Source organism: Gossypium hirsutum, chromosome A05 (assembly GCF_007990345.1).
Source record: "Gossypium hirsutum isolate 1008001.06 chromosome A05, Gossypium_hirsutum_v2.1, whole genome shotgun sequence".
NCBI classification, from domain to species: Eukaryota; Viridiplantae; Streptophyta; class Magnoliopsida; order Malvales; family Malvaceae; genus Gossypium; species Gossypium hirsutum.
The window spans coordinates 9,449,048-9,519,192 of NC_053428.1; the positions used below are offsets into that span (position 1 = coordinate 9,449,048).

At 32.8% G+C, this 70,145-nt stretch overlaps 10 protein-coding genes and 1 pseudogene across 23 annotated transcripts in view; 8 read left to right on the top strand and 3 right to left on the bottom strand.

Annotated features, from left to right (window-relative positions):
• Positions 1–4,752, bottom strand: part of LOC107959061 (uncharacterized) — a 6,443-nt gene extending 1,691 nt beyond the window's left edge. For 4 of the 12 annotated variants that reach the window (XM_041113246.1, XM_041113245.1, XM_041113243.1 and 1 more), the window contains exons 1-11: positions 4,568–4,738; positions 4,074–4,172; positions 3,808–3,935; positions 3,567–3,720; positions 3,366–3,475; positions 3,057–3,140; positions 2,912–2,960; positions 2,692–2,783; positions 2,101–2,242; positions 1,767–1,849; positions 203–1,695 (exon numbers count right to left, since the gene is read on the bottom strand). In XM_041113246.1, coding sequence (XP_040969180.1) covers positions 203–1,695; positions 1,767–1,849; positions 2,101–2,242; positions 2,692–2,783; positions 2,912–2,960; positions 3,057–3,140; positions 3,366–3,475; positions 3,567–3,720; positions 3,808–3,935; positions 4,074–4,166 — 2,428 coding nt within the window. In that variant the 5' untranslated portion in view covers positions 4,167–4,172; positions 4,568–4,738. Of the gene's footprint in view, positions 1–196; positions 1,696–1,766; positions 1,850–2,100; positions 2,243–2,691; positions 2,784–2,911; positions 2,961–3,056; positions 3,141–3,365; positions 3,476–3,566; positions 3,721–3,807; positions 3,936–4,073; positions 4,173–4,567 lie in introns of all 12 variants that reach the window. The other 8 variants (XM_041113249.1, XM_041113248.1, XM_041113247.1 and 5 more) reach the window with 4 other exon arrangements.
• Positions 4,753–14,932: 10,180 nt separating this feature from the next.
• On the top strand, positions 14,933–17,405 carry LOC107959060 (L-ascorbate peroxidase, cytosolic-like). 2 transcript variants are annotated; one of them, XM_016895019.2, is made up of 10 exons: positions 14,933–15,198; positions 15,302–15,425; positions 15,526–15,700; positions 15,800–15,865; positions 16,275–16,323; positions 16,432–16,517; positions 16,618–16,697; positions 16,792–16,894; positions 17,019–17,077; positions 17,175–17,405. In XM_016895019.2, exons 2-10 carry the CDS (start codon positions 15,307–15,309, stop codon positions 17,188–17,190), a joined length of 753 nt encoding a protein of 250 aa, XP_016750508.2. In that variant the 5' UTR covers positions 14,933–15,198; positions 15,302–15,306; the 3' UTR covers positions 17,191–17,405.
• A 1,499-nt stretch (positions 17,406–18,904) lies between these two features.
• Positions 18,905–21,364, top strand: LOC107959059 (mitogen-activated protein kinase 3-like). The gene is given in 7 exon segments (NM_001327686.1): positions 18,905–19,033; positions 19,036–19,112; positions 19,217–19,346; positions 19,551–19,688; positions 19,767–20,099; positions 20,453–20,636; positions 20,861–21,364. Coding segments are annotated over 7 exon segments (1,128 nt in total). The 5' UTR covers positions 18,905–18,940; the 3' UTR covers positions 21,034–21,364.
• Positions 21,365–27,360: 5,996 nt separating this feature from the next.
• On the top strand, positions 27,361–29,831 carry LOC107959058 (protein NRT1/ PTR FAMILY 2.7). Its single transcript, XM_016895017.2, has 4 exons — positions 27,361–27,512; positions 27,631–27,848; positions 27,938–28,479; positions 28,878–29,831. The coding sequence occupies exons 1-4, from the start codon at positions 27,383–27,385 to the stop codon at positions 29,719–29,721; spliced, it is 1,734 nt and encodes a 577-aa protein (XP_016750506.1). The 5' UTR covers positions 27,361–27,382; the 3' UTR covers positions 29,722–29,831.
• Positions 29,832–33,782: 3,951 nt separating this feature from the next.
• Positions 33,783–37,385, top strand: LOC107959057 (protein NRT1/ PTR FAMILY 2.7). 2 transcript variants are annotated; one of them, XM_016895016.2, is made up of 4 exons: positions 33,783–34,787; positions 34,939–35,123; positions 35,246–35,784; positions 36,440–37,385. In XM_016895016.2, the coding sequence occupies exons 1-4, from the start codon at positions 34,679–34,681 to the stop codon at positions 37,278–37,280; spliced, it is 1,674 nt and encodes a 557-aa protein (XP_016750505.1). In that variant the 5' UTR covers positions 33,783–34,678; the 3' UTR covers positions 37,281–37,385. The 2 variants fall into 2 exon arrangements, with proteins under 2 accessions (XP_016750505.1, XP_016750503.1); XM_016895014.2 differs by having other exon boundaries at positions 33,786–34,787; positions 34,939–35,156.
• Positions 37,386–38,308: 923 nt separating this feature from the next.
• Positions 38,309–44,685, bottom strand: LOC107959056 (serrate RNA effector molecule). Its single transcript, XM_041113252.1, has 12 exons — positions 43,858–44,685; positions 42,847–42,959; positions 42,160–42,217; positions 41,920–41,994; positions 41,744–41,818; positions 41,620–41,667; positions 41,369–41,437; positions 40,463–41,266; positions 40,330–40,378; positions 39,961–40,238; positions 39,707–39,883; positions 38,309–39,073 (listed from the first exon to the last, which is right to left on the bottom strand). Exons 1-12 carry the CDS (start codon positions 44,259–44,261, stop codon positions 39,013–39,015), a joined length of 2,211 nt encoding a protein of 736 aa, XP_040969186.1. The 5' UTR covers positions 44,262–44,685; the 3' UTR covers positions 38,309–39,012.
• Positions 44,686–44,814: 129 nt separating this feature from the next.
• On the top strand, positions 44,815–47,446 carry LOC107959055 (60S ribosomal protein L30). Its single transcript, XM_016895013.2, has 5 exons — positions 44,815–45,893; positions 46,013–46,118; positions 46,447–46,548; positions 47,071–47,139; positions 47,227–47,446. The coding sequence occupies exons 1-5, from the start codon at positions 45,873–45,875 to the stop codon at positions 47,265–47,267; spliced, it is 339 nt and encodes a 112-aa protein (XP_016750502.1). The 5' UTR covers positions 44,815–45,872; the 3' UTR covers positions 47,268–47,446.
• A 311-nt stretch (positions 47,447–47,757) lies between these two features.
• On the top strand, positions 47,758–50,164 carry LOC107959053 (uncharacterized). Its single transcript, XM_016895012.2, has 3 exons — positions 47,758–48,225; positions 48,561–48,888; positions 49,685–50,164. The coding sequence occupies exons 1-3, from the start codon at positions 48,078–48,080 to the stop codon at positions 49,887–49,889; spliced, it is 681 nt and encodes a 226-aa protein (XP_016750501.2). The 5' UTR covers positions 47,758–48,077; the 3' UTR covers positions 49,890–50,164.
• Positions 50,165–52,967: 2,803 nt separating this feature from the next.
• On the top strand, positions 52,968–58,302 carry LOC107959052 (probable inactive receptor kinase At5g10020; annotated as a pseudogene).
• Positions 58,303–61,766: 3,464 nt separating this feature from the next.
• LOC107959051 (NDR1/HIN1-like protein 13) lies at positions 61,767–63,589 on the top strand. Its single transcript, XM_016895010.2, has 2 exons — positions 61,767–62,156; positions 62,619–63,589. Exon 2 carries the CDS (start codon positions 62,643–62,645, stop codon positions 63,423–63,425), a length of 783 nt encoding a protein of 260 aa, XP_016750499.1. The 5' UTR covers positions 61,767–62,156; positions 62,619–62,642; the 3' UTR covers positions 63,426–63,589.
• Positions 63,590–67,648: 4,059 nt separating this feature from the next.
• Positions 67,649–70,145, bottom strand: part of LOC107959050 (protein ETHYLENE INSENSITIVE 3) — a 3,634-nt gene continuing 1,137 nt past the window's right edge. Inside the window, exon 2 of the mRNA XM_016895009.2 lies at positions 67,649–69,871. Coding sequence (XP_016750498.2) covers positions 67,917–69,758 — 1,842 coding nt within the window. The 5' untranslated portion in view covers positions 69,759–69,871 and the 3' untranslated portion in view covers positions 67,649–67,916. The remainder of the gene's footprint in view (positions 69,872–70,145) is intronic.

Genomic DNA, 70,145 nt, shown 5'->3' on the forward strand with positions numbered 1-70,145 from the left:
AAACAAATTTCAGGTAGAGAAGAAAACAGTGGATACAAAAAAAAAATGACAAACTAACATATACATAATGCTGTTAAAGATCAAACTATCAAAAAACTTATTGCATTATTATTAAACAACATACAGAGAAAGTACAGTTCACCAAATTCAATAATAGAATTGAAACGAAGATAGCAAAAGTGGAGTAAATTCCTACACTCACCAGAAAGCTTGTTAGAAGAAAACACTGAAGGACTGCTGATTGCATAGTCAGATTCCGCAAAGTGATGAGATGAAAAACCATTAGAAATTCCAAACTTATTTTGATAGAGATCCGTGCTTTCTGCAAAATCCTGGCTAGAAGGGTTCTGTGGCATTTGCCCAAAAAGACTAAATGAGGACTCCATATCAAATGGATGATATTTGGAATCCTCCTGTTTTGCAAATGAAAATCTGGACTGACCATTATTTGGAGCTTTCCAGGAAGTAGATAATTTGAGAGTGTTTGGCTGCTTGACAGTGTCACACAACAATTTAGCCCAGTTATGAGGAGAAGCTAAGGATTCATCCCAAGTATCAAAATCTAGTGACAATATGTTAGAAATTATACTGCTCTCTCCTGTTTCTTTAGCATCATTGCCCTCAACATAACCAAGGAATCTTCCAATCTGCTTCCCTTTCCCCTCACTTGGAAGCAGATGATACCCATCTACGGTAATATCAGAACCGATACTACTGCTTATGTACTTCTCAGGGTATCCATTTGATAAAGAAGAAACACTTGATCCATGAAGATGCAAACTGTCACTAACTTTATTGTCTACATTGAATGCATCAGCATCCAAATTAACAGCACCACGTTGAAACGAATGGGACCTAGATTGGTTTGATAAATGAAGTGATATTGGTGAATTTGGAACATAACTTGAACGGCTAATTACTTCTGGATCGTTGAGTCTTTGATTATCAAAAGACAATATGTCTTCCTCCACTTCAGAGCTTCTATTAGCCACTGGTTGAGTTTGTCTATCATTTATCCAATCAAACTGCTGTTTAGAAACACAGAACCCACTGGGAGACGTCACAGTTCTCCCAATGGCTAGTGAACTTAAAGGTTCTCGGTAATCCTCAGTATAACATTGTTGTAAGCACTGACTACTAGGTGAGCCGCTCGATCCATGATCAGAATCTGCACTGCTTGGTCTAAGTACATCAGATGGTCCACCATAGACATTCCTATCTACTGTCAACTTCTGCATATCAGAGCACAAGCTGTGTATCTTCCCATCAATAGAGCCAGTACATCCTGGTTTTTCACTAGAGGAAATAAAAGACTGCTCCGCATGGCAAAAGGTGGTGTTTGTAACAGTTGATGGCATATTACTTCCCTGTTCGTAATGATTGAACACTGGTGGACAAGATAACTGGCAGCTCAATGACTTAGAAGCGGAAACTCTACCAAGTGTAGTTGGTTTCTCTAGAACAGTTGTTTGACAATCCAAATCAGCATTCTGCTGTTTACCCTTCATTTGCACATCATGAATCTCCTCAGATGACTTCTTTATAACATCTCCATGTACTGGGTAATTCTGATTTGTGTTTGTTAGTGCAGATGAAAATGGTAATGCGCTTCTAACCATATCAGATTTCTGCTTAGACGGTCCATTTGATGACGCTAAACCAGCTGTTTGAGGATGGTTTAAAGCACGCATTCCCCTGGCAGAATGTCAGAACTTTTAGCCACAGAAATAGACATAACAAAAGAAAACAACAATTAAATGTCATACCATGACGCTCCAGCAGGAAGAGCAACAGATCTTCCAGTGCTTCCATTTGGCGGAGAACCTTTAGGAATGCACACTGTTGTATTCTGTACCACAACAAAATCAATAACAATCATGAGCAGGAGCCAAGGACAAGTATACATAGTGCCTTAACATAAGCCATCTGAAACAACTCACACCATTGTGGAAAAAGTTCTTTAGTGACCCAAGATAAAACAAACTACCAACAAGCACGGAGGTCTGCTTGCATGTGGAGCAGATCATTGTTTTCCTAGTTTTTTTTAATATAATAATTGACCTTCCCATTTTTGTTAGGAAGGTAAAAAAATGAACTTACATTTGAAGCATTTTTAGCAATGGGTTTTGCTGCAGAAGCAGCACTGGGGGTGGGGCAATAATCATCCACCGGCGGAGGTAACATATTCCCAGCACGCCACTGCATATTGTTTGTTGCACCAGTTATCTGTTGAACCCTGCTCCTTTAAACAACTAAGTAAGTCCTAATTAAGAGAATGCATTACTCAAAATTCAAGGAGAACTTGGTTTACATGCTTGGAATTGAAAAAAAAAATTCAAAGACAACAAAGGGAGTCAATTAATCCAGAATTTGATTTAGAGCTTCTATTTGTACTGCAAGGACTAAAGTAGTTAACCTATTTTCGAAGAGATTCTTTTAAAGTAGATGATTACAAAAGAAAAGATGACGACCAATAAGTCTTAACAAAGACAACAGAAAACCAAATACCAGAGACAAATTAGGCAAAATATAAATAAAAGCTGTCAACAGTCTTTTAAAAATGTTAGGCTCTGTTATAGAAACATGTGGTAAAATAAAATTTTGTTTCATACAATAGAAACATGAGAAATGAAATCCTAAAAGTTGGATGCAACAACTACAACTAGAGTAGCAAAATTAGAATGAATATACCTTGTGTATGCCGATATAATCTCATCTTTTGTGAAACTATCCTCTTGAGAACCAATCTCATGCAAATATAGACAATCAGGATTGTTGCAAGGCTGATACCACCAGAGAAAAAAAAAACACTTCAGACTACACTTTATTCCTATTTTCTGAACTTAGCAGCAATAAATGACTTTCTCCAACTTAAAAAAAAAAATTAGCAAAAAATATCTTCTAAACATACCACATTTCTCAGCCATGCATGACAATACTTTGTTGTACCAAAGCAAGCCCTGAAATTAATATTCAAAGTATTATATATTGTAACCAAGACCAAGTATTCGTTCAATGATTAAGAAAATAAAAAAAATTCCATAACATTCTCATACTTTAATGGTCTACCCTCCAAAACAAATCCATGTATAGACCGGATACAACGAATTGCTTCTTCTTCTTTTGAATAAGTAATATATCTGCACACAGGATAATCAAATGCAAAATAAAAGAGAAAAAACTAAATAACAGAGAACAACAGAGCAGCAGGAAAACAATATCTTCAAATTAATAAGATATGATGGTCCTATTCAAAGAACTCAGCTACATAATATAAAATACTTCTATTAAAGATCCAATATACAGACAGGTATATCTTAATATTTGAAAGATTTAAATCAAATAGATGAGATTTATGCACTTACACACTACATGTATTATTTGGAAATTGCTGAATGACACCAGCTGCAGTCCGAGACATAGATACTTTCAAAACTTTTCCATATTGACCAAAATATTCTCGCTGTTGGAGAAGCTGCAGAAAACAGTTGTATATTTAGATCATGATACAAGTAAAACAGTTAGCTTGTAAATGCAAGTATATGAAACGTGGAAATGGGGAGTACATCTTCATCTCCCAGATTAAGTGGCAACCCAACTATGTAAACAAGATTCTTTTGAATAACCCGCACACTGCTCAGTTGCCTCCTTCCTTCAGATGATTTAGTCTTTGCCTTTGTTGACTTACTTTTTCTCTCCGAATTAATTTCAGCAACCAACCTGCTTAGAAAAAAAAGTACATGAGACAATGCCAGGTAAATATTGCACTATCATTAAGGAGAACAAGATCTAGGGGAGCTTGACAACCTCTCACAATTAGCAGCCATCCCTACAATCCTGTCTTTGTCATAAGCACAACGACATGCTGGACATTTCCCCTCTGTCTCATCCTTCTCAGCCATTTCCATTATGTGATGCCAACACCAAACACATATCTATCGCAGAGAGAAATAAAAATAAGAACAATGACCAACCAATTCTCATCCCTTTCAACTCTCTCACTTGTTTTTTTACTTAGTTTTCGGATTTGAATCGCCAAACAAATTTAAAAAAAGTAAAAGAGCAATTCAAACCTCGTAACCACATTTGCAAGGCTTGAGCTGCTGATCAGTCAAATCCATCTCCTCGGCGCAAAGGGGGCAAGTCTTTTCTCCCTCATCACTCATGATTGCCTGAATCAGGAACTAGAATCAATTAAATAAACCCTAGAATTCCATATTCCCTACTTAAACAATCTAAAACCAAAATTTTTCCAATAATTAGAATCAATTAAATAAACCCCTGCCGCTCAATAAATCAACATAAAAAGACACATTATCATATCTCCAACGAAAACAATTAACAACCGCATTCCTAACCAATACCAAAACAATAGTTACCTCCGTGCCATTTGATAAATCGAGAAAAAAAACTTTAAAAATCCAGATTACTGGACTTCCTAATGCAATTTGGAAAAGAAAAAAAATCAAGGATCTTAACAAAAATAAAACTAAACTAAAAAGATCGAAGAGCATAAATGAAGATTTAGGGTTCCAGATTGCTAGAGGGAAAAGGTGGAACAACTTACAGTTGGGTGAAGATCAACAAGAGGAAAAATCTGTGAAGATGAGATAGTGTGATTAAAAAAAAGAACAAGCAACACCACACCACCAAGAGAAAATCACCGTTAGGGAAATAATATAGAGAGAGAAAGAGAGCGAGAAATAAAGAGAAGAGAGGGATTTTTTTTTTTTTTTGCTTTTTTATTAATATTTTCATCTTAAACGTCGCTTTCATTTAAATATTATGAACTTCCTAACATTACCCTTGGGTTTTTGTTTTATTACGGGATTGTGCCATTCCTTTTCCTGTTTTGTCGAGGTCTTTTTTGTTTTTTCCGTTTTTTCTCCTCTAGTCGGATTCTGTTTAGCAAGGATACTACTTTCGACTTGATCCTGATGTTTCCGATCTGCGCCGCGTCCATATAGTATTATGTCAACGGCTCATGTTAGTCCATGAGACATCCATTTGAACCGTTTGATTTGAATCCACCGTCACAGCTACTTTTTTTATTGGTACGTATTTCTTCTGAAAATACATGCTTTCAACGCCCCCCAGAAAAAACAAATCATATATTATATTTTTAGTAGACTTTTTAGTTAAGGCAATTTCAAGTAAAATTAATAAGGCAATGCGTATAATCGCAATCTAAATTATATCAAACTGATTATTGGATTCACTAATGTTGATTATCGTTAATTATTACTAAATAAATATTATATAATTCAGTTTATTGTCTTTATATATGCAATCTTATCTTAACATCTGAGAAATAAAAAATTTAGTCATCAATATTTACAAATTAATAAATATTATTTTTTTTAAATTTTGTTTAAAATAAAAAATTACAATATGTACAAAAAATTTAAAATATAAATAATTTATAGAAATTAACTTACAGTTAAAACTCAATAATTGAAAATTATATTATCTAAATATAAAAGATTCAACAAATTTAGCACTGTTTGTAAAAATTTATTATTTTAATTTAAATTCTTGAAAAATTAAAAAGTTTAACCTCAACATTTAGAAAATGACAATTTTTAATTTTTAAAATATTTTGTAAATTCTGTAAACCCTAAACGTATATGCCCAAGTAGATTATAATAGATCACGTGAGAATCAAGCTTTTAAACTGCTAACATTGATTGCAAAAATAATGAGAAAGAACTTCATGAATCAGTGACAAAGAATAAGAAAAAATAGAATTCCCTCATACACAGTTACACCCAAAGTAATCCCCTTCGGAAAAAAAATTATTGATTTGTGAAATTATGATTTGTGCGGTAGTCAAACTTGAATTTGTTGCAATAGGAATTCCTATTTCTATTTGGTTGAACAACATTGTATGACTATATTAGACTTGGGATGTGTTTAGTATTGTTTTTAAAAAGTATTTTTAAATTAAAAATAACTTCTAAATAAAAATTATTTTTTGAGTGAAAAAGTTATTCTCTCAAATCAAAAATTGATCCAAAAACTTTTTTTTTTTTTGAGAAACTGAACCTTTTAACTATTTTCCAAAAACATTTTTAAAAAGTATTAGGAAACTAGACTTTAGTGTCAAAAGCTTTTATTGCAAATGAATGCCAACATTTCCAGCTTCTTGACGTAGTAATATAGAAGCAAGTAAAGAAAATGATAGTCTTAAAGAAAGTAAGAAAATGAACTAGAAAATAATATTTCTAAAATTAAAATTGATAGAATGTATAAATATTAGAGGGTGGATTTTGTTATTAAATGTAAGACTCAAAAAATTTTAGTGTTAGTAGTGTCAAAATATAAATAACAAAATTTCCAAAAAGTAAAAGTTTATCAATTGAATAATGATAATTCTATGAAAGATGGATTAAAAGTGCAAATTTATCATTTAAAAAGGGGCAAAAATTTAAGAAATGTTTTATTATTATTATTGTTTATGAATATGAAATAGATATGAATTGATAGGTAAAGTCAAAAAATTGATATATGAACTAGGTTGGAAACTAGTGAAAACTATAAGGACAAAAGTGTATTTTTCTCATTTTGTGGAGGAGGCACATAAATTTAATACAATATAAAAATTTAAAATTATTGTTTTACCATAATTTCCACAATTTTATTTTTAATCCCTTGACTTTTAATTTATACTCAAGTAAATCTACTTATACCTAGTGCAGTCTGTTTAACCAGTTGGTCTGGTCTGGTTTTTAAAACTAAAGTAGTGGTCAAACTGATTAGGTCACCGATTTGTTAGTCCAATTGGTTCAATTAGTTTGACCGGTACGATCTATCTTATAGATCCGTCTGGTTTTATTAAATAAAACTTAAAAAAATTTGGTTCAATCGCCTAATCAATAGGTATGTACCAAATTTTGGGTCAATCGTTCTAATTTATTTTTCCAAATTGATACATTGGTCGTTTATTGGTCCAACCAGCCAACTCAATTCGATTCAGATAACAATGTTTAAAATCCTCCTAAAATAATTTAATTTTAAAAGAATGTTTTTAAGGCTTAAAATTAGTTAAAATCCAAATCTAAATTTGAATCATCTACTCAATAAATTTAGATTAATTTAAAATATTAAAATTGAAATTTTGAAATCCATTCCACTTCCTAAAAATTACATTAAAGAATCATAATATTGAAGGATGAAAAAAATCATAATTAAAGAAAAATAGAAAAGTTGTAGTTTATGCCTATTATTATTATTATGGTAAGTTATAATATTTATTGTTGTAAGATAAGATTCATTTATATCCAATAGCAATGAAAATTTTTAAAATACATTACATTAATACAAGGAGCGTCGCATTGGAAGGATTTTGCTAATCACGGTAAAATCGTTAATATATTGAAATGAAGGGGCAAAATATGAATACCTTTTAATAATCTCGTTTTCATTTTACACGAGTATCAATCTTCACGAAACTTTCCACTTACTTTCCCTCCCTCCAAATCATTATCACAGCAACAGAAAAAGTAGGAATTCCATCAACCTTCTCGCAACTATGCCGTTTCCGATCCAAGAGAAGCCAGAACGGCTGATAATTATCAGTGATGAGTAATAAATAATAATTGCTCAATCAAATCCCATTATTTTTTTATATTGCGCTGTAAATGTTTGGTTACCATGGATATATTTTTTTCCTTTTTTGTGTTAAAACCTTTATTTCTTCTTCAACTATAGTTTGCGTTTGGTTGCGGAGAAAAATTATGAAGGAAAAAGGATACAACTGTATGGATTTTGCTGTGAAGTAAGTGATTGGCGAGCTATTTGTTTGAGGGCAATCTGGATTCCATCTATTTTTCTTGCTTATCAATTGACCCAGATGTTTTTATTCGGCAATTAATTTTTCTTTTTTCAAATCTATAAAAGCTTTAAGGATGCATTAATTATTTCCCAAAGTTCCCTCGCAAGTTGCAACGCTTTGTCGTGCAAAAAAAAAAAAAGACCAAAACTCTTTGTCGTGCAAATAATGCTTATATAATTTTTAATTTTTTTAATAAATCGAAAGTCTTGCCTTTGTAATTTTGTATGATAGAACTTGGAACTAAGAAATATTTACGTTCAGATTTTGGACTACTCCTTTTTTGGACGATGAACTACTAATACTGTTGAGAATTTGAATAATTATTTCACTTTATTTTTAATGAATATATTTAAAGATTGGTCGTAACTTTCAATCATAATTTGATTTAGGGTTCGCATATGATTCTATTGTTTTTTTAGATGAGATATTCAAACGGTTTAATCATATTTTCATTTTCATGTTATTTTTTTATTATGTCATGTCTTATTTTTCTCATAACATTTTTTATTATATTTCTGCTTATCTCATATTTTTCGTATTAAAATGTAAAATTAAATTTATTTGCATAAGATATGAAATATCAAATATTTAACAATATATTTAAATAAATCTATCGTATTATTCAAATTATTTATTTATTTTTGAATATTAATTTATTATCATACCTTTTTTTTATACAGTGCCTAGAATTACCTAAAATTTATTCTCAACTCTTAAATAGAAAATAATGCGTTTTACCACATTTAAACCCATGTCTTCCTGCACTGGTAATAATGTCGATGCCAGTCAAGATAAGACTAAAATGTATATAATAAATTGTGCATGTTAAAATAAAAATGAATAGAACATATCAAATTTAAACTTTGTAAAGCGATAAATTTAATTTTTTATTAATCTAACCGAAGTGGATTTAAAATCCCATCATATCATGTTTTTATTTTTATTGGTTTTTGTTAAAATAAAAATGTTAAAGTATCCTCGAATAATATAATTTATTTTAGTTATAGAAGGATATTTTTATGAATTTTTTACAATTTCTTAATTGAATTGATGTCTAGTTAACTTGTGACATAAACTCAATCAATAACTTAAATAATAGTATACGTTTAAATAATATTTAATTATTTATAATTAATTTTTAAACCCCGAGCATAGTTGAAATTAAAAATAGGATGTGCGGTCAAATCTACTAAACTAACCAAACTAGTCTGTTTCAATTTTTTCCATCTTTGGTTTTATTTTTAAAAATCCAAAACTAAATCAACGGACTTTAAAATAAATATTAATTTAAAACTACATTTTAAAATATTTAAACCCAATATCCAAAATTCAAACCCAATTAAAATTTATTTATACACAATAAATTTAAAAATATAAACTCAATTGATATTTTTATTTACCAGAATGCGTACAAACTTTTTAGACTCTTATAAAGATACATTAAACAAAATAAACAACCACCCTAAAAGAACCCATTCGGCCACAAGCAGTCAAGACTCAAGCTTTGTTAGTAGTAGCCTCATCATCATTCTCCTCCAATTTCCTTCATGCTTCTTTCTTCTATGTTGTAGGCCAATTTTGGCCTGTTTACATCTAAACCCGAATGGCCCAATTACTAAATTAAAACCCAACAAATTAAACCCAAGCCTAATACCTAAACTAACCCAAACAACAAATCCAACAGAAGCCCACCTAAGCTGGCCCAATCCCGAAACCCTAACTCTAACCACCTAGCTGAATCAGCCTCCCCACTTGCCTCTGATGACCGTGCAGCACCGGCCACCAACTCGGGTCAAATTCACAGCCCAAGCACCGCCACTTACACCTGCAATTAGATGAAGAAAATGCAGAAATAATAAAAGAAAAAGCTTGTATAATGGCTATATAAAGCCAATAAAAAATCTGTTGTAAAAAAAAGGAGATTTCGGATTTGAGAAAATACATACATTATTTTAAAAACAAAAAACAGTAGATCAATACCACAAATCGTTCGAATACCAAAACCAAGACTGAAAGTAAAAAAGGTGATTATTTTTTTTTTGTTTATCAAATCTATTTCTTTTTTATTTTCTATTCAAACACATATCCAAATCCATATATATATCATATTATTTAACTAAAAAAAAAAACAAGTTTTACCTTTTCTGGCCACCGTCAACGGTGGCCGACGGAGGATGCCGTCGGCAGTCCGACGACCGGACAGTGACCGGCCTTGTGGCCGAAAATCACCCACCCTCTCCCTCTCTCTTTTTTTTCCCCCTTCAAATGCATAAATAGATTTTTTTTTTCAAATAAATAGACCTTTTATAGCCTCCCAAAACGACATCGTTTTAAGGGCTGCCTTTTAAACCCAAAACGACGTCGTTTTAGGGGCTGCCTTTTAAACCCAAAACGACGTCGTTTTACTTGACCCGGATTTGACCCGACCCAATAGGCTGAGATCCGTGTGTTTTTCATTGGAGGGGCCAATTGCACTTTTAGCCCCTCCGCTTTTTTATGGTTTTGCAATTAGATTTATTGTGCTTTTAATTTGGCCCTATAATTTGTTGCGCTTTCCAATTTAGTTCTCAATGCTGCTGCGCGTTTTGGTTGGAGGGGTTTATTTCGTTTTTAGTCCCTCCACTATTTGTGCGCGTTGAAATAAGTCATTTTCTCTTCTTTTTTATTTCAGATTTCCCCCCAAACTCTGTTTTTAATTCGATTTTAGTCCTTTTTGTTTATTTTCATTACTTTATTATTTAATTAATTAATTTTATTATTATTATATTATTATTAATGCTAGTATATGTTTTATTATATATGTATATATCTTTAATATATATATGTATATATTTATGTAGTATTATTAATAGTCGTTTTTTATTTCTAATATGTATATATTATGTATATATTTTTTATATATTATTATGTATATATTTTAATATCATTAGTTATATATTTTTTATACTATTTTATGTATATATTTCTAATACTATATTTTGTATATTTCTAATACCATTATTATTTATATATATACATACGTATTTATGTATTGTATTATAGTTGTTTTTTTTTTGTATCATTATTGTTGCTGATATATATATCATGTATATATGATTTTTTTATATGTATTATGTATATATCTTTAATACTATATTATATATATTTGCATATTATCTTATGTATATATTTTTTAATAACTATATTATGTATGTATTTTTAACACTATATTATGTATATACTTTTTATTCTTATTATTACGTATATATTTTAATATATATACGTATATATTTATGTATTGTTATTATTAGTTATTTTTTCATATTATTACTGTTTTCAATATATATTGTATATGTATATATATTTTTTAAATCTAGTATTATATGTTTTATATATATATGTTCACTACTATTTCTATTATTATCATGTTTAATACCATATGCACTACTATTGTTTGATGACTATTATTATCACATATACATTGTTAATGTTTTATATATTATTTGCTTCGTATATTCTTAACTTTTAATTATTAGTTGCCTGTGCCGAATTTAGCATATTAGATCACATATTATTTCAACATCGGTATTAGTTTTCTTTTTCTTTTTATTCTTATTTTAAAATATTTTCATTCATATTTTTAATTTCAATAAATAAGGTAATGTACCAACTTAACATTAAGTCGTCGATTTCATCGCTATGTTGGGTGAATATCATTGGCTCGTGTTAAAAACGGAACGCCCTTCTCAAAAGAAACTGAAATTTTAAAAATTATCGTGTTTTGATCGGATCACGATTAAAATTTAAATTGAACTCGCATTTTTGAAAATTAAGACAACACATGTTTAATAAGATACCAATTTTGGGCGTCGCGAGAGTGCTAATACCTTCCTCGTGCGTAACCGACTCCCGAACCCTATTTTTTCTCTGGCTTTTGACATAGACCTAAATTCGGCCTTCTTTTTGTTTTAAAAAATAAATTTTCTCTTAAAAAATAGGATTTATTAGGTGTCCGATCACACCTAGGAAAAAGAATCGGTGGCGACTCCCTTTTTTAATAAAATCGAAAGTCGATTTTCAAATTTGTAATAAATCTCCTCAACTAGCGACCAAAGCGAAATTTTTAGGTCGCTATATTCCACTTCCTCTAATGTTGATGTTCCTTCCCTTTTGATCTTTGTTTCAATTATTTTTGTATTTCCCTTGCTAGAGAAAATAAATATAAAAATATTCTAAGAAAAAAAATTGCATTGCAAGTTGGTTAATTTGAATTTTTGATGGACAAAAAAGAAATTGATTTATTCGGGGTTTTTTTTTTTACTTTCAAATAGAATAAATCAAGTTTTAATTTTTTGAATTAAACAGGCCGTCACCCCTCATAATATAATAAAAATTAAATGTTAAAGTGGAGGAGTATTTTTTTATTTAATTAATGCCGTCATGGTGATATAGTCTTACATTAAAAATAAATATTATAATAGTTTATTGATCATGAAAAGGTTTTATTTATGGGATATCCAGATGAAAGATGATGTTTAAAATAAAATAATATTCAAGTGTTTTGAATGCCGGAAAAAAAAGTTCTTTAAATCCATTAATTAAAATAAATAGTGTTTTTTAATGCATAAACGAGCAACGTGGCACAAAGTGCGTTTCGATTTGCTTGTGGTGTGAACGTGGGTTCGGTGGACACCTCGTAAAGAAAACTCCATGGTTAATGCGTCCCACGTGGCGAATAACAATTGGTAAGGCTCCAGTTCCTCGAGAAATGGGATTATTGCAGCTTTTGATCCAATAAGAAATATGCGGGTGATCAACATGGAGCTTCTGCGTAGGCTAAAAAAAAAAAAAATTATGATTATATCGAAATTTATTATAATATCTCTTTAATTTATAAATAAAAAAATAATATATTTTAATGTAATAAAACTCACATATTATTATATTGATGATAATATTTATATTAATTGAGTTATGATTTAATTAAATTAATTGATTATAAGTTATTTTGTGTGTGTGAATCAATAAAGTAATTATATAAATAGGCTTAGTAGTATATATTGCAGATTTTAATGATTTTTTTATATATTATAAATTTTGTTATCAATATAAAATATGAAAATTATTAAAAAAGTTATATAAAATTATTTTTTGGTAATATAAATTATAATTTTTTTAATTAACAAATTTAATTTACAATCTTCTAATAACATTTTGAGTATTTTATTATAATAATGTTTCCTTTAGAAATTAGATTAAATAATTGATGGTTTTTGTAATTGTTATTTAAGTAGATATTTTATTATCTATTATATAAATAATTTTGAACCAGTGACATCACATAATTAGTTTAAAATCTATTTATAGAATACATAAAATATTTTCTTAAATAACAATAACAATTATAAAAATCATCAACTATTTACTTAAATTTTTTCCTTACGAATTTGTAATTAAATTTCAAAGTTTGTAAAAATTATTAAAAATTTTATAAAAATGAGAATTATACAAATATTTATTTTACAATTTTTTATAAAGTTGAGTTTTGATTATGTACAAATTTGTGTTTTTATTAAAAGTTTGAGTAAATATAGTAATTAAAAATTTATAGCAATAATCAGTGCTTTCAACTCATGTACATAAGCAGACACAAGAATTTAATCTTCCCCCCAGAGTATTCACACTGTATTGCAGGTATTTTCCTTTGTTTTTAAAATTTTGGGGATAATAATTGAATCGACCAAAACACCCTGCATGCCGTTTCTATCCTATGCGGCCGTTGTAGTGAAACCTGCCATTCAGAACTTGAAATCTTTTTATTGATTTTTCTTAAAAACATTACACCATTAATAAATCAGCATGGGAGATATCAGATGATCCAAAAACAACTATCTAACTAAAGACTTTGTATACATATATATATATAAAAAAAAAATCTATGCAACTAAACCTTTGTTGAATACCAAAACCTCAAAACATTTGATTTTCTTTATCTTTTGAGAAACTTTTGCAGATAAATTATACTTTGTATTTAATTTACATTTTCTATTTCACACTCGTGCTTTTGATTTTTTTAATTACCAGGATAACACTAAATTGGAATTGTAAATCGTAATTTGTACCAAATTTAAATTAAATTAAATTAAATTATATATATGGTGAGAAATAAGGGATTCTCATGCTTTCGACCCAAAAATTTTATGTCAATTAATACTTGAATTTAAGATTAGTTTTTTTACTATCACACCACAAGTTTAGTTAATTAATAATTTTCTAACTTAATATAAACACAAAAACACGCTACTTAATTATGTTAATTTAAAAATTAAAATCCATCTTACTTTAATTTTAAAACAATAGAGATACATCAACTTTAGTTCAAATGAGTTAGCGATATATTATTTTTCGATATCAATTGAAGATTTTGAAACCAGCATTGGGTCTAATTGATGGTTTGATTGATTTGATTATTTAAATGTCCATTAAACTGTAAAAATTTTAATTTTACCATTCAAGTGGTATGTTTAAGAACTAAAGGTCTCGATAGACGAATAGATAGTTGATTTTAAATATTGTTGTGTGAATGATATTTTTAAATTACTCATGCAGTTGACATTATATCTTTGTATACATGTTTCGATTTACTATCCTTTACCTATGCTGTTTGAATCGATAAGGAAGTTATCTATTATATCAAATAGATTATTTTTCTATAACAGAAGATTTAAAAACTCTAGTGCAAATTGGACATTTATTACAATAGGATTGCCATGGTTAAAAGTAACATTAACCATTAAGTATTAAAGATAGCGCAATTATTTAGTACGCAGGGGACTCAAGTTTTTTATTTAACAAATAGATTGAGATTTTTTATCCTAAAAAATGTTAGGACAATTTTAATTTTGAGGATATCAAAGAACGTCGGAAAAATACGTAACTCATACTTAAGGAGGGTGTACATAATCCGCAGCCGCAACAAATCCCATCTCCTTTCCTCGTTGTAGGGCAAATCTGTCATTTCAAAATTCCACATATTCACTTTTCCCCGACGTTCCGACAAGTTTTGACTATTTTATTTTCTTAAAATAAAAAGCACAATTAACTTCTTTTAATTTGCTCACCAACCCCAAAAGCACAACCGCACATCATAGGTTTTCAACCCAAATCAGAGTTGTCAATTCCTAAAAGAAACACCAGCCACAAGATCATAAATTAATCCAACGGTTATTAATAATATACTAGAAGTCTAGAACCTTCCCCCCGTTACCTCTCGTTTATATCCCCCCCTTCCATTCGAAGTGTGCTTGTGCTCAGCTCGTGCCATTTCGTGGTTTAAGGGATTTTTTTCATTCGTTTCTTCTCACGCTCGATTACCTTACAAAAAGGTTATTTTCGATTTGAGTTCGGATCTGAATTTTGAAACTTTTTAGATTTGATTTCAATGTTCTTCTGTTAATACGAATTTACTTTCATTTTAAAAAAACCCAGAGAAAATGACCAAGTGTTACCCAACTGTGAGCGAGGAATACCAGAAGTCAGTTGAAAAGGCCAAGAGGAAGCTCAGAGGTCTCATCGCTGAGAAGAACTGTGCTCCACTCATGCTCCGTTTAGCGTAAGCTTTTCTTTTCTAATCTGTCGTCTGATCTGCTTTTCTTATTCGAAGTTCTGAGATCGATTGTGTTGATGGATCGAACGTTAATGGTGGAGTACAGGTGGCACTCAGCTGGAACTTTTGATGTTAAGACCAAGACCGGAGGTCCATTCGGAACCATGAAGCATCCTGCTGAGCTCGCACATGCTGCTAACAACGGCCTAGATATCGCCGTCAGACTTCTCGAGCCGATCAAGGAGCAGTTCCCTAACCTCACCTACGCTGACTTCTATCAGGTTTTAATTTTTGTCCATATTTTTCCTGATTTATTTATTTTATGTATGATTTGACTGATTTTGACTGGATTGTTTTTCGCGTGTTCGAATTATTTGTAGCTTGCTGGTGTCGTTGCCGTTGAGATTACTGGTGGACCTGAAATTCCCTTCCATCCCGGAAGAGAGGTCAGTCAACTTCTACAGTTCTACTGCGTCTTTATTTCTGTGACTGTTAAATTTAAGAAATGTTTATGCAAATTTTATATGCTTACGACTTGACCATGGAATCTGGCTTGACTCTTGAATGGAATTTTAAGTTAACAGTAATTGATCTAATTGAAATTATGTGTCTATTTTGCTTTTACAGAGGGGAATTGATATTTACATCTGAAAACTTGTGGGTTTACTTTGTAAAATCTTTTTAGACAGTTTTTCACTTTGTGAAATGGTTAGATGTATAGAAACAGATATAGACACAGTTGTTAGCTTCCATTGTTTCGAGCAAAAACTCAAGTAAAATTCAATCCTTGATGTTGTCGATGCTGCTACTCTATTTACCTACTATTTTTTATTTTTTTTTGGTGACAAATTCCAGGACAAGCCTCACCCCCCTCCTGAGGGCCGTCTTCCTGATGCTACCAAGGGTTTGTTGATACTTTTATTCTGAAATGCCTTCGTTACTATTGAGTATAAGATCAGTGGCTTTCATTTAGCGATGATTTTGGTTTAAACTCCTTATAAATATCACGCAGGTTCTGATCACTTGAGGCAGGTGTTTAGTGCTCAAATGGGTCTCAGTGACCAGCACATTGTTGCTCTTTCTGGTGGCCACACTCTGGTATGTTGTTAACTTAAAACTCCCATGTTTCCTTCAGCTTGATATATTATTTGTGTATTCGGTTAATGATATATATGTTTCTTCCTTGTCTTTGATATAGGGAAGGTGCCACAAGGAGAGGTCCGGGTTTGAGGGACCATGGACTACCAACCCTCTCATCTTTGACAACTCTTACTTCAAGTGAGTTTTAGAATTAATGGGTTATGCATTTTTCTCCATCCTTTTTGCAAATACAATCCCATTGAGTTGGTGCTAATTGGGATACACTTTGTAGGGAGCTTTTGTCGGGAGAGAAGGAAGGCCTTCTTCAACTACCAACTGACAAAGTTCTCCTGTCAGATCCTGTTTTCCGTCCATTGGTTGAAAAATATGCTGCCGTATGCAACCCTTTGCTTCAGTCATCTCCTTCTGTCCATATCAATGGCTTGAGAATTTGATACAATCCCTTGCTGAGAAGTTGGATTTTATTTATTTATTTGGATGAATCTCCTGTGTTTGCAGGATGAGGATGCCTTCTTTGCTGACTACACCGAAGCTCACCTGAAGCTCTCTGAGCTAGGGTAATGTTTGAATTAAATTCATTTTAAACTTAAATTATGTTATACATGGTTTCAGTTTTCTCGCTACAGTACTGATGTTTACCGTTTTATGTTGCAGATTTGCTGATGCATAAGCTGATGGTTGCGGAATAGAATGAAGCCAACAACATTTGCCTCCACAAAATGAATGTATTGGGTTTTGTCATCTCTCAGTAGTTTATGGGCAGTTGTTGCTTGATGAATATGGGTATTTGCAGTTTTATTTTGTTGAACATGTTGAATTGAGTTTGTGGGAGATTTCGATGGACTAAAAAGCTCTTTCGTAATAAATAATATACAATTTATTCCATATAAGCTTACCTATTTTGCCTCTTAATATTTTGGCTTTCGAGAGGTTGATGCTCGTATATGAATTGCTAAATTCATTGCTGCAGCCATGTGACCCTTCAGCAAATTCTCTGTTACTGCTTGACAATGCTGTTCTGTATGTAATGTTTGACCGAAAATGGATGTTTAGTATTGATTAATCATCGCTCTCTTACTAATTTAAAGTGGTTTGGTCATGTATTGCAAAAAAAATTAGTTCGAGTTTGAACAACAAAAGAAAAAGATTCTAGCTCATGGTTGCACTTGCTCCGCCAGTACTAGGATTGAGCCCTTCGGGAAAATACAGCTGGATTGACTTGATACTTGTAGTCGTAGATCTTTCTCATGCTATGTATACATAGATAATAACAAAACAATAAACAATTTAAAGGAAATTAACAAAACATTCTATTCTCTTCTCTCTTTTTTTCTTAAAATTATAAAAAAATTTATCCAAATAAGGAAAAAGGAAATTATATTCCTTGCTTTCTTCCCTTTCCGTTCCTTATCCAAACATGGTATGCCAGGCAGGCTCAGCGGTAATCGGTCTGAGTTTGGACATCCTAAAATACTTGATTGATAACAGTGGCTTAGGTTTAATTTAGGCAATTACTACCCAGATGGCTAGACAGCAGGTCACCAATAAGATTGGTGTTTGTTTCACTCACAATTAAGGGAAGAAGACGTGACCAAAATGCTAGTACTAATAGTTTAGTATTGGTTTGGATTTGAAAACAAACAATGTGAAGTTTAGTTACTACTCAAAACAATTACTTACTGTTTTTTTATTGAATACAATAATATTAGCTTGTAAATGTAAATTTTTTTCAATTTGGTCTCGAAATTTAGATTTAGTTAAAAATATTAAGATATAGCACTTTGATATTATTACCAACAATTTTTTTAAAAAAAATTGGAAAAATAACTGCTAAACTTCAAAATTAATGTGGAAAAAATTGTTAAATTTCAGAATTAGTTTTAATCTTTCACAAGTTTTGACAAAAAGAAAGAGTTGTCTGAGGGAAGGGAAGGAAGTAATAATGTTTTGTAAATTCCGTACATCTCTTTGCTGCGTGGCCCGGAAGGGATAGATTCGGGGTCAAAATTTGGGGCACTGTGTAATGCGTATCACCATTGAGGCGAGATATGAGACGTGTAGAAAAGTCTTTTTTTCCGAAAAGGTTATCATGCATGCATTGTAGCTACCTTTGATTTTTCTTGTTTAAACCTAGCTTTTTTTAAACTCCACAAAGTCTAAAAGGTAGGTGTAGTTATCAGGCGAGTAAGAGACCATTCACGCTACTCCATCAAATCTCAACCATAGATCTAGTGGCGGCTACAATCTCAGCCCTCTCGCGCTTTCCTTCCTCTTTCCTCCTAATACACACCACCCTCCTTTCTCACTCCAACACATCATTAACTTTTCTTCTCTCTCTTTTCTTTTTAATTTATAAAAAGCCCTTGCGTTTCTTTCAATTCCTCAACACATTAAAAAAAAGCAAGTCAACAGAATACAAAATGGCCAACGTTGCTCCGGGAAATGCCGGCGGTCACTTCGGAGATTTTCCGGCGTTTCATACCTACGGCGGTCAATTTATTCAGTACAGTATTTTGGAAACTTATTTGAGATCACGTCTAAATATCGGCCTCCCATCACGCCAATCGGTCGTGGAGCCTACGGCATCGTCTGGTATGTTGCGAAATTAATTCTACTTTTTCTTTTACTTCATTCTTTTTCCTTTCGGTTTGATTATAGAACTTCTTTTTGTTTGTTTATATTTTTGGAATTTAAAGCTCGGTGTTGAATTCGGAGACGAATGAAATGGTAGCGGTAAAGAAAATAGCCAACGCTTTCGATAATCACATGGACGCTAAGCGTACGCTTCGTGAAATTAAGCTTCTCCGACATTTGGATCACGAGAATGTAAGCTTTTATCTGTTGTTTGAATCATATTACTTGTTAAGATGCTCTTGAGCTTCATAGGAAAAAAATCGATACCTTAATTCAAAAATCGATACCTTAATTCAAAATTTGACTAAGTCCTTTAAAGTGAAGTTGGAATCATATACAAGAATATTGAGCTTTAGTAGATTCAAAAGTGGCTAATGGTTTTGTGCACGATAACAGGTTATCGCAATTAGAGATGTCATTCCTCCGCCTTTGCGGAGAGATTTTAATGATGTCTACATTGCCTTGGAGCTCATGGATACCGATCTTCACCAAATAATTCGCTCCAATCAGAGTTTATCTGAGGAGCATTGTCAGGTATTACTCAAAGATGTAATGATGGCGTATAACTATGTCTATTTTGATTGGATTTTGATTTTATTGTACGGTATCCAGTATTTCTTATATCAGCTTCTTCGAGGACTCAAGTACATTCATTCTGCAAATGTGATTCATAGAGATTTGAAACCCAGCAACCTCTTGCTGAATGCTAATTGTGATCTTAAGATTTGTGACTTTGGTCTCGCTCGACCTGCCTCCGAGAATGAGTTTATGACGGAATATGTTGTCACGAGATGGTATAGGGCACCAGAGATATTGCTGAACTCTTCGGACTACACGGCCGCCATAGATGTCTGGTCTGTTGGTTGCATTTTTATGGAGCTCATGAATAGAAAACCTTTGTTTCCTGGAAATGATCATGTACATCAAATGCGTTTGTTGACAGAGGTAAATTGAGATTTGAACAAGTATTGAATAGAGCTAGCTGACTTCGTAGATATGCATAATTATATGACCTTTATTTACAAGAATTGCAACAAGGGGAAAGGTTAATCAATGGAGAATCCATGAAATAATCTCCAACACAAGATACATTTTACAGCTAATTGTCTAATTTGGATCCTATGCTGACTATACCTTTAATTGAAGTAGCATTTTACACTTCAGACAAAATACACTTATAGCTGAGGGTATCTAAGTTAGTATAGGTGGTATAGAATTTAAATTTGTGCTGCTTTCTTTCAATGTTATATTTTTGGTTGTTTGGATGACTACTTACCATTGAACTTTTTGCTTTATAGCTGCTTGGCACTCCAACTGAATCTGATCTTGGGTTTCTTCAAAATGAGGACGCGAGAAGATACATCAGGCAGCTACCTGCATACCCTCGTCAACAGCTAGCTAATGTTTTCCCACATGTTAATCGGATGGCTCTTGATCTGATTGATAGAATGTTGACATTTGATCCAACCAGAAGAATTACTGGTGAGCGGCATTTACCGTCATGCTCTTTTGGGTTGTTGAATATAATGTATTAGCTAAAATTATATGATATTATTGGAGAATAATGTGAACCCTGTTTGGTAATCATCATGGAAAAAAAATCACCTTCCTGTTTTGTGGTACTTTAATTTAGATTAGATATTGTACCGACTAAATTAAGCAGTTCCTTCATTTTTCTTACCTGGAAGTAATTTGTGTGTGGACAGTTGAAGAAGCATTGGCCCATCCTTATCTTGAAAGGTTACACGACATAGCTGATGAACCAGTTTGCCCTGAGCCATTTAATTTCGATTTTGAACAGCAACCATTGGGAGAAGAGCAGATGAAGGACATGATTTACCGGGAAGCCTTAGCTCTGAATCCAGATTATGCTCGATAACAAAATAGAGTTATCTTCTAAGTGCGCCACTCCAAGTAATCTTTGATGTAAGAGTGTGGTGGCTGATGATACATACCGACCAGAATATGCCGATGGGTTGACCGCCTTGATTTTAGCTTTCACGAGGTCAGTCCCTTGCAAGCCACAGGACTCTGTGCTTTCGCCATTTCTGATGTGTTGATATGTTATTTCTTTGACCTTGATTTTCTGAATGTATCACATGCATTATTTATTTGTTATTATTATTATTTTCTGATTGACTGTAACACGGGAAAAAGATCAATCCTGTTGTAAGAAATATAAAGTGGAAGTTTACATTATTTTGTATAAATTTGTCAATCAAATAGTATTTTGTATGTCAAACTGAATCCAAGTTAAAGTCGAGTCATAGTTGAATATCACTGCCAATTGCCATCCAACATCCTCCGCTGTTTGTGGATGTAGTAAAAGAACAAGGCGGCCTTTAATTTAGTCTTTTGATTATTGATAGAACATCAACATCTGAATATACAAATATAGAACAGCTAAAAAGCACTGGAATCTAATTTGAAATTGGTGTATAATTTAATGAACTCAAAGTCTGAAACCACAAATATATGACTCTGTTTGCTAGCTTACAAAACGTTTTCTCAGGTGCAGCAGATGACGTCATTGCTTGTGATTCGGGGCATGCATCAACGATTCATGAGTATGCTCCACGTTTGATTGTCTTGGTAATTTTAACCGCAGGAAAGAGCATTTATATGATTGACTGATAAACGCCGTGGTTGGATTAGTATTAAAAAAAAGTGTTAAATTGCATCCAAGGTCACTAAATTATTAGTAAGATTACGTTTTGGTCACTCAACTTAAAAGTGTTACAAATAGTTCTTGAACTATTCAATAGTTTTCATCTAAGTCAATGGGCTATTAAAACTATTGTTGTATGGCATTCTCTATTTGCATCGGTTGCACCAATTCATAAAACAACTTTGAACGCAATGAATTTGTAAACTAAAATCCAAATAGCTTACTTCTCTAATCTCTGACATTAATTGTTAGATCGACTTGGATTTAAAGCATGTTCTTCTATTCACCAGTGGGTACTAATCCACCATATTAATCATTGAAACATCACTTTGAGCTTGCTAGTCGGACTTTTAAAAAAACTTAACAATTCAGTAACTTAAATGAAAACTTTTGAATAGTCCAATGACAATTTTGTAATTTTTTAAAGTTGAGTGACTAAAATATAAACTTATTAATAGATTAGTAATCTTGGATGTAGTTTACCCTTAAAAAATTCCATTCTTTTGTCTTTACCAAACATTTAGGCCCCCTTCTATAAATTGTCAAATTGGCTCCTTTGAGATTAAAACTAACAACGATAGTGAAATTAACTATTGTAGTGATTGGTGAGATATGTTTGAACTCAAACGCAATGGTGACAATAAAATGATAATAAAAATTTACTATTAAATACATTAAATGTATATATATAATAAATTATCAAAAATTTTAATTAAACGATAATAATTGAAATTTATTAATTTTTTATATTAAAATTTTAAATTATTAAAAGAATTTGTATTACATTTATACTAAATATTATATAATCAAATCATATTATATTAAATTATATTAATATTAAAAAATAAAATAAATAATATAAGAAAAACTAAAGAGTAAAAAATAATTACTTCATTTATTGGATTTTCATGGATTCACTTGAGGGTATGTTAAAATAAATAGACAAAAAACAGGTTTTTTTTGGGGGTTGGAGATAGAGGGGCTTGAACCCTCACGATTTTTAAAGTTGAGGAATTTTACTTTTTACTTTATATCTTTATTTTTATTTGATTAATTAATTTTTCAAAAGATTTTTAGATTATGGAGTGTATAATTTGATTAATATTATTCAATTCGATTCCTTTTTCAACTTAAAATCGATTTAAAATAAATTTTTTTACTTTTTATATAAATTAGTTTTGCATATAATATAAATAAAAAAACGAGTTCAATTCATTTTTTTGAGATAGTTTTTCATTAATATAACCATTTTTGTTTTATAAGTATATGTTAGAGCTTCAATATAAAAATTCCTTCACAAACAATCAACCATATTTTCCATTAAATCTCGCATTTTATCGGGTGGATATTTACATATAGTGAAATTTCACTACTAGATTGTTGATATGTAAACACTTTAATTTACCACTTCATTTCGGTCAAAAAAATAATTTCACATTTCAACACCTTACCAGTGCATTTTACATCCAGGAAGCCTAACTATTAAAAATTCTTGATTTCATATTTCGATCCCATTTTGTTATTAGACTTGTACTTTACGTAAGTTATGGATTTAGTACATGCACTTTAATTTGATCATTTTCAGTCCATAACTTTAAAATTTATTAAATTAAGTTCTATTATTTTTAAAGTTTGATGTGTCAAATATATTATCACTTGTGTAATGCTATATTTGCTTATTATTTTCATATATTACTCATAAAAAACCAGTTAATAAATTTAATGACGATTGTTTGCATTAAGATTAAAATTTTGAAATTAAAAAAATATAGCCACTAAAAATGATCCAGTTGATGAAACGTAGACTAAATCTATAACTTTTGCATAATACAGTATTAATGATATAATTTAATCAAAAGAAATTTAATTGTTATCATTAAGTCATGATTAAAATTTTAAAAACTGAAAAATACAAAAAATAAAATTAATTAAATTAAAATATATATACTAAATCTGTAAATTGCAAAAAGTATAAATTCTAATGGTAGAATTTGACCTAATATTTCCAAATTCTTTTTATTTTGATAAACAAGTTGCATTGTGCTAATACTTAATAGTCAACCCTATTTGTTAGCAACAATTATTTCAGCTGCCATCACACGTGAACCAAAAAACAAATGAACCAATCACATCTGGATTAAGAATCTAAATATTAAATAAAGTATATAAGACACAAGGAAATGTTGTCTTTCATATGTCTTCATGTTTCATATTAAATTGTGATTAAATTTATTTTTTCAATAAAATATTTCTAACACTTATTATGGACATATGCTGTTTATCTATTTTATGAATTCAACGATTATTTCAATTAAGAGTAAATTATATGATTAATTACAATTTTATAATTTTTTATTGAAATAATAATATATTTAATCTTCAATATTTAATTTAATCTTAATTTTAATAAATTTAATAAATTTAATCTTCCGGATAATTTGACCTTTAAACGTATATAATTAAATGAAACGAAAATTTGATTATTCATCCTAAAAACAGTTTACAACTAAACAAAACGAACAGTTTACAACTAAACAAAACGAAAAGCTCTAGAGAGAAATATTGTCTCCAAAATTCTAAATTGTTCTTTGTTATTGTTGCTTTCTGGTTTAATTTTTCCATTTTGTTATTGCTGTTTTCTAGCAAATTTTCCGAGGAAAAACGATTGGTAGTGGCAGCAAGGGTATGGTACATTTTTTTTTTAAAATTTTGAAGCTATTCCTTAAAGCATAGAATAGTCATTCTTAAGTGGGATTTTTTACAAAAATAATCTCAAAAAAATAATTAATTATTTAAATCACTTATTTTTCTGATAAAATATGAAAATAACTCAAAATCTATAGTAAAAGTTGGTGGAGCTAAAGTGTTTGGCGCTACCAACATGCCATGTCAGCAATCTGCATTAAAAAAAATCAATTTCTTGGTGGAACCATATAGAATGACGAACTTGTATAAATAATAGTAAAATATTGTGATTTTTGAAAGTATGGGACTTAAACAATTTTACTTTTTTCTAGTGGAGCCAAATATATTGGCTCAACTAGATTCCAAGACACTAACCTGTTCTGCTTATTTGCCTATTGAAACAGCCTAAATTTTTTATTTTTATTTCATTCGTTACTTTCTTTGTACTTTTTCATTTTTTGTTTTTCTTTTTAAGTTTTTTTATTTGTCCTTTATTTATTTATTTGTTTATTATTAGTTTTATAAAATTTGAAATGTACATTTTAAATGTTTTATAATATTATTTTTTAAAATTTAAAATATTATTTTTTTAACTATTAAGTTAAAAAGGCAAAACTATTTCTTTTTATAAATGTTTATCCATTAAGTTAAAAGGCAAAACTATTATATTGTTTATTTAGCTAAATAATCTCGTACTTCGTCTGCTAGTTAAATAACCAGTCCATGTAAAAGCAACATTGAGTATAAATGATAGGATTCGATAAACTCGAAATTTTTTGACTCGATTCTACTCAAACCGGTCGAATGCTCACCCCTAGGTGGGAGTATATATAAACGTTTTCTAGATAAGTGTTTTTCTATTAGCACTTGAGAACTAGGTCACATAGGTTTACTTGCATGTGTTGAAGTTCGATTCTTAGTCTATGTGTTGCTTCACAAAAGTGTAAAATAAGGGTAAAAAGATCTTTTTAGTTCTTTTCAAATTTGATATTAAAAAAATTCATCTCTTTAAGAAAAATAAAATGATTGAGTTTTTATCAATTTCAAAAGTGAATAGTTATGGACAATTAATATCAATACTTTTTTGGTCAATTTATTCTACTTTTGTTTGGAAAATAATAAATTTAGCCTTTAATCTTTATACATTCTGTCAATTTTTATAACTTTTAGATTTAAAAAAAAATCATTGAATTTTTTAGATTTAGGATCTAATAGACAAGATATGTAACCATTGAGGGCTAAATTTATTATTATACCAATCAAAAGTAAGAAAAATTGAGGAGACAATGAACATTGTTATTAATCCATGCTTAGTTGCTCACTTTCGAAATTGAAAGAAACTAAATTATCCCATTTTTTTTAGAGTGACCAATTTACTCAATGAGAAGTGATTATATGAAAATAGAATGCCACGTCATTTATATCAATTTCCAATAGTTTAATGTCACATCAACTTTTTTTCTCTTGAACTTTAGCATTTCCCTCTTAAAAAAATCAAATCCAACTGAAAATATTAAAATTCAGGAGGAAAAAATTAATGTGACATTAAACTATTTAAAATGAAAACAGATAATGTATCCTTTCTCTTTAATCAAGAGAAAATCAAATTTGAAAAAGATGGGAAAAAATAATTTTATCAAAAAAATAAAAGATGAAGAAACGAAATTCTCAAAATAAGATATATTCATATAGGAATTATTGAAATGGAAATAAAATCATTATTTTGTAAAGGAGTAGACACCCCTATATAATAGTAACACTACTAAATATAAGGAACGCAATCTAATTTAATTATTGAAGTAAACCTAATTATCAATAATATTGATGTGAATATAAAAGAAAGTTTAATATTAAGGCTTCAAATCAAAACATTTGAACGAATGAAACCAATAATGGTTTAGCAATCAAATGGAAAATAATTCATGAATTTTTTGCAAATAAGTGTATTTAAAGTTAATACAAAATTTTCAACCACTAAAATTTAAAACCTCAAGTTAGAAATTCATCAATGGTGGGTAGCATAGAATTTTGGAGTCCAAATTGATGTTATGGTTTTTATGTATTCTTTTTTATACTCATGTACATTGATTTTTTCCTTTTTGGTCTCCGCTTATATGTTTATTTTAATATTGTTGGTGTGTGGGGATAAAAATAAATTTATGAGAAATTAATGAAAGTTTTAAAATGTGTATTAATGTCATTTTTTTAAGATTCTATTCGCCTCACCTATATTATGATGTGCAAAAGGGTTATTGGCAAATAAAGCCCAATGATTGTCTACGTTTTGCTATGATGAAAGCAGTCCACTAATTATTAAGCGGAGCATAATAAGGATATCAATTTATATATCGAATTTTTACCATGATCCTTTATAGAACAATTTAAGAATATAAAAGATGATGAAAAAAATAAGAATTAGTAGTCATATATTTGATTTTGATAATCAATATGTTAGTAACAAATTAATAGAAGGCAATGTACTCTCTAAGTAGTTTGCCCAGTAGTATTATTCAAGATATTTAAAACAAATAAAAGTTCGGTTGGATCGATAAAATTAAAATTTTAGAAATTATGATAGTTTGTATTTAAATTTTATCATACATAGATTTAAATGGATTTTTATAGATTTTGTATAACATACAAAATGATATAAACAACTTTAATATAATATTGATTATTTTATAAATTTTTTTTAATTATTTCTCAACTGATTTGTTATTGGATTAACTCGTAACACTTATTCAATCAAATTTACTTTTTTAGACAAAATGTAAAAGTTAAACATTATTTAAAAAAAAAAACCAACTTTAGATTCAAATATATAAATAGACTGCCAAACACAAAAGCATCTCAGATCCAAAACTCCAATGCCAAAATGTCATCCATGGAGTTGCAGCAGCCAACAGCTAGTGGTAGCAACAAGAATGGTGACCATGAATCACAGTCACAGATGTTAAGTCCTGGCCATAAACGTGGTGGTTGGTTCACCTTTTTCTTTGTTTCAGGTTTCTTTCTCTCTCTCTCTTAATTTCTCAATTTCAGACATGTCTAAAACAACCTTGTAATGAAAACGTGATCGTGTTGTGTCATGTCGTGTGTGTGTGTTTCTCTCTCTGTCACCAGCAACTTTGACAGGATTGATGATAGCTGGTTGGGGATGGCTGACGAATTTGATTGTATATCTGATCGAGGAATTCAATGTTAAGAGCATTGATGCTACTCAGATAAGCAATGTAGTCAACGGTTCCATCAACTTGATACCAATTATCGGTGCAGTTTTGGCTGACTCTTTCCTCGGCTCTTTCCATGTCGTTTCAATCTCTTCACTCTTCTCTCTACTGGTCTGTATACCTCACTCATCCTTAACTCACAGATCTTAATCCCCTGTTCACTAAATTCGATTTCTAACGTCCATTTTAAACTTTTCCAGGGAATAATTGCTCTAACCTTAACAGCGACACTTAGTCACTTGAGACCACAACACTGTGGAACTGGTTCAACCTTGTGCCACACTCCATCGAAACTCCAATTAGCTGTTTTATACACGGGTATTGCTTTGGCATCAATAGGCCTGGGGGTGGTTCGTTTTACTTTAGCATCCTTGGGAGCCAATCAATTTGATAGTCCTGAAGATCAAGGAGTTTTCTTCAACTGGTTTTTCTTTATATTTTATTCTGCCTGTGTCGTAAGTTCTTTAGGCATCGTCTATGTTGAGGATAGTATTAGTTGGGGACTGGGATTTGGCATGTGTGCAGCTTTTAATTTTCTGGGCTTGGTTATCTTCTTCCTGGGAAACCGTTTCTACCGCCATGATAAGCCTCAAGGTAGCCCTTACACGAGTTTGGCTCGTGTGATTGTTGCTGCAATACGAAAGAGGAACGTCTTGGTTTCATCTGAAAGCAAGTATTATTATCATAAGATTAATGATGGAGCTAGTGAAGCCATCGCTGCAACACCTAAACGCAGCTTCAGGTGTGAACTTGATTATTCTTTTGATATAAGCATAAAAAATTGCAGGATTTTTCCTGCCGATCGACAAATCATATTATTGCTTTTGTCAGAAGTATGCTCTTTTTCTTTGAATTGGACTCGGAAACTTAAATAGCAGGGCAACCTGATATTACGATAATGCACGATAACAGTCGGCGCCGTATCAAAAACACTTTCACCTACCACCCACGGTAACTTGAGGATTTGGAATATTAGAAATTTCCTAACTTTTTATTTTCTTTGCATAAAGAAAACACAAAAATTGACTTTGGTATACTACTTTAACACTTAAAATAGCTTTTTGGATTTGAACCTCTAAAAATCCACCAAAAAGAAGACAATTATCATTTACTTAAAATCCCTTAATTTCATTTCTGTAGGTTCTTGAACCGTGCAGCACTGATAACTGAAGGAGACATTAGTTCAGATGGATCCATAGCCAAGCCGTGGAATATAAGCTCAGTTCAACAAGTTGAAGACTTGAAAACTCTGATTAGGATTCTCCCATTATGGGCAAGCACAGTATTTTTAGCCACCCCTATTGTAATTCAGACCAACATGACAATTCTTCAAGCTCTAGCAATGGATCGTCACCTCGGCCCAAATTTCAAGATCCCCGCCGGTTCAATCACGGTCGTGGTTTTAATCTCCTCAGCCATCTTTATCGCCCTGTTTGACCGGTTTCTTTACTCCACCTGGCAGTCCCTGACCGGCCGCTCATTAACACCCTTACAAAGAATCGGAGCAGGCCATGTTTTCAACATCCTAAGCATGGCAATCTCCGCCCTGGTGGAGTCAAAGAGGCTAAATGTAGCCCATGATAACCACCTCCAAGACCACCAGGGCGGCGCCGCCGCCGTGGTGCCAATGCTCGCCTTATGGCTGTTTCCACAACTCATCGTAGTTGGGATGGGTGAAGCTTTCCACTTTCCGGGCAATGTTTCACTGTACTATCAAGAATTCCCTGTCTCAATGAAAAGCACAGCAACTTCCATGATTTCCATAGTCATCGGCGTCGCTTTCTATGTCAGCACTGCTGTGGTTGATCTGATAAGGAACGTTACCGGATGGTTGCCGGACGATATAAACGATGGAAGAGTAGACAATGTTTATTGGACTTTCGTTGTGTTGGGATTGCTTAATTATGGCTACTTTTTACTGTGTGCTAAGTTTTACAAGTATCAAAATCTCGAACAGGAAGCGGAAGCGAACACCCAGATTTGATCAGAACCTTTAATTCAATTTAAGTTTACTGTAGTTATAGGTGAATGTATGATTACGGATAAAATGAAAGGTTTAATTAATATAAGAAGAGGATAAAGATTTAATAACAAGGTGATTATTATGACTTAACTTCATATTGTACGTAAAACAGTGAATATTCATGTAAAAGTAAATTTTATTATATAATTTAATAATTTATAATAATTTAATAAATTTAGTTTTTTTTACATTTCATTTTTTTATATAAATTTAATGAAACAACCATTAAATATTAAAATTATGATAAATGATATCTCTTTGCTTTATAAAAAAAATTTATGCGCCCAATTAATAAATACTATTTAATAAAAATAAACAAACATTAGAGTGTAAATTAAATTGAGATTATAATATAAGGCAATAATAGAAGAAATTATCTTAAAAGGCTTCGGTCATCCCACGCGTAATGTTTTCGTTCAATTTTTTATATAATATGCTGAATATGATTGAAATTTTTCAACGAACAAATTATTTGAACTAAGAAATCTATATTATATTTAAATTACGTTTTAGTTACATATAATTATTTAACTATTAAAATTTTTATTTTTAAATATTTAAAATTAAAATTTTATAATTTATTACGTTATATTATATAGTGATAAGCTAAAGTGACAATTTAAAAAATTAGTATAATAATAAATTTAACTCTCAATTTTTACATATTATCAATTTAGTCATAATTATAAAAATAAATAAATCTCAAAATTTAAAAATAATATTAATTTATTTTAATTTTAAAAAATATATAAATATTTTAAAAATATAATAATAAATTTAAAATATATAATAATAATATTAAATAAAATAAAATCCCTCCCCCCACCGTCCCGTCTCCGTCCCCTAATTATATATCTCTCCTTTTCACGCGAAAACACCGCAGGTCTCTCATTTTCCCCCATTTTATTTTTCTTATCTTTCATTTAGCTTTCAAATTCTTCTATTTCTCAAATTGCATGCATTACTTTCCCATCTTCGAATATCTGTTTATGTTTTTAGAGCTCTTTACTCTGCCTTTCTGTTTTGCGTATTAAATGTGTTTATAACTCTTTGAAGTCAATTTGAGTTTAAGTTAGTTTGTGTTTAGAATTTGAATTTCTCATTTCTTGTGTTGCATGTCATTTTCTTTGAGTAGCATTTATTTATAAACCCATTTTCCAGTCTGGGTTTATGTCATATTTTTGTTATTTACTGGGAATTAATTCTTTTTTTTTTTTAAAAAAGGGTATTTGTTTTCCTGGGAATTCTATGGCATTCTCTCTTTGTTTGGTAGGTTTTGATTATATTAATGTTGTTTGAAAAACAAAACCCTGATGTGTATGGGTGTTTTTGGTGTGGGGTGGTGATTTTTATTTTATTTAATATTAATATTATTATACAATTTAAATTATTATTATATTTTTAAAAATATTTATATATATTTTTTGAATTTTTTAGAGTTAGAATTAAATTGAGGTTATATATAAATTTTGAGAGTTAATTTTTAAAATTATGACTAAATTAATATAATATTTAAAAATTAAAAAAAAAACATAGACTTGTGTTATATCTATTTTTATTGTCATACCAATTTATAAATTATAATTTTAATGGGAGTAATTAAAATAAATGATCGAATATAAATATTTAAATTACAACCTTTTTTTTTATTTTAAAAGTTTAAAATGGATTTTTTTAATAATTAGATAAGTTTAGCCAAGATATTTTTGGTAAAATAGAATTATCTTCATTAATGGTGATGGATGCCAGCTGCTTTACTTGAAAGTTAAAAGACTTGATTCCTCCCCAAAATAAATTTTCGAGTTTTGAAAGCCTATGTCCACATCCTTTCTTTTATTTGCAAAAACCTTTTCAATTTCTCCTCTTTAGTGTCTCTTCAAAAAGATCTTTTCATAATCACTTTTAATTAAATTCCAAATATAAGCTAACAACAAAAATAAATGTAGCTAAAAAATAATAATTCACCTTTCACCAACCGGATCTCATTTTGGCGGCGACTGTGGCAGGAGAGGACTGTCAGCACAGAGGCTAAAGAGGAAAGAGCAACAACAACAAATCCTTAAATTACATTAGTGGTATTTTTTTTTTGTGTTATTGAAAAATTATAAAATAATTATTTAATTATTTGATTTTATCCTTTTTATTTATCAGATATTAAATGGCTAGCAGGAGAATGATGTTTTAACTTTTAAAATTAATATAATATTAATTTTAATTCTCTAATATTTATAAATTGTGTCAATTTAATTTTAATATTAAATTATTTAACTTACAATATTTACACATAGTATAATTTAATTTTTTTGTTTTTGTTTTTGTTTTAGTGACTCTTTTACTTAAAAAGGTAAAAAAAAAGTTATATTTTTTTTATTCTTTTAAAAATAACCCCTTAATGCCAAAAACATAAAATAAAATTGCAAAAGAAAAATTAAATTATACAATGTGTAAATTTTGAAGATTAATATTTTTAGAATTAAGACTGAATTGACACAATATATATATGTTGAGAGTTAAAATTGTTATTATGTCAGTTTTAAAAACTATCAAGTCATTTTCCTATTGGTAATTTAATGTTTGATAAAAAAATATTTTAAATAGTTAAGTAATATTTTATAAGATTAAATAATCAGAAAAATAATAATTATAATTAGATAATTAATATTTTTTGTTTTGATATTTTAGTTTGGTCTCACTTTTAACTTTATTTTTTTAATTCATTTGGGGTAGGTGCTTCTTAAATGTTATTCGGCCGAAGGGCTTCCTCTTTTATTATTATTATTATTTATTTTGAGCTAGCAAAATTAGTCTAAAAAGTATTTTAGAAAATCGGTTTTGTCCGTTTTTGATTGGTTGTTCTCTCTTTTATTTTAAATCGACATACTAACTGATTTAATCTAATTTTAACAATTATAATATATATTTGTTATTTTACAATTAAATTATATTTGAATTATCATTTACTTATTAAATTTTAGTTTTCAAAATTGATAGAATATGAAAAGGAAAACATATATTTTTGTTTATAATTACAATTAAATTTTTAGTGTGTGAAGAAAAGGTTATACTAATTAATATAATAAAAATAAATGATAATTTTGTTATAAAATTTTAATCCCATTCGAAACCTTTGATAATTTAAGAAAGGAATGATAATGACATTACATTTTTATATAACAATATCTTGAGGATGTTTAAAAATGTCGAGAATCTAAATATTAAAATAGGCGATAATGTAAAATTTCATCATAGTTGAACCATACCATTAATTATGTTATGAAATGGACATGAGAGTTGACAAGTACACATAGATAAAGCTGTTGAACATATTGATATTTATTTATTGTTTTATGAGATTTATTATTATTGATTTCTTCTTTAAATAAATTAAAAAAATGGGTGTGAATGAAGGGCATAAAGATGGGCAAACTAAGACACCAGTTTAAGACAAAACAATGCTATTATAAGCTCCATCCAATTAAATAAATAAACAAAAAAATATTTTATATAGTGTCAGTTATTAGAACTCGATTACGAGGATTAGGTATAGATATTAATTTTTTTTAAAATTGAATATATTTAAAAAATATTTGAAGAACCAATCATAATTGAGTAATTATGGCATAAAAATAAGAATAATATAAATTATATGTATTGGGAACCATAACAAAATTTTTAAAAATAAAAATAAAAAATTGAGTTAATGGCATGAAAAACCTTTATGTGTAAGAGTTTGTTGTAATGTGGTATATGTATTTTTAAAATGATTAATTTAATACCTTTACTTTGTTTTCATTAACAATTCTGATTTAGAATCCTAACGTTATCTTTTCTTACTGACATGCCATTTCGTTCAATGAGGGGCCACCGCGTGGTTGTTTCTTGACTTTTGACCACCTAATTGAGATCTTTTTTAACAATTTTTCCTTCTTTTTTTTTCATACAAAATAAAACCTCAAGTTGAGATTAAGCGTTTTTTTTTCTTTTTTTTTTTACTTCGATAAAAAAAAAGATTTTAAGGGTAAGTTGCACTAACAGTCGCTTAATTTTGATATAATTGACAAAACAGTCACTCTGATTTAATTCAGTCATTTAGCTTTTGAAAAATAACAAATTAGTTCCTAACGTTATTGAAAAGTGACAAATCAATCACCCATTAATATCGTTCTGCATCCGACACATTGCAATTAATTTTTACAAGGATTTTAAGAAATGACATTTTCTACAATGTCCAAGATTGTAGCAATAACAGATAACTGTTTATATCTTGTGCATCATGCTTGTCGCCTAATAAAGCTTACAATATAACATTGCTAATACTGTTGAATCCCAACTATACGAGCAGGCAACTGAAAATCTACCAATTTAGGCAAGTACATCATGTGGACGTTGTTGTTACATGAGTCTTGTGTGAGTACCCCCTATTATATACATCTAAGCAACAGACATTTTCTCCCACTTATAGACGGTATTGAGCCAAGAAAATTTTAAATTGGTAAATTTAACAGCATAATCACCGTTGATCGTCCAAGCAACTGATAACAAAGCGACACAGGTTTGATTAGTTTACCTGAACCCATAACCGTAACACCATCAACTGAGAGTTCAGGTTACAATGCAATATCTTTTAAAATAATGATGCACTCCCCATATGGTAAATGAAATGTGTGGGTCTTCGGACGCCACCTCTCAACTAAAGTTGATATCAAGTCGGCCTTGATGCGGACTTGAGCTGGTGTATTTTGTTGTACTGTAATTATTTTAACTGCTACATGCTGCTACCTTAATTTTCGGGCTTGATGCTAGGAGGGTTGACACAAGCACAAGCAATTTATGAGGCACGTTCAAAAGTTATAACAGCACCATATCTCTCTGCCTATAAATTGAAAGCCTGATAACAGCTCTTTAGCAATAGCCGTTAATGGCAAAAACCACCGAGTCCAAGCTAGTCCCTGCTGATATTGAAGCTTCTGAAATGCCAGATTCCATGACCAAAAAGGGTGGTTTCATCACCTTATTCTTCATTGCAGGTCTCTTTCTCTCTCTCTCTCACTCACTCTCTTAAGATATTCTAAGCTCCAGCCTACAGTTATGCATGTTACTTAAGATATTCTCAGACTTGAAATAGCATGTTACAGATTGGGACTAACATTTGTGTATTGTCGGGCACGCAATAAGCAGGGACACTATCGGGAGTGATGTTGTCTGGTTTCGGATGGTTAGCAAACCTGATCGTTTATCTGGTTCAGGAATTCAATGTGGAGAGCATTAATGCTTCTCAAATTGCCAACGTTGTTCATGGTTGCATAAACTTGCTTCCAATACTTGGAGCAATCATTGCTGATTCATTTTTGGGAAGTTTTCAGGTTGCTGCAATTTCTAGCTTTATCTCTTTGCTGGTAAACTTAATCTTGCTTTACATTTCATTCTTCTTAATCCTTGCCGGTCAAGTAACTTCATTGATCAAATTTAAACTTTTCTTTTTCAGGGGATGATTCTGCTGATTTTAACAGCAAAGCTTAGCTCTTTGAAACCTCCACCATGTGAGATTGGCTCAAGCTTCTGCAGAGCTCCATCTAAACTACAATATGTAATCCTGTATTTAAGTATAACAACGGCGTCTGCAGGGTTAGGAGGAAGTCGATATACGCTAGCAACATTGGGAGCAAACCAACTTGATAAGCCTAAAGATAAAGAAACTTTCTTCAATTGGTTCTTTTTCACTGTTAATGTATCTAGCATAATAAGTTCCACTGCAATTGTCTACGTCGAGGACAGCATTAGCTGGGCTCTTGGATATACCATATGTTTTGCCGCTAATTTCATTGCTTTAGCTGTTTTCTTGGCCGGACAACGATTCTATCGATGTGACAAGCCTCAAGGGAGCCAGTTTACTGGTCTGCTTCGTGTTGTTGTCGCTGCTGTAAGGAAAAGGAAGGTCGCGCTCTCGTCAAGAAGTGAAGATTATTACCATGAACACTGTGAAACGAGTAAGGTTATGCCTGTAACAGCAAATCGGTGGTTCAGGTAAAAACTCATAATTTACAAATTCACATTTTTCATACGCAATTATTAGATCCATTAAAGCCTATACTTTCATTTAAGAAAAAAGTGAATTAAGGACAAATACTCCAATTAAAGCATTATCCCATGATATCGATGTCAACCTTAGGCTACTAAGACATTAATTGGAATGGTTTAGGAAGATTCTTCCATGATAATTTACAGAGTATGGGCATAAAAATCATGGTCGATCCTTATCCAAGATCATCTTTTTAAGTGTAACATCAATATGGGTAAGGAGGGTTTCCCATAACTCATTGTTTGATCACATGAAATACAATATGATTCGAAGGTCATGCACAAGAGGTATGATGATCTACCTTATTTTCTTCATATCACACGTAGAGATTTCAACATTGGGCCTTTTAAGTTGTAATCATTAGATGCATGACATATTAATATAGTGGTGAGCTTATGGCATGTGCTCTGGTCAACCCTTGTTCAAGGACTTGAACTCTTACTTTTAGTGAGTTTTGACACCACTTTTCAAAGAACTGCAGAAAGGACAAAAAACATTTCTTTTGAAGAAATAAGACATGAAATGAGTGGCTTAGAATGGCATTCAATAAGTTTTTTGAATTCAAATCTCAACTTGAAACTAATTAAGCTTTGGATGTAGGTTTTTGAACCGAGCAGCGATGAAAACCGAAGGAGACATCGATTCAGATGGATTAATTGCAAGACCATGGAAGCTATGCAGTTTAGAGCAAGTAGAAAATCTGAGAACTGTAATAAGACTTGTCCCAATATGGTCAAGTGGTATATTTCTTATAACCCCGGTAGCAATCCAATCCAGCATTGCAGTTACCCAAGCTCTATCTATGGATCGTCACCTTGGTTCCAATTTCAAGATCCCTGCAGCGTCAATTATAGTTGTGATCCTAGTATCCTCATCCTTCTTCGTAGCCCTGTTTGATCGTTTCGTATTTCCCACGTGGCAGAAGCTGACTGGCCGGCCTCTGACGTTGCTACAACGAATAGGAATAGGCCACGTGATCATTGTCATAAGCATGGCAATTTCAGCAATGGTGGAGTCAAAACGGCTCAAAACAATCCATGATAACAAGCTTGAAGCACTTCCTGGTGCCATAGTGCCTATGCCAGTCTGGTGGTTATTTCCTCAGCTTGTTGTGATTGGTATCGGTGATGCATTCCATTTTCCAGGACAAACTGCATTGTATTACCATGAATTCCCAGCCTCTTTGCGAAGCATCGCGACCGCCATGGTTTCTTTAGTTGTCGGCATTGCTTTCTATGTCAGTACAGCTCTTGTTGAACTAATCAGAAAACTTACAGGATGGTTGCCTGGAAACATAAATAGTGGAAGGCTAGATAATCTGTATTGGATCTTAGTTACAGCAGGGGCACTGAATTTTATGTACTTTTTGGTTTGTGCCAAGCTGTACAAGTGTCGAAATATTGAAAAGGAAGTGGATGCTAATTCCGGATTTGATATATAGTGGTGATGAAGAAACAAAGCTGGAAGGCCTAGTGTGTCTTATCCCCAAATCAACCTGTTAGAAATTTAAGACTTTCAATTCAAAAAAATCTCATGGTCATGGGAATATTGGAAGGTTTGGTTTAATAGATTAGAAAGATCTATGTAGAGCCAAATACCCTTTCATTTAGTGATGTTACATATTCAAAAAGAAGAAAATGACAAAAAGTCACCATTAAACTCAATTGGTTCATGTAATAATTGTAGCTAGCTTTAAGAGGTAACATCTTAATCCGGATTACTAACATATTTGCAATCTGTCCCTTTCTATCAGAAAAAGAATAGGATAAAATTCCTTCGTTTTATTAAAAATAACTTTTATGAAATATTTTTAAGAAATTTACCAAACAACAGAAAATATTTTATGGAGATTCATCTAAATACAAAAAATTAAATCATTTTCTAGAAATCATTTTCAGTGAAACAAACAGAGGATAAGACTAAAAGCATTTTCCTAATTCTGGAAGAAAGATGATGATTAATTTTGCACTAGAAATCTGTAAAGAGTGGTTCACCATCCGCTAGTCAAAATGAACAAAGAAAGATGGAAAAGTACCCATGGTTGACTGGCTGGAATCACTTGATAAAGTACCCACTTTCTTAATGCATTCTGATGCAATGTACCATTATTACGATTAAAAATGGGCTGTCCTAAGTTCATTATTGGCAAAGCCTAAGTTCATTATTGGCAAATGCTTTATTCTGTAGTTTAACTGTTTTGGAATATGTACATAAATACTGACACTACTTTGAAATCATAATGGGATTGAAATATGGTAGGACCTTTTTTCTGCTGCTGTTTCCTCGTGTTTTCCACAATAACTCTATCGAAGTCCAATATCTTAAAGTCTACATATCAAAGGATTGCTTTGAAATTTAAGGGTGGAAAAAGTCATTTTCAGTCACCCCATTTGAATATTGCTTGTTAAAATTCACCTGTCAATCTACATACATACATACATACATGTATATAGGAGCACACTATCCCAGTAGTTCTAATCTTTACCATAGCTGAAAATGAGATTATATTGTTCCACCTAAGAACAAAAACAAAAGGGAACTCTAAAAGCCTTATCATTTATTGAATCGTGTTTTTCCCTGTTCATCCAACTTCCAATTTTGTAAAGCTCTGGAATTTCCAAGGCTGAACCACAAGCAGAGACTTTAAACATCAAAGAAGCGAAGGGAATGAAGGCTTTGATGTTGGGATGAGTAGCTTCCTTTCTCTGTTGATGGCAAGCCATCTTTCATTGATTGGAGATCCTAACTTAATCCTCCACCACTGCCGGTTGATGGTCAAAACAAAGTACCAACTATATGAAAAGTCTATCCACTCAAAAGTCCATGTTACAGATTTTTTTTTAACCATGTATGCCCCATCCCATGTTCATAAAAATCTCTTGTCAGGTGGGTTAACTAGGACAAGAATAACAGAAGACAGTTCCCAGCAAACGACACACTACTTGGTTAAATCATAACATCAGAATACTCTTAATTACAAAGGTAAACAGCTAGCATGCTTATAGCAAGATTTAAGAATTTTTCATGTTTTAACAAAATCGAATAAGGTCGATGCTTTTCTAGTTAGATAATCAAAAAATAACAGCATTTTGACCTTGGACTGCTTGATGAATAGCTTTCTGCCTCAGTAGGATAGATTTTAGTCTTTGCCAATGTACCTAAATTTCTAATACCTATAAGCTCCTGTAGTCTATAACAGTGACTTCATCCTCAGGTGCATCTAGGTCTTGATAACTGCATAAATAAAACAAGGCAAGCTTTACAAACCTAACTGTGGAAGAGATAAAGAGAAACACTATAATACTAAAATAACATAGGAAATCTTCATCCAATTAATAGTAAATTGTTAAAACATAATGTAGTGTTCTCACGGCTTAGACTTCACACTCACATACTACTATACGGAAAGAAGCAAAGTAAATGAAAAATCGAAATACAGAAAATTGCATCTATTTTCTATCTTCCAAAACCATTAGTAACAGGAAACTGCTCAGAAATTGTGAATTCAAAGTAAAGCGGGGCAAGGAAAGGAACTTGTGAGCATATTTCAATGTCAATATAGATTTCAGAAGGTGAGGAACGGTGTTTTATATTTTGATTAGTTACAAGGAAACTAGAGTCATTTAGATATAAGCAAGTTCCCAACTACCATATTTTGGAAAAAAAAAAAACATTATAGGAAAAATATAGATGCCAACGCTATATATAATTAAAATATATTTTGAACTAAAGAAATCACAACATTTAGAAACATGAACTGCACTCTCTAGTTCTGTATTCAAGTAGACAAGTATTAAGGCTACGAACTGCAAATAAAACAGCTGCAATACATCCCAATTGCTTTCAAACAGTCTCAAGCAAGCTTACCTTCTTAAACGACGAGGATCCTGTTGAAAGCCAGGAGGCAAAAGAAAGGGGGCTGGTCCACTTAAATTAGGTCCAGGACGTCCCCCTCTAGTATTGCCTTCGTAAGAAGGACCACCCCGCTCTCTGAAGACCTGCATTGCAAGTTCAGGTGGAGCTGGAACGAAGGGGCCCAAAGGACTGCAATTACACACATATGAGACCTCAAGAAAATAATAAGCTCATTACAGCTACTTGTAGAACAGCATGAGACCTACCCAGCACCAGGAACAGGCATCAATACTGGCGGAGGTGCAATATCTGAAGAAAATGGAGCTGCAACATGCATCCCTTGACCACCAAAAGCATCAAACATTGGATCATCACGATTGCCCTCATCAGGACCATCCTTGTTGGATGGAAATTCACTTGATTGAGGGTTCTCAGATCTATCATATCTATCGCTACCATTTGCTCGATTATCACGTCCTCTACGAAAGCCACGTTCATCTTTCAAGCGATTTTCTAGCATTCCACGTCTTGGGGGCTTGTCCTTCTACAACAAGAAAAAAAGAAAGGTGAACAAATGAGGTTATAAAAGCAGAAACAGAGAACATAACATCAAAACAACAACAATTGTAGCATACCGGTAGACATTGCTGCATAACAGGTGTCCCCCCAGGGGCATCTGGATCACTGTGAATGGAAACAGTGCATATTATACAGGAATCATTAAGATTAAAACAACAACAACAATATGTTGCATGTAAGACCACTTACTTCATGTAATTTTGGTAATAAAGCTCTTCACGAACTTTAGACGTTAGCTCCATCACAAGCTCTGGATGTTTAAGTTTAAGATGCTTGTGCACGAATTCTGCAGCATGGAAGAGCTTTGTGCAACCCTTAGCACCACATCCATACTTCCAACCATACTTTTCATCCCTAATCTTACGGACAAAAGGATTCAAAGCTTCAACAGCAGCAGCTTCTATTTTGTCTTTGGCAGTCATTAATTCCAAAGGATCTTGACCCCTCAATCTCTCTTGCCAGCGTGAGTCAAGTTTCTTTTCCCACTCAGATCCGCTATTAGTAACATCAGAACTCTTTCCCTCTGGTCTCACATGCCTAAGACCCTTAGCTTCACTTGTTTCAATCATTCCATAATAATCCAAACCATGGACACGCCACAAGTAAGTTATAAGAGTATCAAGAAGCTCAACACCCTCCAGGCCTTTCACAGAATTCGAGCCACGTATAATAACCACCGGACCAGTCAAACTACCACGAGATTTATCTCTATTTACTTTGTCATTGTCGAACCCCCTTAATATGTTTTCCTCAATTCCTTTTTCAGAATCCAGTTTTCGTACAAGGCCCTGTGCTTGTTCAATGTCAATATGAATTCTTCTGGGATCAGAACTGATCGGGTGAGCCTTAGGAGCAGCAGAAAGAATATCAGTTTCTTTTGCAGGTTCCTTACCATGCCGCCTTCTTTTGTCACCGATGTCAGTTTCATCTTCGGAAATAGGATCACTAGTTTGGCCTGATTTACTTGATGACAAGGGATTTACACCAGGATTTCTGCATCACAAATATAAATTAAAGGTTAGCTGGTGGAAATAAAATGCAGGGAGCCAGGTTGAATACACAACTAAAGTCAGTGAGCATGAATTTCCATCTTACAAGTCCAGTGTTCCACTCTGCAGATCAAGCAAAAAGTCCTTTGCAACTCTGCATACAAGTTCGTTCCTCCTAAAAAGATAAGACCAAAAGCATAACATAAAAAATAAAGAAGAAATCCAACAATCGCATGATAAATTGACACCAAATCATCAACACCACCACACAACAAAATGCAGGGCGGAGGGAGACCATTGGCTTATTAACAAATTCATGAACTGAAAAATATCATGAAATATGTAAGTACAACTAACCTTTCAATAACAGTGACCAAGTTTGTTGGATGATATTTGTCTCTCAACCTACATGCATAAGCAAGTTAAATTAGAACGATGAAGTGCACAAATAGGCAGGAATTCAGTAACCAATGTGAAGTACCATTCCTCGTCTTTGTGAGCATCAAAAAATGCTTGTTTTTGGGTTGATATATACTCTGACTTGTATTCTTGGTACCTTTACAGTAATAAATCAGAGTAACTTAATATTCCAATTTGTTTAAGCCACAAGTCACAAACAAGACAAACCAAACAGATGATATTACTTCTCATTCGTACCTACGCTCAGCTTCAGCTGGTAGTATATCATCCTCAAGCTCTTGAATGAATTGCTTGTATGACATCAATCCTTCTCTGAAAATATTACTTATCATGTCATGTTATCGTATAAGATAAATAAAGATCCAGCAATGAACTGATAAGAACAACTTTTGAAAGTCCCCTCAATTAAAAGAGAACGTGAATGGTGTCAACACTGCAACAAAAAGTACATGTCTGTAAAGAAGATAAAAAGCTAACCTTTGAGTACTCCTTGAATTGGAAGCATCACCATAACCACCAAGGCCAGAATCACAATCTGAAAAGGCAATATCACTGACAAACTAAAATAAAACAGCATGGATAGAAAACATAGATAAAAAGTTTGTTGCTGTTGCATTATACTATAATGCATCATCACCATATGGAATTTTAGAAGGAATCAATCTACTCAACAGAAAGTCATCCTTAACTGTAATTACGCATCATTTCATAGATTCCCAAAGTTACTTTGATGACATGCATTTCAATACTTTCCAAACCGACGCTGTAATCTGAAAAGGCAAGAAAGGACGCCTAATGCAAAAGACTAGTTTTTAGTTTTGCCCATTCTCAACAGCCAAATATCATAACTCGCCTTGTGAAAATGAGCTCTTCATAGAAGAAGAATTTGCTAGCTTCAAAAAAGAATTATATGTAAAATTTAATTCTCTATATTATCAACACTAACCATAATATATCAAGATTTTATATTAACAACTAAAATGAAAAATTAACCGCAATAAACGTGAGTCTATAACCGGCATATAATGTTTTAAATTAAAGTGATAATATGTGCGAAAAAGACAAACTACAAAGTGGTCAAATCAAACTCAAAAGGGCTTCAAGATTACTCCAAGTGCAATAATTGAAATTTGAAATACTTAAGCAGTTTCTAGAAAGGACAACCTTGATAGCCACCGGAAGAGCGACCTGAGTACCAGCCATGAGGCCTTTCTTCAGGGTAACCAGGCCTTCCCATCATCTCACGATCATATCCACCACCATAGTCATGCCCAAACCTACACCATCAAAAGTGTTTTACAGCATGAGCAGAATCTGAGTATAAACCAAAACAGCCAAGTGAAAATAACTTATCATATAGGAAAACATCATAGTTGATGACTAGAATGTGAACAAGGGTAGAATTCCAGAGTCAAAATAATTAGAGTCATGCACGGAAGATACACTGGATCCAGAGCAACATGAGGAAATTGAATCAATTATCCATTCATAGGTAGCACGGTTGAAAACAAAAAGTTGGTCTCAGATGTTTGTCCAGGCAGTCCAGAATTTTGCAATAACAGTGTAGCTTGCATTAGTAGGAAAAGGAAAGTCCAGTGCAACACCAAGGGATACTAGTGGCGTGTAAGCGTTTACAATAAGAAAATCAAATTGAGTCTCGCAAAAATAATACAAATTTATCAAGAAAACCAGCACAAACACTTGGAACACTCTTCATCAACCATAAATTTCAGTCCCTTTCCAAGAAAAAGCATGCTGCGCAACTACTTACTTGCTCAGTGAGTCATATTCAGTCTCCCATATTTAGGGTTCTTTTGCAGGTTCAGCAGTAGCCATTAGGATTTTGTAGCAGTGATTTGTATTCAAAATAGCCACATCATGGTCAAACAGCGTATACTTTACAAGACAATACCTAAACTACTGATTATATTCCGTGTTAATCCCATGTCTTGAATCTCAATCTTTCAGTTAAAGAATTTTCAAAGCTTAAATCAATCAACCAAAATACTAAGTTGAAACAAATCGGAAATAAGTTCATAAGACTTGAAAACATTAAGCAAAGAAAATCCCGAAGAAGTTAAAAAAACCAAAAGTATAAATGCCTATAGCTAAATTAAGCTGTGTTATTTTACATTCTAATTGTAATTAAATCTGAAAAAAGAAATAAAGGATCACCTTCTATCTCCAGGTCCAAATCTTCCTCTAGGGCTCCCTCTTCTCCCTTCGTATCCTCCATCCTCACGCCTAGACCTCTTATGAGGGGGCGACCTCCGCGGCGGAGGCGAGTGTCTTCTATCCCTATAACTCAACGGCGGTGGCGGGGGGCTAATGCTACTGCGCCTCTTGTAATCTCTCTCTCTGGGAGGCGGAGGCGGAGGAGAGCGGTTGCGATCGTAGTAGTCGCGGTCCCGTCTCTCACGCGAGTCCCGATCGCGGCGTCGAGGTGGAGGCGGCGATGGGGAAGAGGAGTTGGGATCGTCAGACGACGGAAGCTGTTTATTGTTATTATTGTTGTCTTTACGGTCGCCACCGCGACGGCGGTCGAAGGAATCGACCGGCATGTTTATGACTTCGGCCATGACGGGAGGTAGAACGAAACCCTAGAAAGATGAAAATATAGATAAAGGAAGTGGAGAAAATTAACTTTTCGGAGATTGAGGATGGAGAGCAGACCGAAGTCACGAATGAGTAGCCAACTGTAAGCAAAATTCAGTTATAACTGCCTTAGCTGATTGAAACTGAATTTGATCTCTAAGATTCGATTATTAAGTTCGCCGATTTTCAGTTTCACATCCCTCCTATTTGATTTGATGGGCCATTTAATTATAATTCTTTAAGACTTAATCCACGCTTTAGTCCTTAAAGTATATAATTTTACATTTTAGTCTTTAAAAATTTTCTGGCACATTTTAGCTCTTAAGATTATTTGACGTTCTCAATTCAATCCCCAGTGATATTAAATATTATCGTATCAATCTTTTGGCCGTTAAAAAACCAATTAAAATAATCCGTCATCATAAATTGCTACCTATCATGCATCATAAAAATCATTAATTTAAAAAATTGTTAGAAATTTTTAAAAAATTTGTATTGAAAATTATTAATAAATTTAGGAAGAGCTTGCATAAGGGCATCAACAACTCTTTCTTTCTTCCTAGAGGTTTTCTTTTTGAACCCCCAAGCTCCTCCATCGCCCCTATTATCATGCGCCCTAAATCGTCGATAACTCCCACGAGCCAACCCTTAACCTGTGTGGGCCATGCCTTTAAGTTTATCTGGCCTTTATAGTTTTCAGCATCGACAATGACCAAGCCATAGGAACTTTTTTCTTCACAGGCAGTAAACCCAGATGTGGTTTAACCTTAAATCATTGACGGAAAAACATGAGATTGCTTTTATAACGGTTGAATTGGATTACAGCAAGGTCATCCTCAAGATTGGGCTTGCCAATAAGCTTTAGAGAACTGGGTTCCTGCCATACCGTTGGGAAGAAGAAGACACCCAACTGATCTTTCACGAAAGTGTATCGGTTTTTCTATTGGTGCTAGTTATTTGGTTTGTGGTTGACAATTTGCACGCCAACACTAGTGTTGTTGGAAGCAATGGCGCCTCTATTGTCCTGGCTTGTTAGTTTTCCATTACTGTTCTAAAAAAAGCTAGAAAAAAATACATTATCATTTTTATTTTTCATATTTTTTTAAAATTTAAAAATTTAATTTTTTTATGACACAATATTTAATTTTCTTGACACAATATTTTTTTGTATCATTTGAAAATAACAACTTAGCATGATATTATATATATGATAATATATTTTTAATAAAATTTTGAAAATAATAGAATTTAACTTAACAAAACTTAATGGTCAACATTTGAGAAATATTTTCAAATTTTTAAAAATATAGTAAAAAAAATGACAAAATTAAATTTCATAAATTAAATCCCTAACTTACACATAGTAAAGGGGATAATAGAAGAATTTGACCTAAAATTTATTTATTTATTTTTAGTTAAAATTGGTTTTGGGCCATAAGAGGTAATTTTCCTTGGCCCAACCCTAGAAACCTTCAGTCAGGCATCGATATATTAGTTTAGGTTTTAGGGTTTCTTCGCTTGTTGTGGTGAACCAGTTGTAGCTGCCGCTTTCACTTCCCCGCTCCCATCTCACCGAAGCTCTCCCATCGACGACAATGGTTGCCGCCAAGAAGACCGTAACCATCCCTTCCCGTTTTGTTTCTTTTGAATTTTCTGCACTTTTTTTATTCTTAATTTCCTGAAAATATGCTAATAAATGGATTTGTTTTTAATGGGGGTGTTTGACGAAATGCAGAAGAAGACTCATGAGAGCATTAACAACAGATTGGCTCTCGTTATGAAGAGTGGGAAATACACTTTGGGTTACAAAACTGTTCTCAAGTCTCTTAGAAGCTCCAAAGGTATTGGATAAATCTGCGTATTGGTTTGCGATTTCTAAAATTTTGAGCTACCGTATTGATGATTTGACTATTTCCGGCGTTTTAATCCTCCTGATTTAGATGAAGAATGATTAGATTATTTTATGTTCATTGTTTGGTGGTGAATTGAAGTTGAATGCATTTCATCTTGGTTAAAAACTTAAAATGGTCTTTCTCTTGGATAAGGGCATGTGGGTTTTTGGTAGATTTATATATTCATTGGACTGCTTCATTCCCGTTGCTGATATAATGTTGATCAGTTGAGCTTTGAAAGCAGGTATTCATATGTAATTTTTCTAATGTTTTATAGGTAAGTTGATTATCATTGCCAACAACTGCCCTCCTCTTAGGAAGTCGGAGATTGAGTATTATGCCATGTTGTGCAAGGTTGGAGTTCACCACTACAATGGAAGTATGTTCCTTAACCTTTTGTTCTCGTGTTACATTCTTTAGCACATACTTGTATCATGATTTGAGTATTTGTCTCTTGGATTAATTTCATTTTTCACATTGAACTAAGCAGATTATTAATAAGATTAGTTCAGCTATGTTGCTCCAACATCCATATCTAAAGACTATTTCTGCATGAGTATTGGGTATGATTTTCCACTTACGAGAAAATCTTGGGAAAAATAGAGCTGATCTGTGTTAAGACAGATACCCATATTCAACACTGCCCCCTGAATCTGAATAATGTAGATTCTGCCCTTCCTTGCATCCGTCCATTCTCTAGTTATTACGAACAAAGCTTGTATTTCTAGTGTTGCCGATAGAAGTGGTAGGATGAACAGATGATATGGCCCATTACATGTGTTCTTCATCTAAGTATCTCAACTTATCTCAAGTTCTATATATAATGTTGTTGAAAGTTTTCTAGCAGTCATCGTTTGTTTTAAAGAGTAATCCCCTTGACAAGGTTTTTTTTTTTTTGCAGACAACGTAGACTTGGGCACTGCTTGCGGCAAATACTTTAGAGTGTGCTGCCTCAGCATTATTGACCCTGGTATATATAAGAGTGTTGATAACATGTTGAATTTACGAATACATCTGTAGTTTCTGATTGTGGTAAATATCTTTTGTGTTTTTACAGGTGACTCTGATATTATAAAGAGCATGCCCGGTGATCACTAAGCTATGGGGGATAACTTCCTAGGTGCTGATTTAGTTTCAATTTTTGGGTGTCTAAAAACATTGTTGATGTTAAAGACAAACTTATTCTGAAATTCAGAACTTTCTTTGTAGTGTTTGTGGGACAGAGATGTTATTGGCCCATGTATTAGTGAATTTTTGGAGTGGATTTCGTTTAAAAATCTTTCTTTCAACATTTTTTATGGTAGATTATAAATTAATGCTCCTTTAGAAAAGCTAAGAAGTTGAGGACGACATGGTAACTTGTGTGATGAAGTGAACATTTTTATTCTGAATATGGAAATATAATATACATAAATTTGATCCAATACCAAAAAGAAAAATATGACATTGATCAAAATGTTAAGTAAAAGTTAGAATAATGCGGTAAAGCAAAGGTTATTATTGTGAAGGAAAAAATCAAAAGAGGCGAAGGAGATGACAGTATTATAAGCTAATGAAGCTATGCGTTATTACTTTTCCCCATTATCGAGAAAACAATTTTCAGTTTTTACCACCATAAAATATAAACTCCGACTGTATGTTATTGGAAAATTTGAAGAGATTGGTGCGAATAGACTCCATCAATTTTCATTTCATTGTCAGATCTCTTCCTCAAAAGCTTCAGCTGACACCAAAACAACCCCCATTTCATTTATTTCTTCACCATTTCTCCACCCCCCCCAAAAAAAAAACAAAAAATGTAAAACATATATCAATGATGTAATGTAGTTTAAGTGCTCTTTGGATCTAATCTAGTCACAGAGAATCCTGAATTCTTAAATCTCCATTCACTCTGAAACAAAAGTGTTCATGGAGGGTTTTGGCGCCGAAGATCTGTCCACAATAGGCGGCATAGCCACTGTTTCTCTTCTTCATTCTTTCATTCCCACCCATTGGCTTCCATTCTCCATCGTCGGCCGTGCCCAAAATTGGACCCTTTCTCGTACCCTTTTTGTCAGTAAGTCCCCTTCATCTAATTATTTATGCTTTCGATCTAATTCGCATATACTAATACCCAGAGTACAAAAAAATAAAGACCCCTTTATTTACAGTTTATAAATTTCTCTGTTCTTTATTTTTTGATATCTTAATTTTACCGTAATTAATGTCACGATCGATTCTAATATGTTGATTTGCAGTTGATTTGCTTTTCTGGGTTTCTTTAATTTTAGCAAAACTAAAATTGTTTAGACGATAGTTAAAAACAAGGGAATCGAATACTATTAAAAATTAAAACTACTTTTGGGCATTGCTTGATCGTTCTTTATCAATGTATTATTGTCTATGGCGCAGCCGCATTTGGAGCAGTTTTGCACGTAATATCCACTTCTCTTCTTGGTATAGCTGCAATAACTATGGCGAACACAATTGCTGGTGAAGAAACAGTGCATAAACTTGCTTCACTTTTGCTCATAGTTCTTGGTGGTAGCTATATATTGTTGTTTTTGTCTGGTAAGGGTGGACACAGTCATTCTCATAACCAACCCATGGAGAAAATGGCCGTCGCTGGCCTTGTCCTCGTTCCAGCATTGTCTCCTTGTGCAACCACTCTTCCTGTGTTCCTAGCTGTCGGAAATTCGTCTTCCATGATGGTACTTGCCATTATAGTGTTGCTATTCAGGTATATATGACAAACGACTTTGAAAATTTGAGAATGGCTTATTCAATTTGATTTTTATATATAAATAGTTAGTTGGCAGTTTAGTTGAAAGAGAGCTTATTTTCATGTGTTTCCAATTGGTATAGCATCTTCAGTTAACTATAGACTGGTGTTAACATCCAAGTACTTTGATGTATGTCTTCAACTTTTATCATGCATTTTGATTTTAATCTTTTTCTTCTTTGGTAAATAAGCAAATGAGAGACAGTTTTGATCCTGTTACTATTTATGGTTTGCAGAAACCTAGAACTGCCAAGGGTATGGGGATAGAGACTGATCTGTGCTTACTATAAAGAACTGGCAGTAGAATGTTGAAAACCCTATAGACCATTGAACTACTTTTAGACATGAATCATCTTATGTTTTTGTGCTAAGCCAGTTACTTTGTTTCTTGAAAACAAATTGCATGATTTTTTTTTTCTTTTACTAGGCACCGTCATTTGTCTTGGACCTGAGATATTTGCATTATACGTATCTGTGTTTACAATAATTTTCTTCGACTGACTCAAGCTTCAACCTATAATCTACACTGAAATTCATAATATTAATTGGTAGCAATACCATTGTTCGTATAGAATTTTAATATTATGAGGAACTGATTTAAGTTAGGGTTTAAAACTAGCCACTAATTTGCCGGTATACTTATGTTCTGGCTAATTGGACAAGATAATGTATAGGTGCGTTGCATAGTCTGCTATAAGCTTATAACCCAGGCTTTACTGTAGATGGCTTAATTAAGGTGACATTGAGTTTGCAGCACAATAGCAGTGATGGCCTCGCTGGTGGCTTTATCCTTCTATGGTGCTAGCCAGCTCAAGTTTCGCTGGGTGGAGCGATACGACAAAGTTCTCGTGGGTTCGGTGCTATGCTTGGTAGGGATCCTAACACTCATTTTTCACGATCATGATGGAGAGGAGGGCTTGCATGCACATCAGGTGCACAGGAAAGTTATTGGTCTTTGAGGACTGCAACATCCTGGAAGCTTATGTTTTGATTAGAGGATCCATCCCATCGTCCAATTTAAACAGTTCATTGTGCCGTAAGTGGATTACAAGATTGTTTTCTTGGTGCTAGCCAGTCTTGTATGTGTTTATGGTTATGGCCACTTTGCCATCAATGGTCGAGGTTGTTTTGTTCTTTGTCGGTTACTTACATGGACCAATCCTATAAATAGCCATTAAAATGCTAATTTGACTCGAACGATTTGCAAATACAATGAGTTCTCTTCATTTATTTATCCTCTTTTTGTCAAGTCATTATTGGCCACTGTTTCTCAGACTTATGGTGAAGTTTCAATGGTTTTTTTTTTTTCAACCAAATAAATGCTATATAAGAAATTATAAGAAAAACATTCTAACTCGATATTTAAAAAAAAAATCTAAACTATTCTATATATCAGTTTTGAGTAAATTATTAAGTTAATGAAAGGACACGGTTTCTTCTGCTCATCAATTTGTCTGTAAGTGCAGCAGCCATGGTATCCAATGAAAAACGCACCCTCCCTTTAAGGGCATATAACAAGGGGTTTTAATTTTTTTTCATTAAAGAGAGAGAGTCAAAAAAAAGTGTCCTTTGAACAACATGGATAAAGCTGAAATAAATGAACAACAAACTTTTAATAAAATATGAAAGGCAAAAGAATAGTAAATTATGTATATAATTAAAGCTAACCCTTGGTTTCCTTCACTTAAAGTTGTTGAAAAGCATGATTTGTTTGATAAGTTTTTAAGGTAAACATGAATTATTTCATGTTTTCAAAGAGACAAAAGAAGTGGAAGACACGACATATTTTTTTATGTTTCCTAGCTATTTCTGTACATCTGCTTCTTCAGTAATAAATTTCTTTCTAGCTTTCTTTCAACAATTAAACATGACCCATCATTTGAAAACCTGTAAAATATTAATTGGTTTTATATTAAATAAACTCTTTTATAGTTGGGTCAGGTTCATATCACTTCACTTTTTAGGCTTCAACCTTATATTTCTTTAAAGTAATTCGGTTTTTTTTTTTAATAAATTTGAACGAGTTTTTTTTGGATCAGACCAATTAAGACTCCCATTTCTTTAAGGTTTATCAGTTTATACTCTCAATAGATTGTCAGTAGCAGCTAGTCAATACAAGCTGTTAGTTAAAAGTTATTATATAGTTGGTTCAGTTGTAACTATTTTCTATTCATTATAGTGTATTAAGGAGTTAATATTCTTGTATAAATAGTTACAGAGACTTTATTGTAAAGGGATCATCTTTGCATATTGATGATATTTTAATATCAGATATCTTTCTTCTTGTATGTTTAGGGTGTATCTTGATATGGTAACATTTTGATCTTGTTCCTTGTTTTGGAGGAAAGAAGGAAGTTTTCAACACTGAGTTTGATGGTCCAATGTTTGAAGTTTCTACTAATTGTTGTTCTTCAACTGAGAGTTGTAATCATTTTGACTTGTGGCATCGACATCTTAGCCATCCCTCTTTAAAAGTTTTAAGAAAGCTTTGCAATCTTGTAATATTCCTTGTCAAGTGAATAAAATTGATCAGTTGTGTGTTGCTTGTCAGTTTGGAAAGTCTCACAAGTTATCATTGTATGGGCTTAAACAAGCGCCACGTGCTTGGTTTGAGAAGCTCAAAGTCTACTTGCTTGCAGGAGGGTTTGTTGTGATCAAATCTGATCATCTTTATTCACTAAGATTGTAGGGACTAATGTAATTTATCTTTTAGTCTACGTCAATGATATTATCATCACTAGAAGCAATGAGTCTGCTGTTGAACAGGTTATACAACAACTCAATTCTGTGTTTGCTTTGGAAGACATGGGATTGTTGCACTATTTTTTAGGCATCGAAGTTTCCTATACTTTCTAGGGATTATATCTTTCTTCGCTCAAGTATATTGTAGATTTACTGCAGAAGAGTGGTATGGATCAAGCACACGAGTCACTATTATTCGACTAGAACTAGCATTTGCTGTTAACAAAATCTGTCAATTCATACATAAACCTTTGAATACTCATTTCAAGGCTTTAATGCATATCTTGTAATACTTATACCTGCTTGCGCTACTTCGCACTATGGTTTGTTTTTTAAACCTGCTCAACGCATGGCTATTACTGGTTTGGTTGATGTTAATTGGGAGTCTGATATTGATGACAGAAGTTATACAACAGGCTAATGTTTGTATCTTGGTGGTAATCCAGTCTCATGGTGCTCCAAGAAACAGCAGGTTGTCTCCCGAAGTACTGCAGAGGTTGAGTATCGGAGTGTGGCCTATGCCATTGCTGATGCCTTATGGCTTGAATCTTTGCTTGGAGAATTACAAGTTCAACTTGATGATCGAATCATTCTTTGGAGTGATAATTCTAGTATCGTTGCTGTGTTTGCAAATCCTGTTCTTCATTCTAAATTCAAGCATGTTGAGCTTAACTTATTTTTTATAAGTGAAAAGGTGGTTGCAGGCAAACTTTTTGTTGGTCAAGTTCCGACTCAGGACCAAGTTGCAAACATTCTCACCAAAACCCTTATCTGCATCTTTCTTTCTTAAGTTTCGAGACAAGCTTGGTGTTTGTGTTATTCCTTTTATTTGAAGTGAGTTGTTTGGGAAGATGGGTGGAATGTTAAGGATAGTCAGTGGAAGTTAGTCAAGATAAGTTGTTAGTCAAAATTTTTATACAGTGGGTTCAATTTTAACTATTTACATATTATTGTATAAATAGCTACAGAGACTTTATTATAAAAAAGTAATCTTTGCATATTAATAATATTTTAATATCAAATATCTTTATTCTTGTATGTTTAGCGTATCTTGATACATATTGTTTTCACCTATAAATTAATTGATGAAATCAGAAACAAGGAGTAAAAAAAATGTATATTTATAGATCATTAATGGTGGATCAAAATTAAATGGAAGATTCTTCGGTGAAAGCAAAGCAAGCTAGCAAAGCTAGCAGTAAAATATTTCACCTACATAAAAACAAAGCAATACTGTCTTGGGATTAATCAAAAACTGTTCTAAGGTCAAAAGCAAACAACAAGGCACCAACTCAAGCAGCTATTACTTCAAACAATTCATTGCATGTTACTATGTTTTTTTTATGATTTAATTATCTGATCTTAAGAACTATTCAACACCCAGAAGCTCAAATCATTGTTCTGTTTTCTTACTTCTTTAGTGTTCTTCATTAAATGTGTCTGCAATTTACGACCACATTAAAAACAAGACCACCTAACACTTCGTTCTCACACACAAAGACTCTCTCTCTCTCACCTCCCTTATCTCACTCTTCAACATGGTTTTTCTTCTCTCTGTCTCTGGTCTTTTTCTGCATCTTTGACCTTCTCGTTACTTAATATAACTTCCAATCACTACTCTGTGTTGTACTTTCTTTGCAACTTCCCAACCCACATAAAGCTCAAGGTTCTCACTTTTAGCAACCCTTTTTTTTCCACGGTTTGTATCTTCTTTACTAGTTGCTAAGCATTATCTTCTCGCTTCTCACTCTCAGCTCCTTGGTGTGATGTAGTGTCTTGTTATGAGCTTTTGAGCTTGTTTCACTTGATTTGGGTTTCTGTTTATCTCAATGGACATGGGTTTTGAACTTCATTCATTGGCTGCTTAGATTAGTTTAAAAAGGAAGCATCTTTGTAAGTATCCCATTGCTAAATTAGTTAAATTTTTTTCAGTGTTAAAACTATATCCATGTGTAGTCCTCTAGCTCATCCAAGCATTGCAACTTGCTGTAGAAGTTCTCTATATCTGTTATTGGTCCCATTCTGATATATTCTGAGATTTGTTGTGGGGTGGGCTTGGGGACTTCATTTGAAGGAATGCAGAGATTCAGTTCAGTAATTTTGTTGTTTCTGGTAGTGACTGCATTAGCACAATCTGATTTTGAAGCACTCTTAGAGCTCAAGAAGGGCATAGAGAAAGACCCTTCTGGTAAAGTCCTCGATTCATGGGACTCTAAGTCCTTGGCATCTGATGGGTGCCCCCGGAATTGGTTTGGCATCACCTGTAATGAAGGCCATGTGACTGCAATCACCCTAAACGGCTTGGGTTTGGTTGGAAACTTCAGTTTCCCTGTCATTGTTGGTCTTAAATTGCTTAGAAATTTGTCCATCTCAAGCAACCAGTTGACAGGGACCATCTCAAACATAGGCTCAATTCGTTCACTCCAATTTTTGGACCTCTCGGTTAATGCTTTTCATGGGGTTATACCATCAGGCATTGCCAATTTAAAAGATTTGGTTCTTCTGAATCTTTCTTCAAATAGTTTTGATGGCACATTTCCCTCTGGGTTTAGCAATCTTAAGAGGTTGAAATACTTAGATTTACGATCTAATGTATTTTCTGGGGATATCATGAAACTTTTGTCCCAATTGCAAAGTGTGGTGCATGTGGATTTGAGCAGCAATCAGTTATCTGGTTCACTGGACTTGGGAATTGGAACCTCCCATTTTATTTCTTCAATTCAGTATTTAAATATAAGCCAGAATTTGTTGGTTGGAGAGCTCTTTGCTCATGATGGAATGCCGTACTTTGACAGTTTAGAAGTGTTGGATGCCAGTAATAATCAGTTAGTGGGAACTATACCTTCCTTCAATTTCATAGTCTCTTTGAGGATTCTTCGGCTTGGGAGCAACCGCTTGTCAGGATCACTACCAGAAGCTCTTTTGCAAGAAAGCTCCATGATCTTATCTGAACTTGACCTCAGCCTTAATCAACTCAAAGGTATTCCCTTTTTAAACAGCCTAATGTAACTTTAGTGAGCAATTGTATCTGTTAGTGTATATTCTGCCACCCATTCCTAGTCTGCGTTGTATTTATATATTTCACCCTGCATTGCTAATTAAGTTTTGCTGTTTTTTTTATACGCTGCAATGACATTCCGGAGTGTTACATCATGCCTCTTTACATGTAGCATTTGCTTGTTAAATAATATAAGACGCTCCCTGTTTTTCCAGATTTCCGAAAGTATTTTAGTCTCCATAACTTTAACTAGACAGTGCTAGAAAATGCATGCTTTTTTTCTGGCTTGCCAAACCGAAAATGAAGTTTGTCTTGGATCACAAGATAAATGAAGCCATTACAATGTCTGAAAATATTATTAGGTTCTGTCTATCTATTTAGGATATGCAGTTCAAAGTCAATTGTACAAGGTTTCATATGCCAATTACTTTGGTCAGTGATTGCTGAAGCTATGATTTTCAATCTTGGCAGAACCTGCTGCCCCACTATATTATGTTTTCAAACACTCTTGTGATTATTTCTTCCTCATGAAAATTTTTGCATCCGTGGTAGGGCCGGTGGGGAGTATAACCTCAACAACCCTAAAGAAGCTCAACATATCATCAAACAAACTCTCAGGGTCCTTGCCTTATAGGATAGGGCACTGTGCTGTCATAGATCTCAGTAACAACCTGCTCTCAGGGGACTTGTCCAGAATCCAAGGTTGGGGGAATTATGTGGAAGTTATTGAATTGAGTTCAAACTCACTAACCGGGACCTTGCCGGACAAAACTTCTGAGTTTTTAAGGCTGACTGCCTTCAAGGTGTGTAACAATTCATTACAAGGTGTTCTCCCATCAATTTTAGCTACATACCCAGAACTGAAGGTTGTCGATCTTAGCCTCAACCGCCTTAATGGATCTCTCCTTCCAAGCTTCTTCATGTCAACAAAGTTGACTCATCTCAATCTCTCAAGCAATAACTTTACTGGTTCGATACCTCTTCAGGACATAAAGAACCTGCCTTCTGTAAGTTCTACTGGAAATTTGAGCCTGTTGACTCTTGATCTGTCTCATAACTCATTAACTGGCAACTTGCCCCCCGAAATAGCCAAGTTCCATAACCTGGAAATTCTTAACCTATCCGATAACAAACTTGAGGGCAGTATCCCTGATGGTCTTCCTAATGAACTGAAAGGATTCAATGTGTCTCTTAATAATTTCTCTGGTGCTATACCCAACAACTTGAGGGGTTTCCTGATTCATCATTCCATCCAGGAAACTCCTTATTGAAATTTGGATCTTTTCCATTGTCACCGAAAGGTTCTTCCGACCTGAATTTGAAGCCTCACAGGTCTCAGATAAAACCTGTCACCAGAATTGTCTTGATTGTTGGCTTGGTTGGCGGTGCTGCTATAATAGCTCTTGTGTGTGTAATGATTTACTATAGGAACAACTGGCAGGAAACTAGGAGTGAGGGTTTGAAAAGAAATGTTGGTAAAGAAACCGTATGTCAAGGAGAGTATTCCCTTTCTCATACATCAGTACCTTACAGAAGCAAGGATACATCATCTTCCTCATTTAGCTTTCGCCAAGAACTTTTGTCATCGTCCAAAAAGAGCTCTGCATTTGATCATGGGAACAGTTCATTCATTTTAAATGACCCAAAATATCTTGGTCACCTTGAGTCCACGAGAAGAGATGAAGGATTGGCTTCACCAATGTCCATCTTGTCATCTTCAAATGCATCTCCATCTAAAGCTGAATTTCCATTTGAGAGTTCCAGTGCACTAAAGGTTCGTTCTCCTGATAAACTAGCTGGGGATCTGCATCTCTTTGATGGATCTCTGGCGTTAACAGCAGACGAACTTTCACGTGCTCCGGCTGAAGTTATTGGAAGGAGTTGCCATGGGACATTGTATAAAGCCACACTTGACTCGGGTAACGTATTGGCTATCAAATGGCTAAAGGAAGGGATAGCAAAAGGTAAAAAGGAATTCGCAAGGGAGGTAAAGAAACTCGGGTACATCAAACACCCAAACTTAGTTTCTCTTCAGGGTTATTACTGGGGTCCCAAGGAGCATGAGAAGTTGATCATATCAAATTATGTAAACGCACGATGTTTGGCCTTCTATCTTCAACGTAAGGTTCTGTTCATTGTGTGATTAAAGGCTTCCAAACTAGAAATTACTGCATTTTATATCTTTTGTAGCCTCTGGAGAAGGATTATGATGACAAAAAGCCAATATTTTGCCCCATTCTCCAGTATGCCTAGATTAGATGACAATTTCAGTGCTGGTCAAATTTTCGGGATCTGGATTTTTCATTCATACTGTGCATTGTTAATAAACAAAGAAAGAAACTGCCTCTATTATCGTAGTTTAGGTACTAGGGACTTTGAATCAAGTAATGCTGTTATAGAAATATAATCAATGAGTCTAAAGCTGGATTAGTAAGTGATATTATAAGCAATTATGAAGACAACTCCTAAATATATGCTAGATATTTGCTTATTTTATTGAAATGACTCTGTTTGAGTTAAACTAAAGCACTGTCTTGTTTTCACATTAAGGTCATTAGATCTTGTAGATTGAACTGTACGCAAGAATACCCTTACATAAGCCATTCTTTCTGCTTTTCTCATGGATAAATGATTTCTTTTAATATATACTTTTTTATCTTTGTCTCAAACTGCAGTGCGGTGCATATGTGGTTGAGTTTCTGTTTCACAATTAACTTCTTTTAATTTCTTCTGCAGAGACGGAGCCAAGAAAATTGCCACCCTTGTCCCTGGACGAAAGGCTTAGGGTTGCTATAGATGTGGCTCGGTGTCTGAGCTACCTACACAATGAGAGAGCAATACCCCATGGCAACCTTAAGTCAACAAACATTTTACTAGAAACTCATAATTTGACTGCACGCCTCGCTGATTACAGTCTCCATCGGATACTGACATCAGCTGGCACAGCTGAACAAGTTCTGAATGCAGGTGCCCTTGGCTATCGGCCCCCTGAGTTTGCTAGCTCAAGTAAACCATGTCCATCCTTGAAAAGTGATGTGTATGCCTTTGGGGTCATATTGATGGAGCTTCTAACTGGAAAAAGTTCAGGAGAGATAGTTTCAGGGAGCACAGGTATGGTTGATCTAACCGATTGGGTGAGACTGTTAGCATCGGAAAACCGTGCCGATGACTGCTTTGATCCTATGATATTGGAAAGGGATAACATAGAACAAACACATAGAACACTCGACGCCATGCTACAAGTGGCACTGAGATGCATCCTACCTGCACAAGAGAGACCCGATATGAAATCAGTTTACGAAGATCTCTCGGTAATTGTGTTACAGAAAGGTAAACAAAAGGGGTTATAACTATGTAGTTTAACTACTAACCCCACATTGATTGGTTCATTACTATCATAAGTTGAATTCATGTTTCGGATTGTTTTCTCTGGCTCGAAATTCGTACCGTAAATATCATTTTGGATAGGGTTAGTAGGAAGAAATAAAGTTTCATTGTAGATGGTGGGTTAACCATTCCTTTTTTAACCCTTGTCTATGAATGTAACTTTAGGTATAGATTTCATTGACTCATTCTGTGAAATATAACTATAAGCCTTCATATATATATATAACTCTATGTTTTTTTACAAATTGAAACTATCCGTATCAAGCATGCAGGCATCAATGTTTGGTAGTCGAATGGACAATGAACAATTGAGAGAGTGATATTAAGCAAATCCTGGAACACCAATGTAGAAAATGGGTGGAGATGCTTTTTGCAGCTGGTGTTTGAACTTCCTAACCAGATTTACAGGGTCAAAAATGGTAGTCTAGATTCGGTTTCTATGGCAGCCATTGAAGGCCTGATGAAGAACATCATTCCAGGCTATCAGGTTTGAAAATGTTTGGGGGATTTTTGGATTTGTGGGACACTATTGTCCTCCAGGCTTTTTCACTTTTTAAATCCAAGGCTTCATCATCATTTAGGTCCACAAAAGGGTTTCCAAATTAATTTGATAAGTCATAAACTCTGATTTTATCCTGATAACACCGTTAAATAAATCTGAACTAGAAAAGTTTTAAAAAATAAGCTCTTACTTTTATAATTTAAATTTATTTTTCAAAATTAAAGAGCATTAATGTTATAAATCATGCCAAAAACAAAATAAGCATAGATTAAGTTTCTTCTAATTGTATAATTACCCACTTTCATTCAATTGCAACAAATATTTCATTTTCGGTGAAGAAAATTGAAATAAATAAAGAGTAATTATTTCATAAATGAATTTAAGAATTTTTTAAATTATTTAATTATTATTTTATTATACTCTAAAAATAAATGACATCAACCTGGATCCACTTGTAAAATTTTTTTATTAGTGTATGAGATGAATATAATGTTAAAACTATACACATTAAAATTTCTATAGTTTTGGTTTCTTTTTCTTCATCTTTCAACATCAAATATTCAGAATAGACAAACCTAACCAAGCATATAAGAAATATTCTCCAACTGCTCCATTTTTATTTTTATTTTTATTGTAATCCGGCATTTGATTTATTTTTTTTAACAAACTAAGGTTTTGAAGTCTTTTTTGGGTCTTTCCTAAAATAATTAAAAGAAAAAATAAAAAGAAAATTGGCAATGAGTGTTAGCAAAATAGTTTTAAAGTTTATTAATATATTAATTATAGTAGTATTGTACTTGTCTATAATTATTGGACAAAAATATTAATTGATATGGTAATTTAAAAGAAAATTTAAAACGGAATGTTGAGCTTAACCGATTAATTCGTTTTTTGAAGATAGCTTCCATCAAATTTAAATTTCATTCTCAGCATTTTAATATTCCTTTAATTTTTTTTTTTACCAATCAAATCAAGGAATGTCCATGATTATTTAATTAATCAGATAAACCACCTCCCGACGAGGTGAATATTTGCTCCAAATGTTTCTTCAATATTGGAAAAAAAGTAAAATAAAATAGTGGGTGTATAATTACTTGTAAGAAGATTTCAAACTTGTGTGCAATAAAAAATAGGGCAACTTGTCTAGTTTACCAAGGCATGGACATTGGACAACCACTACAATTCAAGTTATGCTTTTAAAGGTCCCAACTATTTTAGAAATATTTGTAAATTACTGCTCCTAACCACAGAGGTTAAAGACCTCAACTAATCGTTAATTTAAATGTCAAATCCGCCCTTTCACGTGTGAAAAGGTGGGGGCAGTCTATGTGTGATGGGATACCTGCAATTTGGCTATGAACTAAAACCATTTGTTGTCAAAAGAATAACACACTTTTTTGTTTTATTTGTTGGAAACTATTAACTTTTATGAATAAAATGAAATTTTTTAAATATGAATACTTGTTTTTTTAAAAGAATGACTTAATTTTTTTTTGAAAATTATCTAATTTAAAAATATTTGGCTTTTTTTAATAAAATAATAGTTTTTAAAGAGCTAAGTTGTATAGAATAAATTAAAAGACACAAATACCCTATCATATTTATTCAATAATTTATAAAAATTTAAATCGATCAAAATTGTTTAAAAAAAATCACAAAGTTATTTGACATTAAAGGTTGTGTGGTAATGTATGTATATATATATGCAAAAATTAACTATTAAAATATCTATTTTGTATCAATTACATTAATTAGGTTTACATCTAGTTTAAATAAAAACTTGAAAATTTCATATTATCAATTTCTTTTTTAAATTAATCTATCTTCAAAAAAAAATAGCTGCCCCACCTAAAATATATCACTCGTTCAAAAATATTAATGGTTAATCTTATTTAAAGTAAATATTTTTTAAGTATAAAATTAGCTCTTTTTAAAACGGATGTCATTTTCAATCATATTTCACTTTCTTAACATAATAATTCTATTCAATCTCTCTCACTACAACTAGCTTTTTAACTCTAAATATATTTAATGTCAACAATTAACGCCATAAAATTATTATTTTGCTATATATATTACAATTTGAAGGAGAGATTATAACAATTTTCTAATATCAAATTATTTTATGTATTTTTTTATTATTCATAGAAATTAATATTTTTAAAATTTACAGTTTTTCCTTTTTAGCATTAAATAAATTAAATTAAGACGTATCTATAATGTGAGTGAAAATATTAATATAATATTAAATACAAATTGATATAAAAATTAAACATAATTTTAATTCAAACGGTGAAATTGAGATAGTCAATACTAAATTCTTATATTTTTATTTTTTTATATTTACTATTATATTTGTCAAAATAAATAAAAATAAATACCTTCAAGACATTATTTAATATTTTTTAACTAGATTAAAATCTAGTTGATCTGTGTCACAAACTCAACTCCTTAATATATATATATTAAAAATTTTATCACATGTGTATGCATGTAAAAATTAAGTATTAAAAAACATACGTATGATTAAAAATAACATATAATAAACAATAAAATGTATAGTTTGAAAATAGTTAATAATAACATATTAAATGTGTACAATATTAAAATAAAACATTAGATTAAATTGTAAGTAAAATGAAATTTAAACAAATAAATATATTAAATTAAGAATGCTAAATTGATACATTTCTTTAAAATGGTGTTGTAATCAATTCTAAGTTGGTGTCGAGTTAATTTGTGTTATCAACTAAATCTGACAACATAATTAAATATATACAATTGAAGGAGTTAATAAAATGTGCATAGTAAAATTAAATTGTATTTAAAAATCAAAATAAAATTTTAGTTAAATGATAAACTTAAAGTTTTACTAATAAGATTAATTTGGAATCAAATCTCACCATTTTTATATTTTTATTGATTTTTTAAATTAAAAAATGAAATATCTTTAAATAATATATATTTTTAAATATAAAAAAATATTTTTATAATTTCCGCAGGAGACTTAAAAGAAAGTATAGATTATAAACAAACAAATAAAGAATTATGTGACTAAAAAGAAAACATTATATTTATCCCTCCACGATGAGAAAGAAAATTAGAAAAGGGGTCCAGTGCCAACTGGCCCACGTTCAATTCTCCCACACGGAGAAAGCATGAAAAGCAGCAGATAAGAACCAGAAATGAAGTAACACGTACGCCCCCAATCCACCCACCTGATGATTAGATGAAAGTCAGACGCTGTTTCTTGACTCCTTCGCCCTCTTAATTAGCAAAAGTTAGAACCCTTTTTTTTCCTTCTTTGACATCCAAGTTGAACTGTACTCCATCTTTTACTATTTCTTCTACCGTCCCTTTATCCATTTCATAATATATACTTAGGTGACAAATCAAATCCCCCATTAATTTGGCTATTCTATTTGTAAACTCTGCAGACCCTTTCTCGTATTATCCCTGTATCTCCACTTCTCTATAGCCAGCCAGCAGCATTCAAGAACGAAAACAAAAGCTTGTTTTCATTTCTCTTTGATCTCTGAAGAAACCCATCTTCTTGTTTTTCTGATCAAAGGTTGCTAGTTTTAGCTTTCTTTTCAGGTACGTAATATGCTCTTAAAACCTTACAGCCTTTCCTTTCCTTTTCTTGCATGCATGCATATATATCACTCTTTTAAGATCAATCTCTAGCTAGTTATTTAAAGACGTGTTTGGTTCGATGGAATACTCGTTTCATTACGAGCTGATTTAAAGCAATGTTACCGTTTAGTTTGCGCCTTCGCGGAACTTTTAATGGGAAAAAAAAACCATTGATTTGTTTGTTTCTTTTGTGGAAAGTACATTGATGAATGTAGATGAATGTGAATCTTTTAAATAACATTACAGTCAATTACTCGCTTGATTAAGACAAGTGAATTTTGTTCCTCCTTTAATTAAATCCCTTATTTCCCCCCGAAACGCGTAAACGTTGGTGTTTAAATACGCGTATCCAAGCTTTTGGTTTCTCAGTCTCAGGCATTCAAAACACTTAACTGCCGCTCTCGCGATTTTTTCCTCTTGTAGTGAATCACTGAGTTAAACTGCACGATGACTGAACGAGTCCACCCCGGCGATTCTCCGCCCACCTCCGGCGAACACTCGGTACCAAAACCAGCAACTTCGTCCCCCGAGAAACCTGCGCCACAACCTGGAACTTACGTCATCCAAATTCCCAAGGACCAAGTCTACCGCGTCCCTCCCCCAGAGAACGCACGCCGCTATGCGCATCTATCCAAACGGAAGCCTCGTCGGAGCACCTGTCGCAGCTGCTGTTGCTGCTTGTTGACTACCATCCTCGCTCTCCTCCTTGCCGCCGCCATTGCTGCCGCTGTGATTTACTTCGTTTTCAAGCCCGAGTCTCCAAATTACTCCATCGAGAGCGTTGCCATAAAGGGATTCAACTTGACGTCACCATCGCCGCTCTCTCCTGAATTCGACGTCACCGTCCGAGCACACAATCCCAACGATAAAATCGGTATTTACTACGAGAAAGGCAGCTCCGTTAAAGTTTACTACGATGACATTAACCTGTGCAACGGTGCGTTGCCGGCTTTTTTCCAGCCAACGAATAATGTAACGTTGTTCAAAACTGCTTTAAAGGGCTCTGGAATTGAACTAAACAACGCCGTGCTCAGGACTCTTTCGGACCAGCAAAACAAAGGAGCGGTGCCGTTTAGTTTGAAGCTGAGAGCGCCAGTTAAGATTAAAGTTGGGTCCATTAAGACGTGGAAGATTACCGTTAAGGTGACGTGTAAGATAACGGTGGATAAGTTAACGGCGGCGTCCAAGGTTGTGTCAAACGATTGTGATTACGGAGTAGATCTTTGGTGATGATTGGAGTACAGTTGGTACAGTTGGAGTGTTTGGTTGCAGGGATAGTGCGTCATGAATATAATATTTTCCTTGTTTTGTGATTATTACATCATAGTAGTGGTGTACATGAACATGATACAGATTTTCAAAAATATTTTTATATGATACGCTTCATTTAATCATTTTTACGGTATTTTATTAATTATTAATTAATTTCTATTAATATATTTCCTTTTAAGATTTAATTTTGTACAACAATTCCAAAATAAAATCCAAATCAATGTAAAAAAAAAAAGTACTCCCATCACAGTAGAATTGATGATTTTCATCCACAAGAAAAATCCGATTCCAAGGCCGTTTGTAACTTGGACTAGTTCAAACTTCAAAGGATTTGAAATAATAGGTTTGTGTTAAATAAAATGCCATTTTTTTTTCTAAATGATTTAAAATATATTTAGGGGTGGTTGATTAAATGCATTAAATCATTGACCCAATAGTTTTTCCCATATAAAAAAAAAGTCGCAATTTAAAATATAAAATTTAAATTTATTAAAAATTGTTTCATGAATTAATTAAATTTAAATTTCATTAATTCAGTAATCATTATATATAAGATAAAATGCTTTGGATTTGGAAATAGAATTACATTATATACACACAGAAGTATATATAAGATAAAGAATGGGTCGTGCATGCGGACCACTTCAAAAGATTTTCTATAATATGTTCCATGACTTAATATAATATTGAATTATTGGTATTTGAATCAGTTTTCACGTAAAATTTATAGTGTAATGGCAGGGAAAAAACAGAAAGAAGATTTCAAATAAAATGGAGGGTGAAATCATCTTCTAATATTAACCCAATGTTGTTATGAATGAGTTAAAAACAAAAGCAGTGTAATTAGAGACTTTTTGAAAGTGCTGGACATTCATTCTTAACCTTGGCTGAAATCTGGATAAGAAAATGATTATTTGCCCAAATAGAGCTCCTCCCCGTCCCTACTCCGGCAACGGCAGAACCACCGTCACCTCCCAACAGTTTTAGACATGCTTGATTATATTAAAATGTAACTACTGAATTATTAAATATACTTCTATAAACACATTTGAATACAAAAGAATACCACTCCAAGAATCCTTTCAATATATAAAAAAAAATTTGAGTAATTATTATTTTTTAGGCCAATTCAGTTAATTCAATTGGTATAAGCATTATTTTTAATATAGGAGGACGTGGGTTTAGGTGCGCTAAAATATATTATCTTCTGATTTATGGGTTGAGAGGAACTATAGATAATTTTAAAAATTGTGTAAAAAAGAACAAATATTATGACAACGATTGTTAAAATAATTATCATTTTGAGGTGTGATTTTCATGATTCATATTATATATGAACAATAGGAATGAATATATAGAAAGATAAAAAGCTTGGGGGTAAAATTGGCAATAATAATGAGGATATATGTGGCAATGCTGATAAATAGTTGAATTCTTAGTTGATATAATAATGTTGATGTCATGATGCAATCATATTGTAATAAATAAAATTCAAAATTGTTGTCTTTTGAATTTCAGTAGTCTTCTAAAAATTGTGAATTTCACATTCGTCTTGTGAAATTCAAAATTAGATGTCAACATACATGTAAATAGAAGCTTATAAAAGGAAGCAACATGCTAAGAGTAACAAAACCTCGAAAGACCTATGAACCTAATAAAACATATCTAAATTATGTTCTGACCATGTCCCATAAGTTGCATCAGATCAGGTTTGAAATATTTATAAATGATTACAGCAAAATCTAATAATAACAACAACAATAATAATAATACTCTCAAAAAATTATTAATGCCCATGAAAGTTACATTGAAATGCTTATTTGTTTCCATGTTTGTTTTCTCTTCGAATGGAATTTGGCACTTTGCAGACTCCGAACTTCGCTAATAAATTAATAATAAATGGGTAAATTGTTAAAATAATTTTTCTTTTTTTCTTCTTTTTGTATCATGTTACATTTTACTTACTTATGTTTAAAATGTTATATTTTAGTCACTTACGATATTGTTTTGTTACGAAATGGTTACTTTACCGTTAAGATCTGTTACCCCCAAATGACAATCCGACGTGATAGTTAAACCATAATATCTACTGTTAAAATGTTATTGTTTTAGTCACTTACATTATCGGTTTGAGCATGTCTTTTTTGTCTGTTAACACATATAGCAAAACATGAAAAGATGAATTACCTTTTTGTAAAATAAAAAAAAATATATCTGAACCCAAAATTCAGGTAAATAACAAAAAACTCATTACTTATTGTAATCATGCTTGGACCATCCATTGAATCGATGCTTTGTTCTTTCATTTTAAATAAAAAATCCAATCGATTGATAGAGCACTCACTTTCATTTCTACTGTTTTGATTCAACAAATATGACTATGAAAATTGATAATTTTTTCAATCAAAATGAAAATGAAAACTTAAAAAAAAAAAAGAGACCAAGATTTTTTTTTTCAATTCAAGGATTAAATTGATACACTAGTTTTGATTATTTCAAAAAGCTAAATTAACATTTTTCCTTTAATTAGTTTAGAAATTTCTATTAATTAAATTTATTTAATTAAAAAAATTAATTAATTTATCTAGCCGGATATCTACATTGGCATTTAAAATCCATTTTAAATGTCATGTTGGATTGTCAAGCCCGCGACTGATTCTACCATAGAGGCCAACGATAGACAATAACTCCCCCCGAACACAGCTTACAACTTTCATCGTACTGTGCTTTCCAAAGAGCAATTTTTCTCAAAATCTCAAAAGGTGTTGAGTTGGAATCCCATTCTAACTAAGGATTCTTGTAGTTTCGGAAAATCCTGCTACAGGAAAACCAAGAATGAGGGGGATAAGGAGGTAACATATCTTAACAATAGAGTGAGCATCTCGAAATAAAACGATAACATGAATAATTAAAATGTAAATTGAAACAAATAAAAACATCTATTTTAGTAGTTTTACCCATAATAAATTTACAAATAAACTGCTGGCATTTTCTTTCGAAGGAAAAGCACATATTTCTCTTGTTGTTTATGCTTTTTATCCTGTCTCTTGTCTTTTACAATTATTACATTTGGCAAATGGCCGCGACACCATGACAAAAGAATCAATCTGTTACAGATAAATTGTCTGAATAATTTCCGAAACTTTTAAATCTTATCATCAATGCACCAGAAAATGGCATTTCCATTTTCATTAACTTCCATTCTAATTTAAGAATAAAGTACAATAACTCAATACTAAAATAAAATTCGTTACTTTTTTCCTTGAATCATTTATAAACCTGGTTTGAATTGTATTGTATGATCCATTATTTCCTGCAATTTATCTTTTTATCATATCAAAGCCGCCATATATCTCAAACTGAAAGAAATATTTTTGAAAGAGAAGTCTATAAGTGTATACCTTAGATTAAAAATTAAGTCTTTATACGTACATATATGTTTATCTCTAAGTTATATTGAAATGGAGCTGCCTGCTGGGTTGCTTCAGTTCCATTTCAAGCAAAATAGATTGAGAAGAATATAAATAAATTATAATAATTATTAAGTCAAATAACCCCCCCCCCCATGTGACCTGGTCATGTATTTCCCTTGTATGCAAGGAAAGGACTAAAATCCAAAATATCAAAGGGGAGATGAATTTTGCAGATAAAACCTCAACTGCAACATTTATAAAAATAAAAAATAAAACCCAACAATGAAAGCAACACCACACCAAAGTGCCATCAAGGTTTGGATCATTATCCTTTTGCTTGAAATCTTTTCTCTTTTCCATTTGGGTAAAATGAACTCTTTTATTGTGTGGTTTTTGTTTTTCCTGAAATGGGGGCCATCGAAATGATAAGTTCTAAACTTTTGAACAAAGCCAAGAAAACAGCTGACCCTACCACCAAACCCACACACGTGGCACACAACCACAACAGTTCCATTTCCATCTTCCATGTACGAGAAGATCCTATTCAACTTAACCATGTTCTTTGCATTAACTGCTGTGGGTCTAAAGCTCACATAAGATGAACAAGGAGGACTGGATTGCATAAAAAGACAACCAGTTACCATTCAACACTAATCTGTCAACTATGTACCCATTACAGGACAAAAAACACTCAGATTCGTACAAAACATGACAATGGTTGAAACTGATAAAAAGTTCAAAGAAAGAGTGAAAATGGAAGGGGAGGAATGAAGAGGAAAAAAAACCCAGAGATAATACATATAAACTTATTTATGAGACAGTAATATTCTATGTAAATCAGTTGCAAGATTATGGGACTTTTTGTTTTTATTGAAAGCCCATATGAAGACCTGATAAAACTTGCCAACTTCTAACAACTACAAGCATGAAGAAAAATACAACCACCAAGTAAAAAAAAAACACATAAGGTTTTTAGCTAATGCATGTGTCGGCAGGCCTTAGTGGGGTTTACTACTTGTGACCTGACCTTTGTCACTCAAAACCAGATTGAAACATCCTGCTTTGGCATGGTATCTACCCCAACAGCTTGTAGATCTTCCTTGTAATCAAAAGAAGCCAGATCGAATGGAGAACCAAACATCAACTGGAAGTTGTTGTTATTGTGGTTGGCCTCAAACGGAGAATTCAAACCCTTAAAACGGTCAAATTGACCTTCCCCTTGCATAAACATCTGATGATTACGAGGCATGCTGGACTCCTCGAAGAAATTCCCCTCCATCGTGACTCCTTGATGACCGTTGAAGAATTCATCTTGTTGAGGTTGGCTTTTCGACTGGAGGAGATTTTGACCTTCAGTACCTGGATTGTTACCGGGATTCATGTTTTTGTTGCCTTGAATGTTGTTATCATATATTGACATGAGCTCACTGATCATTTTCTGCCCATCTTCTGGAACTCCGAGTCCTGATAGTTCATAGGGTGTTGGAGCAGATGTAATAGATGGTGCAGCTGGCTTGGATGGTGCAAAAGGTTGAGGGAAAATGACTGGTTTCACTTCATTCACGTTAAAATTTGAACCGCCAAACTGCGCAGAAGAGTTTCTGAAAGGACAAGTTAATTGATGATTTTCCCTGGCAGTCCTGTCATGAAAACCCAGGCGAAGTTCACTATAAGGGCACTGGAGGAACTCACAAGTGTAGATCTTGTGTTCCATCATGTTTAAATCATCGGATGGCTTCCTCTTTCGCATGAAATCCAAATTATTGACAACTCCCTTAATAGGATACGATTGTTGTTGGACAGCCCTCATTGTATCCATGCTGAAATTAGATGTATTGAGATGCCCGGGTTTGAGCTCTTGTACATCAAAGTTTGGCTCATCTTCAGCCCCTTCAACATCATACTCATTGCAGTCATTTATAACAAAAGACCCACTTCCTCCACCTGAGGACAAAGGTGGGCAGGAATCAGGGTAAAGCTCTCGTGCTAAGGCCTCCTCCTGGTTAATGATAGCAAGCCAAGTTGCACTCTCCTTTGCTGTCATCTTGTCCTGCAAGCACTTAGACTGCCTTACAAGCTTGCGAATCTTGGCAATATCAGGAGACATATGCTTGATTACTGCCGTAAGAACACCCACTTTCCAAGCCTTCTTCAAGTCATGAGGTTTCTTATAAGGAGGAGGACCTTGATCTTTGGGCAATCCCAGTTGTGGCCACCATTCCTCGTTGCCAGTAGGCCACCATGGTGGGGGAACACCTTTCTCCAAAGGAAACCGCCTCTGAGGGGGATCACAATGTTGCATCAGTGCAGACAAAAGAGAACCAAGAGTTGTATCTTGGAGTTCTTGTAAGGTGTGTGGCGTTGGCCCGATGTTGTTACAGCCATCATTCTTGCCAGGAATCGAATTATCAGCCTGGTACTTTGCAATAGCAGCAGGACCATTACGATCAAACCGGACTTTATCCTTCCACCATTCTCGGAGATTGTCAGATGCTCCAGTTACCGGCTTTCCCTTTTCCGGAATAATCCCGTAAACAAAACCTTGAGCCTTGCAAACTTCCATCATCTTCAACATGTACTTCAATATTCCATCCTGTGCCCTCGACATCTTCTTTCTCCTCGCCTGCTCTTGGGACTGACGCTGTTTTGCGATATCAATCCCCTCCTTGCCCTTATGCTGCTCTTTAAGCCGTTTGAGACGCATTTTGTCCCTCCACAACCTCCTCTCAAGTTCATCAACATCAACCTCTTCATCAGTATAATCATCCTCGACAGTGGCCTCTGCTTCAATCTGTGAGACTGCAACATCTTTTTCCCCAAGCGGAGCACTGAAGAAATCCATATCCCCACACATAGTCATCTCATCGAACATCATCATTATTCCAAGATCTGATCGGATTCCAAGATAAGTCTAAAACTTGGGGGAATCTCAGTATCAGCAACACCACCTTTCCTTCTAGAAATAACCCAATAACTAAGGCTTAAGTTAACCTGCATATAAAAACAAATTGGTTAACAAAAACCATGCTAGGACTGCAAATTTTCCCGGACAAAAAAGCAGCATTTAAAAGCTGAACTGATACAGACAGTCTAAACATAAATTCACTGACGAAAATGGCTGACAATTCAGATCAGCCAAAACCACAAAAGCATAAACAAAGATGCTCAGTTCCTAAAACCTATGTAATACATAGATTATTTTTAGTAGTCCACAACCTAAATTTCTGTAGAAAATAAGAAAATTAAACAGAACAAACTAGCCTAC

Coding starts and splice junctions, on each gene's coding strand:
- LOC107959060 (XM_016895019.2), top strand. CDS start 15,307: ATGACCAAGTGTTACCCAACTGTGAGCGAGGAATACCAGAAGTCAGTT. Junction 16,324..16,431: donor TCTTCCTGATGCTACCAAGG/GTTTGTTGATAC, acceptor AATATCACGCAG/GTTCTGATCACTTGAGGCAG. Junction 16,895..17,018: donor TGGTTGAAAAATATGCTGCC/GTATGCAACCCT, acceptor CTGTGTTTGCAG/GATGAGGATGCCTTCTTTGC.
- LOC107959058 (XM_016895017.2), top strand. CDS start 27,383: ATGTCATCCATGGAGTTGCAGCAGCCAACAGCTAGTGGTAGCAACAAG. Junction 27,513..27,630: donor CACCTTTTTCTTTGTTTCAG/GTTTCTTTCTCT, acceptor CTCTGTCACCAG/CAACTTTGACAGGATTGATG. Junction 27,849..27,937: donor CTTCACTCTTCTCTCTACTG/GTCTGTATACCT, acceptor AAACTTTTCCAG/GGAATAATTGCTCTAACCTT.
- LOC107959057 (XM_016895014.2), top strand. CDS start 34,679: ATGGCAAAAACCACCGAGTCCAAGCTAGTCCCTGCTGATATTGAAGCT. Junction 35,157..35,245: donor CTAGCTTTATCTCTTTGCTG/GTAAACTTAATC, acceptor TTTCTTTTTCAG/GGGATGATTCTGCTGATTTT. Junction 35,785..36,439: donor ACAGCAAATCGGTGGTTCAG/GTAAAAACTCAT, acceptor CTTTGGATGTAG/GTTTTTGAACCGAGCAGCGA.
- LOC107959056 (XM_041113252.1), bottom strand. CDS start 44,261: ATGGCCGAAGTCATAAACATGCCGGTCGATTCCTTCGACCGCCGTCGC. Junction 42,960..43,857: donor TTTGGACCTGGAGATAGAAG/GTGATCCTTTAT, acceptor TTGATGGTGTAG/GTTTGGGCATGACTATGGTG. Junction 39,884..39,960: donor ATGCCTGTTCCTGGTGCTGG/GTAGGTCTCATG, acceptor GTGTAATTGCAG/TCCTTTGGGCCCCTTCGTTC.
- LOC107959055 (XM_016895013.2), top strand. CDS start 45,873: ATGGTTGCCGCCAAGAAGACC. Junction 45,894..46,012: donor TGGTTGCCGCCAAGAAGACC/GTAACCATCCCT, acceptor GACGAAATGCAG/AAGAAGACTCATGAGAGCAT. Junction 46,119..46,446: donor GTCTCTTAGAAGCTCCAAAG/GTATTGGATAAA, acceptor AATGTTTTATAG/GTAAGTTGATTATCATTGCC.
- LOC107959053 (XM_016895012.2), top strand. CDS start 48,078: ATGGAGGGTTTTGGCGCCGAAGATCTGTCCACAATAGGCGGCATAGCC. Junction 48,226..48,560: donor TTCTCGTACCCTTTTTGTCA/GTAAGTCCCCTT, acceptor TCTATGGCGCAG/CCGCATTTGGAGCAGTTTTG. Junction 48,889..49,684: donor ATTATAGTGTTGCTATTCAG/GTATATATGACA, acceptor TTGAGTTTGCAG/CACAATAGCAGTGATGGCCT.
- LOC107959051 (XM_016895010.2), top strand. CDS start 62,643: ATGACTGAACGAGTCCACCCCGGCGATTCTCCGCCCACCTCCGGCGAA.